General features: G+C 39.7%; 4 protein-coding genes and 4 long non-coding RNA genes across 12 annotated transcripts in view; 4 read left to right on the top strand and 4 right to left on the bottom strand.

The window, feature by feature from the left end:
• Nucleotides 1–7,760: 7,760 nt before the first annotated feature.
• Nucleotides 7,761–8,351, bottom strand: LOC136245250 (uncharacterized). Its single transcript, XM_066036739.1, has 2 exons — nt 7,892–8,351; nt 7,761–7,839 (listed from the first exon to the last, which is right to left on the bottom strand). Exons 1-2 carry the CDS (start codon nt 8,349–8,351, stop codon nt 7,823–7,825), a joined length of 477 nt encoding a protein of 158 aa, XP_065892811.1. The 3' UTR covers nt 7,761–7,822.
• Nucleotides 8,352–21,633: 13,282 nt separating this feature from the next.
• On the bottom strand, nt 21,634–49,283 carry LOC136245070 (uncharacterized). Its single transcript, XM_066036578.1, has 2 exons — nt 49,164–49,283; nt 21,634–24,561 (listed from the first exon to the last, which is right to left on the bottom strand). Exon 2 carries the CDS (start codon nt 24,539–24,541, stop codon nt 21,704–21,706), a length of 2,838 nt encoding a protein of 945 aa, XP_065892650.1. The 5' UTR covers nt 24,542–24,561; nt 49,164–49,283; the 3' UTR covers nt 21,634–21,703.
• On the bottom strand, nt 26,272–27,245 carry LOC136245249 (uncharacterized). Its single transcript, XM_066036738.1, has 4 exons — nt 27,226–27,245; nt 26,792–27,178; nt 26,522–26,654; nt 26,272–26,445 (listed from the first exon to the last, which is right to left on the bottom strand). The coding sequence occupies exons 1-4, from the start codon at nt 27,243–27,245 to the stop codon at nt 26,272–26,274; spliced, it is 714 nt and encodes a 237-aa protein (XP_065892810.1).
• Nucleotides 43,454–45,137, top strand: LOC136245074 (uncharacterized). Of its 2 annotated transcripts, none has more exons than XR_010695732.1 (3): nt 43,454–44,358; nt 44,610–44,661; nt 44,774–45,137. It is a non-coding gene; the product is annotated as an uncharacterized lncRNA (long non-coding RNA). The 2 variants fall into 2 exon arrangements; XR_010695731.1 differs by having other exon boundaries at nt 44,610–44,693.
• Nucleotides 47,072–48,207, top strand: LOC136245071 (uncharacterized). Of its 4 annotated transcripts, none has more exons than XR_010695728.1 (7): nt 47,072–47,291; nt 47,341–47,407; nt 47,453–47,564; nt 47,613–47,713; nt 47,763–48,002; nt 48,058–48,114; nt 48,166–48,207. It is a non-coding gene; the product is annotated as an uncharacterized lncRNA (long non-coding RNA). The 4 variants fall into 4 exon arrangements; XR_010695727.1 differs by having other exon boundaries at nt 47,073–47,286; nt 48,166–48,206; XR_010695725.1 differs by having other exon boundaries at nt 47,273–47,407; nt 48,166–48,202.
• A 354-nt stretch (nt 49,284–49,637) lies between the features above and the next one.
• On the top strand, nt 49,638–53,876 carry LOC136245073 (uncharacterized). Its single transcript, XR_010695730.1, has 3 exons — nt 49,638–50,389; nt 50,794–50,909; nt 53,154–53,876. It is a non-coding gene; the product is annotated as an uncharacterized lncRNA (long non-coding RNA).
• On the bottom strand, nt 52,776–56,425 carry LOC136245072 (uncharacterized). Its single transcript, XR_010695729.1, has 3 exons — nt 56,256–56,425; nt 53,427–53,476; nt 52,776–53,374 (listed from the first exon to the last, which is right to left on the bottom strand). It is a non-coding gene; the product is annotated as an uncharacterized lncRNA (long non-coding RNA).
• Nucleotides 56,426–65,546: 9,121 nt separating this feature from the next.
• Nucleotides 65,547–68,508, top strand: part of LOC136245771 (uncharacterized) — a 3,541-nt gene continuing 579 nt past the window's right edge. The window contains exons 1-2 of the mRNA XM_066037249.1: nt 65,547–66,975; nt 67,035–68,508. The exon at nt 67,035–68,508 is cut by the window's right edge and continues 579 nt beyond it. Of these exons, the coding sequence (XP_065893321.1) occupies nt 67,693–68,508 (816 nt within the window). The 5' untranslated portion in view covers nt 65,547–66,975; nt 67,035–67,692. The remainder of the gene's footprint in view (nt 66,976–67,034) is intronic.

The raw sequence follows: 68,508 nt of genomic DNA, 5'->3' as shown, positions 1-68,508 counted from the left end.
TCTTGCTGCATTCCCTCTGGTGTGATTTTTCTGGGCACACTATTGACTGAGAAAATTTCATATATTATTTATTGCGGATAACGTCGCACATGTTATGCTCGCTCTAGTACACATGTTCACAATGTCATCTTCCCCACCAGGCTGACAGCAGGGACTTTAGAGGGAGCCCAGACCAGTTAGAGCCCTCTTTTTCCTGCAGTTTTTTTCAGCAGCGGAATGTTTTCTCACATTGTGTTGCTGATTCATCAGTGCCATCTGGCATTAGTTAATTTGACATACAGTGAAACCCCTACAAGACGGACACCATTGGGGAAATGAATTATGTCCTTTATATGGAGGTGTCCTTATTTACCCTTTGGCCCCTAAAGCCAATATTTTGGCTTTGGTTCTTAAAAATGAAAGTTATTTTATGAAAAATACGCATTTTGACATATAAATTTGGGCTCCTGTTACTCCATGTAGGAACAACCTATTCCTTCATGGTTTGTGTTAAACTACTTACGAAGGATAGATCTACAACATCATATAACTTTTACTAATCTTCTTTATCCTGCCTCTCCTTTATGACAGGTAGTATCATATCTTAAAACAGCCGAAAATTCTTTCAAACGCATATTGGCCTTACTTCACGCTCGATCGTGCTACAATGTTCGGATAAAGCTTAGGGTATTACCCATGAACCACAGAGTAGCATGGTCCAAACTGTATATTCATAGGATATTTCGTTTACGAGATATATGCATTTGAACGCAAGCGTGTAACAAAAGCCAATATATTAACTTTCGCGTTTACATAGGGGCCAAAGGGTTAATTAATTAATTTAATTATCCCTTTGGCCCCTATGTTAATAAAGAAAAGTGTTCCATTAAACGCGAAAGCCTTAAGGGGTTTCTAAAATTTAAAATAATCAGTTTTAATGCACGAGACTAGACCAAGTGGTGGAGCAAGATGGGTTATGGTACCATGTGAACCAGATATGATCAGTATAATAGCAACAGAAGTGATGTTATTGAGCATGGGTTACTTTAGTGTGTGGCCTCTACTACACTATCCAGACAATTTAGCACCACAACAATTTACACGATACATGAAGACTTGTCCAGATTACTCCATAGTTGATTAGTTATCAAGATGGTTGACTATACAGATTATGTAGTTTATCCTGTAGTGCAGTTTATTCTTAAAGTGCATGTACCAGCTACATTTTTCAGAAGACCTGGGTAAGAACATTAACAGCAGTACTTGTATATGCATTCATATAGCTTCTCATAACTTCAGCGCTTTGTTTTATACTTTGTAGAATAGGCAATACCAAGAGTTCAAAATCTATTTTTATATTATGAACTCTTGGCAATATGGAGACAGTGCTTTCTGCATTAAATGATGTGGTTTGATTAATTGTTGTTGTAACTGGCAATGAACCTTTGTTACTTGTGTCCATGATTAGTGAGGTGTTGCACTGTAGTGCTTGCCATATCTGGGAATTGTGCAGTGTCTGGTTTACGGAATAGAGAGGTGTCCGCTATTGAGGGGGGGTTAATACACACAGGTATTGGAAGTTGCATTTGGGACTTCATTATAAAGAGGCTGTCCGCCATTCAGGGGTGTCTGTTAAGAGGGGTTCCACTGTATGTTTTTTATGTTGGATGTGTGTTCTGTGTGGGTAGTGAAGTAACCAGGCTAGTGTCAACATTGTTACAGGTGTCCATGGGTGATAGTGCAAGATATTTTGCAGCAAGCGCAATAGAGCATCAAGGATCCTAGTGATCATCAAGCCCTACAAAATGATCTGAACAAGCTAGCTCACTGGTTCACAATTTGGCAAATGCCTTTTAACTTAACTAAATGTAAACATCTCATAGTTACTAACAAGTCTTCCCCTCTCGTGTATCACTACAAGTTGATCTGAACAAAATACAGAGAGTACAATCAGCTAAGTACCTTGGTCTAACAATTTCAGGTAACCTATCTTGGTCCACACATATATCAGGAATGACATTCTAGTGTTACAGCAATGTTAAATGAACTTGATTGGAAATCATTAGAAAAGTGAAGAGATGATTCAATCTTAGTTATGTTTCTCAAAATCATTAATCAGTATGTAGATATCCCTTATGATCATATCCTTCATAAAGTCCCAAGTACCACCCGTAGTAGCAGCAGGAAATACCTAAATTTACCTCAAGAATTGATTCCTACATGCAATCATTCTTTCCCAGAGCAATTAGATTATGGAATCACCTACCTGATCACCTTGGGGAAACTGATAATGTCGATACTTTTAAATCTTTACTATTATAGTTACATGTAATTTATTAAGTTTATTAACATTTAGTTTGTTAACTAATCATGTACATTATACTCGTGATTGAGGTATGTACATTATACAATAATCAAGACACACGGGAGTGTGTCGTGCGGCCCAATTTTAAGAAGCCGGCGCGCAACACCCGTGAGTATATTGACAGGAAGAACGAAAACGCAAACGCAATTTTTGCACCTCCGTAGCTCTGTGCTGCCTTGATGAAACAAGACGATTTTTGCTGTGGACACTCCCTCCAACTTCAGTACCCCAAATACCAAATTTGAGCGAAATCGCTTCAAGCGTTCCCGAGATATGCGACTTCAAAAATTGGCTTAGTTTCTTGGTTTATTTTTCTTCCTTTTTTTGCACACTTGCAAAAACTGCTATAAAACGCGAACACCATATCTGATTGCCTTAAAATTTGGTACACAGAAAGGGGGTATAACGGCGCATCTTAGTACCAATTTTGGCTGGAATACGATAAACAGGCAAAGAGTTATTAGCGATTATTCACGAAAAATAATACCAAAATGTTGTCACGCCTACAGGGTAAACCGCTTATGGGAAGAAGTTGAAAATCGGTGGGTGAATAGGTTAACTATTGAACCTCAAACCTTTTGTGGTTGGAAAGAAATCGAGCTAAAACCAGGAAGATACAACGAAAAAGTCAACAGTGTGTAACAATTATGCAATCGAGATTAGCTAAATAAAAAACGACTACTTGCCACGCCTACCAGAAAAACCGCTTGGGGTAATTCTTTGAAAATCACTGTACAGATGGAGTAATCATCTTAGAAAGGCTCTTCAATGGTGTAGAAGAATCAGACTTAAAACCACGGAGTTATAACACGAAATCCAACTTGGTGTAGCAAGTGCAAGATCGAGATACTCTAATAGAGCAGTCACCCTGAAGAGAATTCAAGAGATCAGCTAGAAACAAGTAACCTGTATAGAGATCGGCTACAAACAAATCACCCTGTAGAGAGTTCAGCTACAGGATCAGTTAGAAGAAGTTAACTTGTAGGGAGTTCAACTACGGAAAGAGATAGTTTAGCTAAAAGATGTCACCTTGTAGAAAGTTCAGCTACAAAGAAACCAACATGTAGAGAGTTCAGCTACAAACAAATCTCCCTGTAGAGAGATCAGCTAGTGTAAGACTCGATTAGATAATTTATTAAGACTGTAAAATCATACAGCAATCACAATATAATACAGTTAAGTCTGACTAGTCGAGTCACTGTCCATGAGGTGTCTTGGCGCCAACAACTCTCTCTGCACGTTCCCCGGACTCCGTAATCTCTCGTTGAGTCTCGCGTGATCTCACAACTTCCCCCTCCTTCTTGTGAATAGTCCCTGGGCTATTCATTACGTGAAATCTTGCTGGCTTCTTTACTAAACGTCCATGTCTGGTGACGGTAACATTGTCTGGAGCCCTCTCTTCAGATTGATCCTCTACGGATTGGTTATCAGTGGCTGCTTGCTTGTCTCGCCTATTAAAAACTCGGCGTCTCTTTCTCAGCTTGCCAGAGTGCCCTACCCATGGGGTAGCAGTTGCCATTGCTTGCTCACAACGGGATAGTCGCTGCCTGGACACATTCAATAGTTCTGCAGTGTTGTCATCTTTCAACTGGATCACTGCATTTGTTGAAGTTAGGGACTTCACCACAAATGGTCCCTTAAACAAACGATCTAACTTGAACCTAGGTTCTGTCTTCAACATAACTAAATCCCTGACCTGCAACTCTACTTCTTTGCTTCTTCGGTCATAATATTTCTTCTGTTCTTTCTGTTTCTTACTAATATTCTGCTTGGCCACACTACGAGCTTGTTTCAACTCCATGGCTAGCTCTTTGCCATACTCTGTCTCCACAACAGGATACCTTGTAACTGGCACTTGAAACTCTAACTGACTTGGTAACTGGGGGTCCCTACCATACAGTAAATAAAATGGTGACATGCCTGATGATGCATGTGGTGTTGCTCTGTAAGCTAGCAACACTGGACCTAACAATTGATCCCAGTCGTGGCCTCCCTTATTGACTACCTTTGACAGCATCTGCTTCAAGGTCCGATTGAAGCGTTCTACGAGACCATCAGTTTGGGGATGGCCCCCTGATGTGGGTAGCTGCCTCACACCTAGAAGTTCAACAGTCTCCTGTAGAACATCAGACAAGAACTCGGCTGCTCTGTCATGTATGATCTTATTGGGTACTCCATGTCTCCACACCAAGTCCTGTAAGCACTTAGCTACAGTCTCTGCCCGCCTGTTGGATAACGCATACACTTCGGGCCACTTACTTAAATAATCTTGAAACACAAGGGCATACCTGTTGCCACTCTTACTGACATCTAACTCAACAAAGTCCATTCCAATCATGTCAAATGGGCCTCCAACTGGTATACTCACAAGGGGTGGTTTCCCTCTGTTGCCCTGTCCTCTTACTGATGCACAAGTTACACAAGAGGAGCACTTCTTGTACACATCACTTCGTAGTCCACTCCAGTAATAGTACTGTTTGATTCGTTGTACCATCTTCTTCGCAGCAAAATGTCCTGCGAATGGCAGATCATGATGTTCATCCAGTAACTTCTGTCTTAAATGAATTGGTACCACTACACATCTGTGATCACACACTTCAGGACCTTCGTAATAAAGAATACCATCTACCACATAGTATCCCTTCTTGGCTAAACCAACCACAACATTGGCATCACGAGGATCAGATGGTAGTGTCTTGTCAGTAAGGAAATCAATCAGTCTTGCCAGTTCTGGGTCCTTACACTGATCTGTCTGCACTTGTCGCAGAGTTGAATCTGGTTCTGACAACTGTAATACATCACTTCCTTCTACTGAAACACTGGTACCATCACTGTCACCCTGACTGGGAGCTCTCGACAAAGCATCTGCCACGACATTAGTAACTCCAGGTTTGTACTCAATCTTCACGTTAGGCAGGAACCTGGCTAGCCGTAAATACCAACGAGCAAGTAAACCTTTTGTCTGGCTCTTCAAGTGAACTATAAATGCACTTACTAAAGGCTGGTGATCAGTATACACTGTGAATGGTTGTCCGAGCAGGTAGACTTCAAAGTGTTCCACAGCATAAACTAGAGCTGCCACTTCCAACTGTGTTGGTGCATACTTCTGCTCTGCATTATTGGTTTGCCTACTGGCATAAGCTATGGGGTGCCTTCGACCCTCATCATCAAGCTGTTCAAGCACTGCTCCAAAACCTAACAGGCTGGCATCTGTCCACACAAAGAATTGTCTTGACAAATCTGGTGGGCTCAAAACTGGTGCTGATACTAGCTTCTCCTTCAATTCTCTAAATGCCTTCTCACAATCTGGACTCCACTTAAACTGCACTATACCACCACTAACTGGGTCCTTACGTGTTAGTGCTGTTAACGGTCTGGCCACAGCTGCCAAGCTCTGTATGTGTCTCCTATAGAAATTTAACATACCCAAAAACCTTCTCACTGACTTACAGTCTGTTGGCTGGGGATATTCCACAATTGCCTTCACCTTCTCCTGATTAGGGGTCACTCCCTCTGATGATATGGTGAATCCGAGGTACACAACCTCCTTCCTGGCAAACAGACACTTACTGGGCTTGAGACACAGTCCTGCATCCATAAGTCTATCCAATACAAGTCCCACATCTCTCAAGTGGTCCTCAAAGGATGCCGACACTACCAGAATATCATCCAGGTAAACAAATACTGACTCCCATTCCTTGCCACTGAATAGTTTGTTCATTAATCTCTGGAATGTCGCTGGCGCATTTGTCAGGCCAAAAGGCATACGACGGTACTGGTAAAGTCCCAAATGGCAGGTGAAGGCTGTCTTTGGCTTTGACTGTTCCTCCATCTTCACCTGGTGATAACCTTTCATCAGGTCGAGAGTTGTGAAGTACTTGCCCTCCCTTCTACCAATAGCGTCCACCAGCTCATCCACTCTGGGAATGGGGTATCTATCAGCTACAGTATCCTTATTCACTTGTCTGTAATCAACACACACTCTTAATGTCCCATCTTTCTTACGCACCAGCACCAATCCTGATGCATAAGGACTAGTTGATGGCTCGATACATCCAGTTGTCTCTAACTTGATTAACTCATCTTCAAGTTCCTTCCTGAGAACATATGGCAGACGTCTTGGAGAAGTCTTCACTGGTTTTGCCTCACCAGTATCTATGACATGCTCCACCAGACCTGTCTCTCCAAGCTCTGTGTCTTCTAGAGCAAAACAACTATGCTTACACAACAATAATTGTTTAAACTTGCCACACTCCTCTTCAGAACAGGCACCACCAATTACTAACTGGCTCTCTAGCTCTGCTTTCCTCTGGCTGACCTCATCCTCAGTGAGTTCGTCAAGCCTCGCAACATCTACTGGCAATGGGTCTGTGTTGCTCCACACTGGGTCATCTTGACTAACAAGTTCCACCTCTTCCACACTGCCCATTGTTGTGCCTTGTTCAATCACTAATGGCTCACCACTCCAGTTTGTGATAGCTAGCACTCCTGATGTGCTGCTGTTCCACACCTCTTCAGTAAAATCACACTGAAAGTTAGCCACCGTCTCACTTGGTGTAACCATTCCAATTGTCTGAAGATCACATACAGGTGTACCCACCACATTCACTTGTACAACCTTAGTTTGGAACGGTCCAATACGCAGGCGCTTGTCTAGTACCACAGTCCTACTTGTGTCTGTACTAGGAGAAGTAGATACACACACATTTGTGCTAGGAGTAACTGTTGCACACACATTTGTGCTAGATGCTGCACTCACTTCTGTATTAGAGGATACCGGTGTACACACCACTGAGTTAGGGGTTACTGTTTCTGTGTTGTTAGTGTCCTGTGAAGTAGCAACTTCCTTCACAGCTGGTTTGACCATCTGACCGCTGGGATGAGTGATTAAAAACCCAAACTTCTCTAAACAATTAGTCCCAAGTACTAGTCCACAGTTCCACAACTCACCATTCCAAAGTGGTCTATTGGAGTTCAAAACATAACATGGAACCTGTAGAGTCCTGTCTGCGCCTTCAACTGACACCTTGAGTTTCACTAGAGCCACAACGCCCAACTCTGTTCCATTAGCTCCTATTGGCTGTCTGTCTAGCTTCAGGTTCCTCGTCTGGTACTGTTCCTTTGTCCATCCTTGGGCCTCACGCACCTTAGGAAGCAATTCTCTGCGAACAATAGACACTTGGGCTCCATGGTCCAATAGTGCCCTTGTCTTAACACTATCCACAATTATATCTACCTTGTAAGTTGGACCTCTGGTAGGTACCTCAGCAACTTCAATTTCACTACCAGTACCAGCACTCACTGTCCTCATCCATGGGTCAACAGACTCCTTGCTAAGCTCTTGGGTAAGCTCAGATCCTATCACATTGGCTCCTGGCTTCTGGGTCGCTTCTGGACAATCTTTAGCCATGTGTCCCTTCAACTTACACTTATAACACTTGATGTGTTGCATACTAGCTTCACTCTGTAAAGTAGTCTTCACTGTACCACTCTTCCTATGGGTAGAATCCTTAGAGTTTGTGTTTTTGCCTTCATCAGGCTTCTTACCACTAGTAATGTCACTACTTCTCTTAGTAGATGTATAATGTCTACCACCAGGTGGCTTCTCAATTGTCTCCTGACTGCGACGCTTTCTCTCAGCTACTGCTGATTCTGCTCTAAGCAATTTCAATAACAGTTCCTGAACTGAGCCATCTGTAATCTCCTTGACCTCTTGCTGCAGCTCTATTGGCACCTTATTCCACAAGATGGACTCTAGAATACTATCACCAAGCTTCTCAGGAGCCATTCTCTGATACTCACGCATAGCATTCAATAGTCCTTGTGCAGATCCAAATTGATCATAGCGGAGTTCATTACACCTCTGGTAAGCAGTTCGGGGGTCAACATGCACTCCATATTGCCCTTGGAACACTTTCACAATACTCTTCCAATCTGCTTTCTGCTCAGTAGTAAGGGTCCTCTGCCATGCAGCCTTGGCAGGGCCACTCACAAACAGGAGAACCATCTAGCTCTCATGTCATCTGTCCATCCACAGTCCTTTGTGGCTTCTTCAAAGTCATCAAGCCACACCTCAAATGTGCCGTCCTCAGCTCGCTTACCTGAAAACCACGACTGGACACTTCTCTGAAACCTGGGGGGTGGGGACGTGCTGCACTATGTCTCTGTACCTGAGCCGATCTACGACTAGAGGTTGTACTTCCAGCAGACTCGGAAGAAGATGACTCGGAACCATCGTGCTCTGACTCTTCCTTGCCTGAGAGTTCTGTCGTCTTTCTACTAGGGGAGCCCTTCTGCAACTTCGATATTTCGTCGTGAAGTTTCTTCACTTCTGCTTTCAATACATCACGCTCTTGCTTAAATTCAGCTATTGCCTGTTCACTAGCTTGCGCACGAGCCTCCGCTTGTTCTAATACACGCGCGCTGGCCAGCTGCTCGTCTTGCGCGTGCGCTAATTCAAATTCACACTTCATAAATTGTTTAACAAGTGAACCTTTCTTACGACAGTGTGTGCATATAAAGGACAAACACCTTGTGCGACACCTCACCAGTGCATCATACAGCGTGCTATCCGGGCATTCACATTCTCTGATGCAGTCCACGTGTTCCCAGTCTTCACACAACTCGCACTGAAATGCCTTATCTGAGTTGCCAACATCTTCCTTGCAAACCACACAGGGATAATCCATAACTATCCGAACTCTACTTCACTTTGGGTCGATGTGTGAAAATCGGCAATATCTCGGTGGGGACCTCCAAGTTGTAAGACTCGATTAGATAATTTATTAAGACTGTAAAATCATACAGCAATCACAATATAATACAGTTAAGTCTGACTAGTCGAGTCACTGTCCATGAGGTGTCTTGGCGCCAACAACTCTCTCTGCACGTTCCCCGGACTCCGTAATCTCTCGTTGAGTCTCGCGTGATCTCACATAGAAGAAGTTGCCTTGTAAAGAGTTCAGCTACAAGAAACCATCATGTATAGAGTTCAGCTGCAAACAAATCACCTGTAGAGAGTTCAGCTACAAACAAACCGCCGTGTAGAGAAATCAGCTGAAGAAGTTACCTTGTAGAGAGTTCAGCTACAAACACTTCACCGTGTACAGAGATCAGCTAGAAGAAGTTACCTTGTAGAGAATTCAGCTACAAAGAATTTCTACAAACAGGCGACCCTGTAGAGACATCAGCTAGAAGAAGTTACCTTGTAGAGAGTTCAGCTACAAAGAAACCACCATGTAGAGAATTCAGCTGCAAACAATTCACCCTGTAGAGAGATCAGCTAGAAGAAGTTACCTTGTAGGGAGTTCAACTACGTAGTTCAGCTAGAAGAAGTCACCTTGTAGAGAGTTCAGCTACAAAGAAACCACCATGTAGAGAGTTCAGCTACAAACAAATCGCCCTGTAGAGGGATCAGCTAGAAGAAGTTACCTTGTACAGAGTTCAGCTACAAAGAAACCACCATGTAGAGAGTTCAGTTGCAAACAAATCATCCTGTAGAAAGGTCAGCTAGAAGAAGTCACCTTGTAGATAGTTCAGCTACAAACAATTCACCCGGTAGAGAGATCAGCTAGAAGGACTCACCTTGTAGAGTGTTCAGTTACAAAGGAATAACGAAACCACTATGTAGAGTTCTGTAATAAATATATGTATTATATATATAATTTGTACATTTATTGATAAAATCAGAAATATTTAAAGTATTCATCTGCTTCATCTTTTCTTCCTGTGGAAAAGAAAAAAATGATAGGTTAAAAAAGCCCCAAAGCTGGCCATAGGCTGGCTTTGGGGTATACAAATACAAAAAGAAGTGAAATCTAATTCAAAACAGCCAAGCTGTAAAAAAAAAAAAGGCCCTCAAAATGGCTATGGTGAAAAAAGATGTGAAATCCAAGGTGGCGGCCAAGAAATGGCTGTGATGGTAGGTTAATATTTGGTAAAATTTTAATAACAACAATTCAGGTGAATTTGGTGCCGCTTGGTCTTGGCACAAAATTCACCTGAATTGTCGTTATTAAAATTTTTACCATTAAACTACCGTCACAGCCATTTTTTGGTCGCCACCTTGGATTTCACATCTTTTTTCACCATAGCCATTTTGAGGGCCGCACTCTTTTTTTACAGCTTGGCTGTTTTGGATTAGATAATAATAATAATAGATGAGGAGGCAGTACTTAACAAGTGGCAGGCTTCAGCTGCTAGATCAGCACGTGAAGATGACACAATTATAATATTTCACAAAATTTGTTGTAATTCAAGGTATACTGAATAATGATTCTAATCATTGTAAAGCTGATTGGTAGTTTGGAATACCTCATTGTGATTATAAGTATTTGAGTTGTAAAATGTGACATTTTTCAAAATCTGGTCACATGTTACTTATACTACAGGGGCTGCTAAACAACTCATAGTTAGGGTCCGCAATCCGAAAAATCAACTTTTACAAATCGATCCCCCTACCATTGTGGGTTGTTCATTGTAGTATCCCATTGCTAGATCCACCATGAAACCGGAGGCACGATTGTTGTCTTCACAGAAATATCGACTTTAGTATTTCGTGAGATGCAAAAAATATTTTTTAAATTTTGTGCTCCACACAAAGAACAGGATATAGAACTTGCTACTTAGCTAGGTATTATCTAGAGTTAATGTAGTTAAAAAGTACGCACAGTAATAAGCAAATGGTTCACTGGGTTCCCGGCACAGGGTTGCTTTCTCTCAAAAAGCAGAAAACGAAACACAAATTTTCGAATTCAAACTGCCCTACCAGCCAAGACAAGAAAAGCCAACTCTTCCTCATAGTGATGTGATAAGGTTGGATGCATAGTCTGTCTATGCTGTTAGTCTGGAAAGAATCTGAGACTTCTCACCATCTGGGTGAAGAGCGTCAAAAATTTCGTGCGTCATTTCAAGGGATTCTCTCAATGGTACCAAAGTGCTTTCCAGTACTTCTGATGACACACTGGTCACTTAATTTTGTTTAGAATGATGATAAAGGATGGATCAAAACGTTTGGTAGTAGTAGTAGTTGGTGTTTCTGTGATTTCATATGGTGCAATATACCAGCAGCTCACCAGGAGCTCCACCCAGCTCGAATCAAAAATGAAAGATTTTATGCTTTTTTCGGTTTGTTTTTGGATGTTTTGCAGCATAATGGTGATGTAGGGTGATCTAGTGAAAACTTGAAGCTGCTGTGGAGCGTGATGGGTGAAGTCAAATTTGGACGATTTTGCTGCCTCCCTGGATGCATAGCTTAGAGCGAGGCGTGGGAACCGTGGATGAAATAATAATTGACAACCGCTACTACCAAACGTTCAGGGACATCTTTTGCCATAGTTTTAGTTTATAATTGATGATTGTTGTGGCTGCAGAAGGCTGCAGAAGCGCTGGAAATGGCTAGAAAGTGCGACACAATTCTTTGATGCTGCAGAAAAATTTGACGCTCGTCACCCAGATGGTGAGAAGTCTCAGATCTTTTCCAAACTAACAACATAGACAGACTATGCACCCAACCGTATCGAAACACTATGAGGAAGAGTTAGCTTCTCTTGCCCTGGGTAGTAGGGCAGTTTGAATTCGAAACTTCGTATCTCTTTGTCTGTTTTTAAAAAAAAAAACCCTGTGCTGGGCACCCAGCAGATCATTTACTTATTTCTGTGCGTACTTTTCAACTACAACAACTCTGGATATGATATGGTTAAGTAGCAAGTTTCATCCGGTCCTTTGTGTGGAGAACGAAATTTAAAAAATAAATTTTGCATCTTGCGAGATACTGAAAACGATATTTCTGTGAAGACAACAATCGTCCCTCCGGTTTCATGGTGGATCAAGCAATGGGATACTACAATGAACATCCCACAATGGTAGGGGGATTGATTTGTAGAAGTTGATTTTTCGGATTGCGGACCCTATCATAGTCTACTGTTTGATGCTTGGTTAGTAGCTGTTTATATAGTTATACACATATATACATTAAATATATTAACTGATATAAACAGAATTAACAATAATGCCAATGGAAGCTGCTACACCACATGCTGAACTGCTAACATTAATTACACTAAAAAATGGAAAGAGATGTTTGTATACCCATTTCACCATACCTGTTATGCGAGCTTTGAATAGGGATTTTTGTGTCAGTCGTGCGACACTTATTTAACCTGTATGAATGTATAGTGCTAATCAAAATATTACACATATATGTGGCTTTTTGTTGAAAAAAGGACTGAAAGTTTCTTTTTCTGCAGCCTGGTCACATGCAATAATTATATGGACAGGATGAGTTATGTATGCTTGGTATCTTGGCTTGCTGCTCAAGGCTCAATATAACGGTCGGTCAACGGTCAAAATCCAGACAAGTGGATCACATGACCGGTGGTAATTGATTTTGTCGGACAAAAAATGGCTGCTCAAAGAAAGCATGCTTCTAGCAGCCTGAGTGAATCATGTGTCAGTGAGAAGAGAGATAAGCTTCAGGTTACGTACAAGACCTTTGAGAAGTGGCAGATGCAATACAACAGTGAGTACCAAACACTTATGTAGCTGTATTGCGACACAGAAGCAGGCCTTTCACGGACTAGTAGTAGTGTCACATTATAGTGGTGCAATGTTTGTAGAGTCTACAAACGAAAGATCTGTAACCAGAAAAAATTTTCAACAGTGTGGATAAATGGTTCGTCGAACCACAGAACTAGTAACGTAATAGATCATGCTACGAGCTCACAACACAAGGCGGCGATGGAGTGTCTGAGGTTCGACCAAGCAAAGCGAAGTAAACAACTTTTATCAATGGTTGCACCCATAATCAGCAGTTTACAGAAGTTAGATGCTACTGCACGTGATCGACTACGTCGAAAGTTTGAACTTTGCTTTGTAATGGCTAAAGAGGGCCTTCCATTTACGAAGTATGCACCGTTACATCAATTGGAAGTTTGCCATGAAGTGGATCTTGGTGTATCGTACACTAGCAACGTCGCTGCAAAGGCTTTCACTCACTACATAGCTGATAGCCAAAGAAAATCACATAACAGTTTTGTAAAAGACAATGTTCCTTACTTTAGTTTTATGATGGATGGAACAACAGATATAAGTAAAGTGGAAGATGAAGCAGTTGCAATGTTGTATTGTAAGAAGGATGACTTTGCAAAGGAAATTAAGTCGTGCTTTAGATACTTGTCAGTTGCAAACCCTAGTACTACTACCACTGATGGCCTTTTGCAATGCCTTGAGGAAGTGCTAAAGGACACATTAGGTATAGAAGACATTTGTGACCCTTCAAGTGTTTTGGGAATTAAGCCAATATTAGTCGGGGGAGGCACTGATGGTGCGTCAGTGAATATTTCTCAACATAACAGTATTAAAGCAAGATTACTCGAGTCCATACCTTGGATGTTTTGGAGTTGGTGCTACGCTCACCATTTGGACCTTTCATCAAGGGATGGCTTGAGTAGTCAACTTTTTCAGAGTATTGAAGAGATGTTGCTACGTCTTTACTACCTATATCAAAAATCTGCAAAAAAGGTACGACAGCTAAAGGAAATTTTTGAAAATCTCAAAGAAGTTTATGAATTTAATGAAGCTGCAAGTAGTTGTATTCCTGTTCGGTCACAGGGCTCCCGTTGGATTTCCTGTAAAAGAAAAGCACTACAGAAGGTAGTAGATCAGTATGGAGCATTAATTGCACATTTGATATCATTATCCGAAGATACAACAGTTAAATCTGAGGAGCGAGCTCGTTTGAAAGGATACATTCAAAAGTGGACACAGACAAAGGTTTTGATAGGATGTGCGATGTATGTTGACATTCTAAAAGGCCCATCCAAACTGAGTTTGTGCTTGCATAAAGCAGATTTTGACATTGTGTTTGGTCTAAAACAAACTCTGAAGGTGGCCGATTCAATCAAGTCACTTATAACCCAAGATCCAACACTATGGCCTACAGTAAAGCTAATGTTAGAAAAAGTTAATTCAGAAGGAAGTATCAGTAGCTATCAAGGAGCAGAATTAAAGAACTATACTTCTGCTACCTTGGAAAACTGCAAAAAGCAAGCACTAGGGGACCTACATCGATCGAATAAAACCATCAAGCAAAGATTAGAATGGTCAGATGTTAAGCTTTTAAGAGCTCTAATAGTTTGGATACACAGAGTTGGATTAAAAGGCATTCTACTGATGGTGACAGTGAGGATGAGGATATATCACTGGAACAAGTGAGTGATGCAATAGAGTTCCTGTGTAGTCACTTCAGAGAACCACAGAAGCCACTGGTGTTGACATACCAACGCTTCAAGATGAAGTACCAGATGTGGTTATTTATGCCAGATCGTACCTGTCAATTGAAACTGTTGATTATAGGAAAGTGTGGTACGGTATAACTTGTTTGTATGCCCAAATTGTTCCGATTGGCCCAATGTTCTCCTACTGTGTAGGTTGGCTTTCAGCTTACCCTTTTCAAATGCAAGGGTTGAGCAAATTTTTTCCTCTCTGAAATAACTGAAGGATGAAAGGCGGAATTCCTTAAACATTTCAACATTAAATGATTTAATCGAAGTATACATTGAAGGACCAACTCTAGAAGATTTCTGTGTAGATGAAGCAATTGATTTGTGGGTAGAGGAGTGTCCAACTAGTAGAAGGCCTCACCAAAGCACAAGGAATCCATACAGACCACGTAAGAAAAAGGGCAGTTTAATCAGAAGCTGGTGATGATGAAAGTGAAACTGAGGATAAGTTAATCAAACTGGACATAGATAAATGGGACGTGTGGTTTTATGATGATTCAAGTGATGATGTGTCGGCACAGAATGAGATCAATTTTTAAAAGTGTATTGTGTATTGACTAGTATTGTCCAGTCTGGTATTGTCTAATATTATTTTCGTTTACATGGTTCTTATAATAAATGGTTACTATACATGGTTACTGCTTATATGGTAATAGGCGCCTACTTGGTGCGTCTTGTTTTTAGATGTAGGTGCTTAGAACACGCTGTGTGTTACTAGGTACTGTAGGCACCTGGCTATTGTAACTCTGCTTGTGTATTGTGCATGTCAGTGTGCGGAGATGACTATGCAGTGAACAATAATTCACTCTGGCGTACCCGTGGTATGAGGTGTGAGCTATTTGGAAATTTACAGTATCACATGATAAAATAATTAACAATGGTTGGTGTTAAGTAATGGATGGATGGTATATAATTCCGTTATGCTACTGATCATTTCAAATGGTGAAGAAACTCTATGGTGACAAAACTAATGTGACTAGAGTACAGTTAAATGAAAAACCTACACTGACAGTTGCCGCTTAGACAGTTCAGAGTTGTGTGCATAATTGATAAGTTCCCTGGCTGATTGTGTATGTTTAACACTGTACCAGACATCGCTGGGAGTAAGGATACGTACATTGCCTTAGTGGACCGGAGGAGCATGGTACGTAATAATCATAATGTAGGCAAGGGCAGTACATCTAGCCTGGGAAAAAAATCATAATGTAGGTGTTCGATTAGCACAACATAGCTAGGTAGGTAATGAGCTGCATAAACAGCAGTGTAGTTTATAGTGCAGTGCACTTTATTTAGAAATAATATGAATAATTTATTTCATACATTTAATATGAAGTTCATACACATTGTAAACAATCTCAGTGTTTATGAACTTGTGAGTAGTCAACTTGTGTATAATTCCGTTGATCTGTAAAAAAAAGGAAAACATTAATGACCGATCAAACCACTTGAATGACCTATCATTTCAGTTTTGATCTGACAAGATGACAGATCAACCACAAACACTTATATTGACCCCTGTCAGCTCTGAGAGTGGTATGGCTGTTAGTTGGTGATTGGTAGCAGTGTTAGCTGTTGTTGTTACTAGTAACCCAGTTGTGGGTGTTGATGTTGACTACATTGAGTATGGCTTGTGTTCTATGCTTCCTGGAGAATTTTGTAGAGATATTCACCAGCTAAATCTAATCAGTCATGGTAAATCTGGTTATTATGTTGTACAAGCTGGTGATAAGCCAATGTTTGTATACTGTGATATGGAACTGGAATGTGGTGGAGAGAAAGGTTGGATGAGAATAACTAACTAAATATTCCTGTCCCAATGGTAAGATAACTAGTCCTGTTGCCTCCTATAGTGATAATGCTGGATGTTCTTCTGCTCAATTCTTAACTCTCCAAGTTTTCTACAGACTATGCAGAATGGTGATAGGTTACCAAAAGGGTAGACCTAATGCTTTCCAGTCCCTTAATTCTATTGATGGACCATATTATGTTGATGGAGTTTTCATAACATATGGTATGCCAATGAAACATATTTGGACTTATCATACGGTACAATAGCAACTGTATAGTAGGGACCACAAAGGAGTAGACGTGGCCCACGAAATAATATCACCCAAAAACAGCCTCAATTTCCCTGACGATAATGAGGCAGTATTGGTTAGGTAAAACTAAGCCCAAACAAGCTTTCAGATTGACCTGAAACGCTTTCAACAAGTTGCTATGGAATTTAAAAAAAATCTTATTTGATGGAATTTTCTACTGACTGAGTAAGTAACTGAATGAGTAAGTAACTGAATGATGCCTTCAGACAAACGTAACTCGATAACAGCTAAGGCTACTGGCTTGATTTTTCGCTGTTCGACGTCGCTTCTGCCCGACAGGTGCCTTTTGGCATAGCGCAGTACGTACAATGCATTCTTCATGGACTTACCAGCGTCCTCCTTTGTGTTTCATTCATCTTTGCTGACAGCGAAAGGTGTCAATTTGGTGGTAGCACGTGATGGCTTCCCTTTGTAATGGAAATCGTCCAATATTTTTCATAGTGGCTATTTTGATTGCAGATGTGCTTTTCAAACAGTTCTTGATTCGTACTGCTGTGTAATGGGTTGAACATAGCCTACAGCGAAGTGTAATAGATTATTCACTTTTCAGACGATAATATAGTTGGGGTGCGTGGCACGATTTCTTTCTTTTCGTATGCGTGGATTGCAGAGGTGCTTTTTGAACAGTTCTTGATTCGAAATGCTGTGTAACGGGTTGAACATAGCTGACAATGAAGCGTAATGGATATCTCACTTTTCAGACGATAATTGATATTGCTGGGGTGTGTGGTGCCATTTCAGATGTGGTATGCGTGGGTTCACCAGTCATAGTAAAATTATTTACAAAAAAAGTTAACAAACAAGTACATGAAAAAAGTTTGGAATTTTCAATTAGAGTAGAGACCATAGCACATAGATAAAAAGTACTGAAACAAGTTGGAGTAGTCCATGATATTAAATCACCGTAAAACAATAAAAAGTGTTATATCCCTACTAGGTGTACTTGTGCAATTGGCTTTAATGAGGATGAGGATAGTCTGTCCATGTACCATCTTTCATGGTCCTTTCTACCACCATCGCTTGTTCATGAGAACTACTACTGTGAGTCTGGATCCAATTCAAACTGTATGCATAATAGAAAACACACTGACTTGTTAGCTGACTTTCTAGGACTTTTAGGCCATTATGGTATTAGTTTAATTGTAGCAGCCACTGTGAAGTGTACAAATCTTTGATTAGAGCAATAACCAGACAGAGTATGAAGAGTAATAGTAAGTTTGCATACTCGTGTGTGTAGTGTATGTGAGAGAGAGAGGCAATGCTAGCAGCATAGCCAAGTGGCTAGAGCATCAGTCTGGTAATTAAAAGATTCAAGGTTTGATGCCTGGTTATGCTAATTGTGTTATTGTTTCCTTGAGCAAGAAACTTTGCTCACATTGCTCCAGTCCCAAGCTGTATATTGACTCTTATTGAGGACCTGGTGTCACCTGGGGAAACAGCCCAACATCAATGCATGGGTACCTGATGTTTACTGGGAAAACAAATCCCAATTGTCCTTGTCTTACTTAGCAATGTTGGGGTTGTTGTGGAACTTCAGATTCCGCGACCTCTTTCCGTGACATCTAGACGGTCCTTCTACAGGTTACTAGGAGGATTTACCTGCACAAGGCTCAAGCGTCTGAGTAATGCACAGGCATCCCAGTGTTGATTCGCTGGGCAGCAAAAGCTGTGTTTCACACAGCTGCTATATTGGCTTTATGTGTGTGTTTGTTTATGTAACCCTGTGTGTTGGTTGTAGCATTACCAGCAGTTATATGCATCAGCAGTCTACATACAGTCTACATATTCCACTAATAGATAGTTCATCATTCTTTTTTTCAGTGACTTCCATGGCACTCTTTACTAATCTAAAAATTCTATTGTAAAGATCTTAGCTGTGCAGCATTTATCTGATATAATGACATTTAATATTTTACCATACAAATTCTTTAGCCTGTGCTTGCTGCACTGTCATACAAAGCATTTTTATGACCACTTCATCCACAGTTCAGGTTGTTAAACACAGAATGAATGACAAAGGTTTTGCTTATGTAGATACTATTATTAACTTGAATTTTTTATAGCCCTTCACCATCACCAACTGAAAAGCAACTACAAGAAATGCATATCTGGTACAGTGGCGTAACTAGACTTGTATCGACACCAGGGCCCAGTGTAATAAGTTGAAGTCGTAGTCACAAGTAAAGTAGTCAAATTATCGAAACAATAATTATTTCTAGAGGCACTTATACCGATAACCTGGCAGTTTTGAAGTGATTTCACAATAACGAAAGGTAATATAGCTGTTTTGCATCCAAAAATGTGTACTGTTGTCAAGGTCTTGATCGATTATTCGGTGAAATAGTCTTTTTCTACTACTATATTGCTAATTCTGTGGGCATGACTTGATTGCTGACACCTGGGCCTGGGTAGGCCCGGGTTTAGTTACGCCACTGATCTGGTATATGCACATTATATTTGAGTCTACAAACAGAGCTTCCAATCCTGTTTTATTAGTACATGCATGTGGTTATTTAAATGCTAACCTTGCTAAGGATGTAAAAAACCAAGGTAAGTATATAGGACAAAGTAATTATGTATTTCTATACTAGTTGTCTTGTAGTTTAACATTAACACAATGAAACCATAGTGTGTAAGCCTTGCCATGTCTTTGAAGACATATACTAAAAACTAGTGGCATTGTATTGAAGTCAAGACAACGATTCTGACTGGTGGTTTGTGGCACACATTGGTACAATTCAACACCTTCAAACAGATGAGAAATCACATAGTTTGCATACATGTTTTGGAAGCATACCCCTGATGACTGCAGAAGCCATGTTGAAGCTAAGTGTGTTTTTAGTGTGGTTCAGTGTAATAATCATAGATCTTGGCTTCATGTGGGCAAATTTACAGCTCCTAAAATATGTGCAAAATATCATCTTGTGCATAGCAAACGAGATAGCATTGCAATTAATGTATACGATATGACAATTAAATTTAGTTACTCCAAGGAACGTTTGCATGCGAACAGAACTTCTAATCTCAGTTCTGTGTTATTAGTATAGTATCACTTATACAGTATGTACATACAAAAACCCTAATGGCTATACATTCATCTTCAGAAATACCACTTCTTTTGTAGGCATGAACAATATTCCTTATAAGATGTGTGTACCTCCCCATGACATACATTAGCTTCATAAGTTTCTTCAGGATAGATATACACCACATAAAGATGCTTGCAGGGATAGTGGCTTCCCCGAAATGATTTCAGCAGCAAGCCAGGTACATAGTTGAGGGGACATAGTTTTAGATCATGAAAGGAGAAGTGCACCAACCACAGACAAACCTAGTTTACAAGGTGAACATGACACTCCAAAAGAAGAGGCCCATTTCACCAGATGGTATGAAGCTGGATTTAACATACCTGATCCTCAGAAAGCCTGTTGGTTGAAACTAAATCATCTTGAAGATTGATTGATTAATCTCTTACAACTCCTTTGGAACCCAACAATATGGATTCAAGTTAACCTTCAATGATAAACAAAAAAAAGCTGACACAACTCCGACTGCTATTAATACTCTATCTAGTATCGCTCTGTCACAGACTGAGACTTCACCTCCTTATCCAAGTACAGGACCAGAATTGAATCAATTGCAACTATATATACCAGTTTAGGAACTTCATCTCTTATCCAAGCCATCACTGTTAATCTGGAGTCAACACCACCTCAATTTTCTGGTTATGCTGTGATAATACATAATCCATCCACTATTACACCGCCACCTTGCTGTCAATCAGACATGCAAGTAGTTTTGATTATTGTTACTGTGTATTTATATAAGGTTTGTCTTTAGTGTGTAGAAAGGAACATTTATCACTTCACCAGTATCTGATGTTATTTCAAAGTATCTTGTTCAGTAGGTCCCTCCTCCCCCAGTTGAAAAGAATGCTGTGTTTACCAGAGTAACGTGGTGGAGAGTGGCAGAAAGTTACAGTGTTTTATGTGAAAGATAAGAAAAAAGGACAGAAAAGAAGGAAAAGGAAAGTAAAAAGGAAGCAACATTTAAGAGGAAAGGGCAAAGAAATCATTGCAATCCAATATGGCTAAAAGAAAAGAGAACAAGGGAAAAGCACAGTGTCAATGATGCACCATTGTCCACATCCACCTCTCATGATGGGATTACACTGGACTCAAGGCCAGAGGTATAGAAATCGATCCTGATACTAGTACTGCTGCTATGCCTGATCAAGGTACCAATCAATATTACGAGTGTAGTAAATGTTGTGGAACCTTTGAAGATGTTAGATTGGGTAACAGTGCACAATGGGCAAAGTGCACGTGTAGCAGGTGGATCCATGAAGACTGTTCCAGTACAACTGCCATAGATGAAGCTGGAGAAGAAAGGATGTGTTCAAACTGTGTGGTTTAGTTGGTATAGTGTCATTACACGTGTTAATTTTGATTGCAGTTTGTTATTGAATTTTGAATTTTACCTCTGATGTAATACATGATATTGAAAATTCAATTAGCTATACACAAAATACAGGTGTGGGTGGTAGGACTGTATATCAATACTGTAGTGTTAAAAAAGGTGATGGGCACCTGTAATCTAAATGCCTAAGAGGTGGTGAAAATAAAGCATTAAAGAATGTAGTGAGTTATAATAATACATGACAATGAATGGCAAACGCACAGGATGGTTCTATATCAATGGTAACTTGAAGTACAAAAGAAAAAGCAACCTGATTTTTGTTGTGAAAATTTAAGAGTCAAAGAAATGTATTACGAACATGTGAAAATTCATTGCTGTAACTTATCATGTTTAGGCAGAGAACTTGGGAGAAACTAGTTTATGCTGATAACTGGCAGATTATGAATACTATAATTATGTGCCAGTTTCTAATATTTACTACTTGCAGTGCTACTATGAATACATGTAGGTATACATATAATTGTGAGTAAAATTATGTATATTTTTGTAGGTAAAATGCATTATATAAAAATTGAGTTGTTTTTTGCATATAATGGTAATGTTCGAGCAACTCTTTGCTCACCAAATTGGTTAAGATCTTGTGGCAGCAAGCATAATAGAAGAACACGGAATGCTATGAAGTAAATCAATATATCCCTGTGTGTCCTGTGGGCGCTGTCTGATACAATTCCCTCAATATGATTATCATCACTTAGACAACATCGAGCAGCAATTATTTCCCGCAGAGTCCTTGTTACTGTTGCAATAAAATTGTTACGGTCGTCAATTTGTTCTGCATCGTCAATTACTGTCTTTGCTAATTCTCGGCAGAACTGTGTATAATTGCGTACATCAATCCTACCAGTTCTTAGTACACGTGGACAGTTTCCGACAGTATGCCAAATTATTCCAATGAAAGCTATGTGATAAAAATCATTTATGTACTTAGTATCCATATCAGATGATCTGTCTGGTAAGGGCCCATTTTGTGGTAAATGATGGAGGGTTGCATTTTGTGGTAAATGATGGAGGGTTATGTTCTGTGCCACTTGATGTATTGCCTGTTGGTTTTCCTGCTCCAAAATATCTTCAATGTTAAGTATGGGCTCATTATGAAGGTATTTGATTGCATTAACAACTTGTACCATATTTCGATTTGCTACAAAATTTCTGTTTTGGCAGTGTACCATATAACGAGATTGATCACTGATCACCTTCAAGAAAAAACCAGTATTTCGTGTATGCCATGCTACCCAATTTGCCGCATTTTGGAGGTACGCTTTTACTGATTGTGCTAATGTTTCTATTCTGTCTGAAACAGTACCTTCAGGATTCCTGGCTGGAACATCAAGTATATTGGCCATCTCCAATAGCACAAGTTCTCTAAATATAGGATTTTCTGGAAACTTTTTAATTCTAACTGTGGTTTTCACAATGCCAGCAAGATCACACCGATTATGTAACACAAAAGTATAATTTTGAGGAAACAGTTTACTTATCAGTAATACAAATGTGACAACGAAGTCACTCAGAAAGCTATGCAAGTGTTTATTATATTTCTTTCTTTCTTTTTTCTTGATATGTCCTTTAATTTTATCATAGTAAAGCACCAGCCAATAAGCTAAGGAAAGTAGTTGTACTAGTGGTACATAAAGGTGCATTTGGCTTTGTTTGTCTAATAGTTTCATCAATTGTTCTCTAATTTCAATATGCTTATTGGTGTAAAGCAGTAGTCGTTTTGTGTATATATCAACACTATTTTGTATATCAATATAGCATGGCTCTTCTTCAATATCTAGTTTTTCTTTCCAAATGGACTGGAATGCTTTTGCTACTTCCTCTGCATCTTTTGTGTGCAAGTGTTCCAAATTTATTGCTTGACCAGTGATAGCTGTAACGTAGTACTTGTATGTTGTGCTAAGTAGGTACACTGTAATTGCTGTCTCAACCACAGCACTACTTGGTGTATGACCAGATAACTCAAGTCTTGTTTTAATGGTTTGTTGCATGTAACAGATTTTTTCATTAGTTGTGTTATGGGGAAAGGTATTGTCAGCTGTGTTTTTAAGAAAGTGGTTTTGGGGAAATGCTTCACTTAGCAGTAATATGAATATAATTGTAAAGTCTTGGAGAAAGTAATGTAAATGTTCATTGTATTTACTTTGTATGTCATTGCATTGATGTTGTCTAATGTTATCATAGTACAGTGCCAGCCAGTACGATAAGGACAATAATTGTACTAGTGGTAGATAAAGGTGCTGTGAAGTTTCTTCATGTCTCAATAATTCTATCAATTGATATCGGATGGCTGTGTGGTTTTTGATATGTTCCTGCAGTTCTAATTGTCCATACCTTTGTTGTATACTGACATAACCTGGCATTATTACAGTACTCAGATTTTCTTCCCAAATTGTTTTAAATGCTTCTACCACTCTTACTGCATCATCTCTCTTTAAGCGTTTCAAATTTATTGCTTCTGTAGGTAAGGCAGCTTTATTACGTAAACGTGACAATGTACATGCTGTAATGTGGCCTTTGTATGATGTGTTAAGCAGATACATTTTAATTACAGTATCTACCTTGGTATCACTGTTTTCACTTGGTGGATGGTTAGATTCCCTGAATCTTGTTTGAATAATAGATTTTATGTGTGCTATCATTGTACTGTCAGCCATGTTCATACGGTGATACTGTGCGTCTATAACAGGTTGTGCTGCTAATGGCTGATTTGTGAATTGCAGGACACCGGGAAGGTTACGCAAACAACATGGAGCAACAGAATGACTTTGGGGAAACAATGTACTCAACAGTGTTATAAAAGTGACAACAAAATCACTGAGGAAACCATGTAAATGTTGATTATAATTGTCTATGTCATCTCTGTTTCTATTATAAAATAGTACCAACCAATATGCCAAGGATAAGAGTTGTACTAATGGTAGGTAAAGGCACATTGGAGCTACTTCAAGTTTCAATAGTCCCAACAGTTCTTTTCTGAGGCATTCATGGTTTTTACTGTGTAACTGTAATGTTCCTTCATAGTTGCTTTGTATGTTAACGTATGGTGGAAATGGGAATGTTGTTGTAAAGTGGTTTGATTTCCAAATTGATTTAAAGGCTGTTGCTACTTGCTGTGCATCTTTTGTCTGTATTTGTTCAATATTTGTTACTAGAGTAGGTAAACCACTACACACTGCAACATGGTATTTGTAGGTTTCACTACGCAAATATGTTGCAATTATTACCACAACTCGAACGTCACTGTCTCTATGTGGTGTATACTCAGATTCCTCAAGTCTTGCCTTCACAGTTTGTTGTATATAGCTAATTGTATTTGATCTCTGGATTCTGTTACCCATATTTGTGGGGTTAGAAATTTCTGTGGATGTAAGAGTAGACAACATGTTAGCCAAATCTGTTGTAGTTACTTACATACACATGTGAATTTCATACTTACATATGTAGTACAATAGTATATCGTTACCAAAACAGCCAAACTGTGAAAAAGGGTGCAGCCTGTCATGAATGCGTGGCTTTGGAAGGATTAAATCATTGATACAACTTAAAACAATCAGTTACAACATAGCGGCCAATTACGAACTACGCATGCGTACAATTACAATATTATAATACACTACATTTCTCCCCACTTATTATAGTACAACATACAACACAGGGGAGTAAATCAGTCATGTGTGCAACTACAACCAAATCATGACAGTCAGAAATTTTCTATATACTTATCAGGTGCAAGATGAGTTCTTTGTGGATAGCGACGAGTGTTAACAGAGTTTGGGGATTTACATTCTCAGTTGCGTTACCCAACTGCTGAGGAGTTACCACTGGCTCACTAGTGTTATCACTTGGGGTGGCTACATCTACAGTGTCATTTAGTGGTGCATGTGCACTAACAGGAGTCACCGTGGAGTTTGTTTCTGGATGCCATCACACAGTTGGTTGACATGCCTCCTCCATAGCAAACCTGAATTCAGCAAATGACATATGACAAAGGCCCTTTCCTTTGACTTTTGCAACAGTGCCTGGTAACCACTTTGGTCCATGGCGATAGTTATGGGCCATCACAGAATCTCTAACCTTGTAGCGCCTTTCTTGCTGGGATGCCTGACTGTCATGGTGCTACTTCTGCATGGCTTGCTTTTCACCAATCTTTATCGCATCATCCGGTCTCAATAAATCCATTCTTGTACACAATGTTCTTTTAACCCTTAAACGCGCACGCAGGTTTTGAGAAATGCGTGTTTACCAAAATTGGTTTTATATTGAAAGTGGTGAGAGTTTGCTAAACTGAATTAGCCTAACACCTTATATAAACAGAAAGTTTATTATTTAGGCTATCAGGGGAAGTTTAAATAACCACTGTAACCACAGGCGCTCACTTGTTATGAAGCGATGAAGAACAGCGTCTTGACTTTTCGCGATCTCGTATTCCTTCCGGTGGCAGCCATATTTGTAATTGGCTGAGTCACGTGACCCATATATGGCCTGAGGCATAATTGAATGGCGAATCGATCGGCGTTTATTGCAGAACAATAGAATGAACTGGGAAGGAGATACGAGTCTTTTTCCAAAGGTATGTAAACAGTTTTACGTGTTCATTTCGTAAAAAGTTAGTTTCATGGCGAGTTTTGGCCCTGTGTTTCAGTGTAGGGTAAAACCCTACATATCATTTCATTCGCTATTACATCACGAATTAAATGATGGCAGTTGCGTAGCCATAGGGACAATGGTTCGGAAGTTACAGCGCTTTGTTTACTGCCATGTGTTAGGGCCACTATAATGGCCTTTGCGCGTTTAAGGGTTCTTTTAAGAAAGAGTTCACATGGACAGCAGTTTGTGGTTGCATGGGGGCACTACGATAGCTAAGTAGGAAGCTAGTAAGGCGGTGATGAACTAGTCTACCACTTCCTTCACTGGTAATAAGTACTCTCTTAAAGGTTTGCACAAACCTCTCAGCAAAGCCTTTAGTTGCTGGCTGGTATGGTGAGCTATGAATATGCTTGATTCCATTACCTTTCATGAAAGTAGCAAAGTCTTGGGAGTTAAAAGGTGGTCCATTGTCTGAAACATATTACTCGGGTAGACCAAACCTGGCAAACAAGGACCGGAGGTGCTGAATGGTGTTTTCTGCTGATGTGCTGGACATTTCTGCTACTTCCGGCCATTTGGAGTGTGCATCCACCACTATTAGATAGATCTTTCCCTTTATAGGACTGGAAAAGTCCATGCGAATCCGTTGCCAAGCCTTAGATAGTCACACCCAAGGATGGAGTGGAGCAGGTGAAGGGTACTTGCTGACATGACAAACAGTTCTTTGCTACCTGCTCTAGACATTGGTCAAGCTTGGGCCACCACACATGACTTCTAGCCACTGCCTTCATTCTAGCAATTTCCTGATATTCTTGATGTAACTCATCCAAAACTTGATCCCGGCACTTCTTGGGAACAATTACCCTAATTCTCCACATGACACAGTTACATTCAATAGTAAGTTCATCTCATCGGGACCAAAAGGGTTTCAGGTGCTCTGGCACCTTCTGGGGCCACCCAGATTGAGTGATCGTAACACCTTACGCAACAAGGGGTCCTACCGTGTAGCTCGCCCAAGCTGCTCAGCAGTGACTGGTAAAGAGTCTACCTCTGCAACATTAAATACATTTACACCAAAAGCTTCCATCACTGCATCAGAATGTAATGGCAATCTAGAAAGGTAATCAGCATTACCATGCTGCTGGGTGGACTTGAATGAGATACCATACTGGTAAGCTGAAAGTATGATTGCCCAACGCTGTAGCCTAGCAGCAGCCAGTGAAGGGATAGCCTTTTGTGGATTTAGAATGGTGGTCAGGTGCCAGTGGTCAGTCACAAGTGTAAATTGCCTACCATAAAGGTACTGGTGGAAATGCTTAACACCAAATATTAGGGCCAATGCCTCCTTTTCTAATTGGGCATAATTTCTCTCACTTTTTGACAGTGTCCTAGAAGCAAAGGCTATGGGTGCGAAATAACAGCACCAACCCCATACGCTGATGCATCCGCTGCCATCTTAATTGACAGTTCAGGGTCATAATGAGCCAGCAGTTTGGACGAAACCAGTTCTTCCTTGGCTAACTCGAAAGCATTTGAGGACTTGGTGCTCCATTTCCACCTTACGCTATGCTGCAGCAGTAACTGATTGTGCTGATGCCACCCGACAGGTATATTGGTACATCCCCATGTGCATGTTAATTAGTGTTGCACTGATAATCGGTTCAATAATTAGTACGATATTGGCTACTAGCCAATTAATCGGTGTTGATTAAATCAAGGCAGATGTTAATCTCCACTACGCTATGTAGTATAATGATGTGGGGGAGGCTATACATAAGTTATTTGATATTTTAATTAAGTTATGTGTTGATGGTTTAGCAGTGACTACAAGCCATGCCCATAGTAAACTGTCAGGGTTTAGGCCATGCCCAACAGTAAACCGAGGTTTCTATGCAGTGTGCAAAATAACGGTCGGTCACCGGACAATATCCGGAAATTATTAGCACCTGTCCGGACGAAAATTAGAATGCACGGAAACTATGTCTGGATATTCCAATTTGAGCAAGAAACGAGTGCTAACACGTAGAACAGTTGAAAAATGGATTGTAGAGAATGATAAGGAGTTGGATACAACGATATGGCTGAAATATGAAATGGTACCTGGCGACCACGAGCACGTGTCTGCTCTTAAGTGTGGGGTTTGTATACAGTTTAACGACCGACTAATTTCGCTGCGAAATTATAACCCGGCTTTTGTCAATGGATCAAAGAATACGAGAACATCGGCATTTAAGGAACACGCCGATACGGACATGCACGCGCGTGCTATGCTGCTGTACAAGAAACAACACTCTACAAATGTGTGCGAGTACGCACCAATAGCTAAAGCTATTCTACAGCCATCGATGGATGAATCAACTAGGCTGAAACTGAAGCGTAAGTTCGAGATCGCTTACATGATGGTGAAGGAAAATCTAGCTTTCAAGAAAATGAAGCCTTTGTGTGACATGGAGGAGCGGCATGGAGTGGAAATTGGTGCAAGCTATCGAAATGATATTCGCTGTGCTTCATTTGTAGAATCCATCGCTACAGACCTCAAAGGAGATTTAAAATATAAAATAGCAAAAGCCAAGTTTTTTCCTCTGTTGATAGATAGCAGCACTGATTGTGCTAATGTAGACGAGGAGCTTTTTTTAGTTCTGTATTTTGATCCCTACTCTGGTTCAGAAGATGGCATGGTTCATGTGAGGGATAAATTCTTTGCAGTTCGTCATCTTGCATGGGGGACTGGAGAAGGTCTTTATATTTGTGTCAAGAAAACTCTGGCCTACATGGGTGTGACTCCATTAGAATGGCAGTGCAAGATGATTGGGCTGGGGTGTGATGGTACTAATGCCAATATAGGAAGTAGGAATGGTCTTAAAGGATATCTCACGAAAGACATTCCATGGCTCATTGTATCTTGGTGTCACTGCTTTAATTAGTGGTTGTATGGTTAAGTGAGATTTGGGTTTTTACCTTCATCAGCCATACCAGCATATGATCAAGCTAGCTGTCAAATGAGTGAGCCAGCTGCTTGATGCATATTACAGCTACCCCAACAATGTTCCACATCACAACTAGCTAGCCATCAGTGAAACTACTGGTGTTGCCGAGTTTACAGCAAGCATGTTTGCGTTCTTGTGCTTGTCGGCACTGTTGCCATTAGACCATCAACACACTTCAGCTGTGTTATTGCACCTGTTTGTAACATTTGTCGCTTCATGGCCAGTTGTCATAAAGCTTGTTGCTTCGTGGCCAGCTGCTATAAAGCTTGTCACTTCGTGGCCAGTTGTAATAAAGCTTGTCACTTTGTGGCCAGTTGTTATAAAACTTATCGCTCCGTGGCCAGTTGTTATAAAGCTTGTCGCTTCATGGCCAGTTGTAATAAAGCTTGTTCCTTCGTGGCCAGTTGTAATAAAGCTTGTCGCTTCATGGCCAGCTTGTATTAGCTAGTAAAGAAGCCTTGGAACTAAATAACAGCTGCTAAAACAACACTAACCTGGCCACTAAGCCACGGCACACGCGAACACGCTGTAAAGAACCTTACCTAGCGTGACTCTGTGCCTCTTTTGTCAGTGCTGGTAACGAGCTGCTTTCTAAATAGGTTAGATACTCACTGTCGGTTTTTAGTAGGTTGAAACCCTCGTGCTTGGTTTGGCACCTCGGCAGGCATTAATTAGTGACCTCGGCTGCACCTCGGTCACTAATTAATGCCATGCCTCGGTGACCAAACCGCGCCCTCGGGTTGTCAACCCTATTAAAAAACCTCCAGTGGGTATCTAACATACACTAAAACCTGTTTACCATGAGAACTTTTACTTGTGGTATACATCTAATTTTTTTAGCCTATGTAACGGGCTGGGGCCCCCGCTACAGTGCAAGGACTGGACCACGCATTTCCTTCACTACAATTCTTATTAATGCATCTCAATTACATCTCCAAGCATGTGTACACAACACATGACATACACTAGTGATATACAGCCTGGTTCTCCAACTCCATTACATCACTCCCTCCTTCACGAAGCTTGGTCCTCCAAGCTAAACTCATTAGTTCCACATCTGTTAGACATGCATGTACCTTCATTACACTGTTCAGCAATGTCTCTTCTAATGTTCTTGATAGCACTTCCACTACATTCATTCATCAACATTCTTACACAATTGTCATAACCCCAGCATCTCCAACATAAATCTCCATCCAGTCCTTGCTCAATTGTTACTACAATCATCACAACACTTCACGTGTTAACCACAATTATGCAATAGTCAAAACCCACTAATCACTGAGTACTCACTAGCAGGAACCACAGACTCCATGCTTGGTGCACAGAACCTCTAAATGTCTTCTCTCTAAGACTTTAGTCCAACTGCCACCCCTTCACAGTCGTCTCCTACGGCCGCGTGAATGACGAGAATTGGTCCCCTACTAAGCCTAGTTACTCCTCTCACACAGCTCCGGGTCTTCCTGCGATCCAACGAGAAACGCCTCTCTTCTACTAGCTTCCTGCTGCCTAGTTGTCACGACGAGTCTCGGTCCCACGTCCTGCCTCACCAGTGGGAAATCTCGCTCCAGAACCCTCTTGTACGGTCTTTTGCACCCGGAGAGTTCTCTTGACTATTCTAGTCGTTCGACTCACAAAGTTCACAATACCGGTGAACACGGAAGTGCCAACTGGAGTATAAGCATACTGTATGTAATGTAATAGCGTTGTACCAGTAATTAGGATATAGACGGTACGCGTGTATTCTTATATATTAATTGTATTGAGCACGTTATGTGTCTATGGGTTGTGTCCGCCGAATCCTGAATAGTACATGGTGACAGGAGTGATTTCTCCGAACAGAGCAGCTTTTCTTTACGTTATTTTTGATGGCGTCGTATCAGATTGCTCCACTGAAGAGATTCACTTTCTCAAACCCAGAGTCATGGTCACAGTGGGCCAGACGATTTGAACGATTTCGTCTAGCGTCTGAACTGTCTAAACAGAAAGAAGAATACCAGATCAACACGCTAGTGTATACCATGGGTGACGCAGCGGAAGATATTCTTCGTTCTTTTAGTCTCAGTGACGAGCAGCTGAAGGGTTATGAAACAGTGTTGGCAAAGTTTCATGGATATTTTGTAAAGAAGCGAAATGTTATTTTTGAGAGGGCTAAATTTAATCAGTGAAGACAGCAAGTCAGTGGACGATTTTATTACCTCGTTACACAGTTTGTCAGAGTACTGCAATTACGGACAATTAAGAGACAAAATGATTCGGGATCGAATTGTCGTCGGTCTTGTGATTCTGCTCTCTCGGAGAAACTTCAACTAGAGTCAGAACTCACCCTGGAGAAAGCTATTACTTTAGTCCATAACAGAGAGTCCATAAGAAAACAGCAACCCGTAGTGAGATCTGACACTTTATCAAACATTGATGCTGTTGGCTTCAGTAGCAAGCACAAAAGTGCAAAGACACGCAAGTCACAGAAATCAAATTTTGTTGACAAATCTAAGTGCTCAAGGTGTGGCAAACCAAACCACCTTGGCAAAGAACAGTGTCCAGCCAAGACTGCTATTTGTCAAAAGTGCCATAAACGCGGACATTTTCAAACAGTGTGCCGAAGCACAAAGTCAGTCAAAACAATTACCAATGATGAAGACATTGATGATTCAGCCGATGATGAACTAACTTATGATCGGTTTATTGGAACTATTGAAGAATCCGATACCCTTGAGGTACAAACAGTTACAGCTGGGTCAGATCCCTGGAAAATTACAGTGTCCTTTAATGCATTACCAATTGAGTTTCACATCGACACTGGGGCAGATGTAACAGTCATCACAGAGAAACTGTACAAGAAGCTAAAGACCTCACAGCTACAGAAATGTTCCAAATCTCTAGTTGGTCCAAGTAAAGAAGCTTTGAATGTCCAAGGTCAGTTCAAGGGAACTCTTACACACGGAAACAACTTAGTGGAACAAGACATTTATGTCGTCAAGGGTCTACGCAGGCCGTCCAGCCATAACAGTCCTGCAACTAGTGAATAGAGTTAATACAATTGACTCGGTAAAGCAACAGGTAGTGGATCAACATCCTGAATTGTTTCGAGGTCTTGGTACAATTGAGGGAGAGTACAATATTGTGTTGAAGGTTGATGCCAAACCATATGCCCTTTCCACTCCCAGGCGGATACCCATTCCACTCAAGTCCAGTGTGGAGCAAGAGCTGAAACGTATGCAAGAGTTGGGGGTAATCCATAACGTAGAAGAACCTACGGAGTGGTGTGCTGGGATGGTGGTGGTACCAAAAAGCAAAGGAAAGGTACGTATATGTGTAGATTTAACTAAGTTAAACCAGAATGTATGTCGGGAAAGGCATATCCTCCCCTAAGTCGAACAGACACTAGCCCAACTCCAAGGTGCCCGGGTGTTCTCTAAACTAGATGCCAACTCAGGGTTTTGGCAAATTAAGCTGTCTAACCAATCAGCATTGTTAACAACATTTATAACTCCAGTAGGGAGGTTCTGCTTCAACAGACTGCCCTTTGGCATTACATCAGCCCCCGAGTTCTATCAAAAGAAGATGTTGCACATGCTTTCTGGCTTACAAGGGGTGGCATGCATGATGGATGACGTGCTGGTATTTGGTCAAACTCAGGCTGAACATGACCAATGGTTGAAGGCTGTCCTTGAGAGGATTAAGAGAGCTGCATGGTGCTACACTGAATGCAGACAAATGTGAATTTTATATTGACAAGGTCAAAGTTTTTGGGGCATGTAATTGACACTGCTGGTATTCATCCAGACCCAGACAAAGTTAGTGCTATACAGCAGTTAAAGGCACCTACTAATGTAACTGAACTTCGTAGATTTCTGGGTATGGTGACTTACCTGGGAAAGTTTACTTCAAATTTGTCACAAAAAGTGAAGCCACTTAGAGATTTACTAAGCAAGGAAAACCAGTGGGTTTGGGGTGATACCCAACAGACAGCTTTTCTACAGATTAAACAAGAGCTCAGTGATGGGCTTTGTATGATCCCAGTAGAGATACCATGGTCTCTACTGACGCATCCTCGTTTGGTTTATGGGCAGTATTAACTCAGCAACAGGAAGACCAGCAATGGAAACCTGTAGCCTATGCTTCCAGAGCATTGACCCCTACTGAAGAGAGGTACACCCAAATTGAGAAGGAAGCGCTGGGGATCACATGGGCCTGTGAACGATTTAGGGAGTATCTAGTTGGGATGCAGTTTTAAGTGGAAACTGACCATAAGCCCTTGGTTTCTTTGTTGGGAGAGAAGAACCTAGAGGAGTTATCTCCCAGACTGCAACGCTTCCGCATGCATTTGATGCGGTACAAGTTCACTATTTCCCACCTCCCGGGGAAAAGAACTCACGGTTGCTGACACTCTGTCCAGGGCGCCTGCCTCGTTGGCATCTTCAGCTGACATTGAGTTCCACCATGACACTGAAGTGTACGTGAACCTGATCATGGAGAGTCTTCCTGTCACTGAGCAGTGTTTGGCAAAGTTGAAGCAACAACTAGATGATGATGAGACCGGTCGGCAATTGAAGCATTTTTGCCAATCAGGTTGGCCCTCAAACACCAAGTTAAAGGTACACTCAAGGCTTACCATCCTATTGCAGCTGAGCTTACCATACAGAAAAGCTTGTTAATGTGGAATAGCCGCCTTGTGATCCCTAATCCTGCACAATGTGACATACTAGACAAGATTCACTGTGGACACCAGGGAATCACCAAATGCCGTCTGAGGGCTCAACAATCTGTGTGGTGGCCTGGCTTAAGTAAGCAGCTTGAAGAACTTGTCACAAGTTTCCCTACTTGCTGTAAAGAGCGTATCCAGCATGCTGAACCACTGATGCCAACACAATTTCCTAAGCTACCATGGCAGAAGGTGGCAAGTGATTTGTTTACTATCAAAGGTGTTAACTATCTGCTAGTGATTGACTATTTTTCATGATATATTGAAGTTGCCAAACTGACACAAGAAACATCCAATTCCATCATAACACACTTGAAGTCTATCTTTGCAAGACACGGAATCCCCCCAAGAAGTAGTTATGGACAATGGACCACAATATTCCTCTAAAGAGTTTTATCAGTTTTCCAAACAGTACTCCTTTAAACACACAACCAGCAGCCCCCACTTTCCACAGTCAAATGGTGAGGCAGAGTGAGGAGTGCAAACTGTGAAGCAGCTACTGAAGAAATCAGATGATCCGTACCTTGCCCTTTTATCATACAGAACAACCCCTATACCTACCATCGGTTGCAGTCCAGCTGAACTTCTAATGAATCGTAAATTAAGAAGCAACTTGCCAACTATGGAGCATGAACTGAAACCCAAAATACCTGACTACTCTAAGATTGAGATGAAGGAAGCAACAAGGCATGAGAAACAGAAAGAGAACTTTGACAGTCGACATAAGACCCGCAACTTGCCTCCACTAGAGCAAGGAGACATGGTGTGGATACCAGGTAACAAATGTGCTGGAAAAGTTTTATCTGAGGTTGTTCCTAGGTTGTATACAGTACAAACATCACAAGGAACACTCAGACGAAACTGCCGCCAACTTATTGTGTCGCCAAAAACTTCTGGAGATGAATTAGTCATGATCCCAGACATACCTATTAACAGTGAATCTGCTAGTGAGCAACCAACTGTAAGTGAACAGTCTTCACAACCATCTTTGCCTTCTGTACTACCAAGTGATGAAATGGTATGCACTAGGAGTGGATGCACTTCTAGGCCTCCACAATGCTATAGACCGGACAATAGCTAACTTTTAGGCTATGATGTTTTATGGTTGTAACATGTAACTTGTAAGATAACTTGTATTTATATAGTAGACATTCTGTATGTAGTGCGTGTAATGAACCCTTAAGTAAGGGGGATGTAGTATAAGCATACTGTATGTAATGTAATAGTGTTGTACCAGTAATTAGGATATAGATGGTACGCGTGTATTTTTATATATTAATTGTATTGAGCACGTTGTGTGTCTACGGGTTGTGTCCGCCGAATACTGAATAGTACACCAACTGGACTCACAACTCCGAAGCTGTAACAATTCCACCTGTCCAGTTCGAATCTCGTTAGGACCTCCAATGTAACGAGCTGGGGCCCCCGCTACAGCGCAAGGACTGGACCACGCAGTTCCTTCACTACAATTCTTATTAACGCGTCTCAATTACATCTCCACACATGCGTACACAACACATGACATACACTAGTGAAATACAGCCTGGTTCTCCAACTCCGTTATACCTAGAATGAGCTGTATGTCAATGGTTATGTCACTAATATGAGTCATTTAATAATGATGAGGATGAGTGTTAGTGTATATCGGATTGGTTATTGGTGTCGGCTAATTCTGTTGCTTAATATCGGTTATCGGAATAATCATTGGATATCGGTGCAACACTAGTGTTAATGGTTAGGTATTAAGCTGATTCTTCATCAAGCCTCATCTGTTGGTATGCCTGTGAAAGGTCCAACTTGGGAAAGCTTTCCCTTTGCCAGAGTAGCAAACAAATCAATGGGGCGAGGCAAAGGATACTGGTCAACATCAATAGCCTGATTAATGGTTACCTTATAATCCCCACAGATTCTAACCTTACCATCCTTTTTGGGAACAGGAACAATTGATGCTGCCCATTTGCTGTGCATGACTTTCTTCAGGATACCCTCTTGTTCTAGTCTGTTTAGCTCTTGCTCTACAGGTTCCCATAAGGCAAATGGATTAGGGCGAGGTTGAAAAAATTTAGGCGAGGCATCTTTCTTCAATTTCAATTCAGCACGGACAGATGACATTGTACCTAGGCCTTCTATAAATACCTCTTGATGCTCTTTGAGGAGGGCATCTAACTCAGTTTGAGCTGTACTAATTGACTGCACAGAAGCCCCAGAAATTACTTTCCCTGTATTTCCCCGTAACCAATCGCGTCCCAACAGACATGGCCCTGCCCTCTTGGTAATGTATGCAGTGAGTGTGTGCTTCTGTCCCTTGTATTCAACACATAATTGTGTCTCTCCAAGTAGTGGTATTTTCTCAGCCATGTAAGTACGCAACACAATAGTACTGGGTCTAACCTGCTTATTAGGTAACTTCTTGTAGAGCTGTTCTTCATATACAATTGATACTGCCGCACCAGTGTCTATTTCCATTTCCAGTGGCTTAGTATCCATACATAACTTCACTGAAATCGGTGTTGTTGCAGTTCTTCCAATAGTAAAGATGTTTAGGTCATTGTCCACTACCTCCTCTCTCTCATCTGATCCACATCAGTCCAGTGTTCCTCTTCCTGGTCAAGATCCACATAATGTTCCTCCTTGCTCTGCTGGTATGGCTTGTGACTCTTATAGAGCTGTCTGGAGTTTATGCAAACTTTCTTTATGTGACCCTTCCTACCACAACCATGACAAACGGAGTGCTTGAACATACAGTTGTCTGCCTTGTGGTTAGTTTTCCCACAATGATAACAAACCTCCTTTCTGGCTGGGGTACTGTGAATTGAAGCTTTTGATTGTTGCTGGGCATCCTTTGTTGCTGTTTCCACACTCTGTGCTATCTCTTTGGTTTTTGAAAATGTCGGTTTTGATTCTGTGAGCAACTGCTTCCGAGTGCCTCCTGCACATAACCCTATCACGAAGCGATCACAAAGTGATTCTTCAAGGAAATCTATTGTGTCCTCAAATTTACACTTGTAGCTAGCCATCGAAGTTCTGCAACATAGTCATTGATGGTCTCCCCCACTTCTTGGCTCCATAGATAAAAGAGGTAACGCTCAGCAATCACTAGCGGTGGTGGTTCATAATGGCTCTTCAACATCCTCACAGCTTCAGGGTATTTCAAATCCTTCAGGGCTTTAGGAGCAGCCAAACTTCTTAAAAACCCATATGGATTTGAGCCGATGGTACTAAGCAAAGTTGCAACTTGTTTCTCGGGTGCCACCTCGTGTGCTTGAAAAAACTTTCCAGGTACGCAGAGATAGGCTCATCTTCCAGAACAAACTCTTTGAATACATTACTCTGCGCTATCCTTGTCGCCAGTTTTGTCATTAACACGTGGCTTTAGAAGGATTAAATCATTAATACAACTTAAAACAATCAATTACAACATGGAGGCCAATCACAAACTACGCATGCATACAATTACAATATTATAATACACTACACTGCCCTCCTGGGTGAAAAATGTTATGAAATCAAGTGGTGGCCAAGAAACGGCTGCAATGTGATGAAAAATATTTAGCAGCTATTTCAGGACTGATTTTATAACATTTTCACTCAGGCCTTTTTGGAAGGTTGGTCACAGCTTGGTGTTTTGGTAAGGATATCACTTTTTTTCATAATTGCAAACCCCAAAACCAGCTATAGGTTGGCAATGAGGCTTCCTTTTACCTTTTTTACTATAGAAATTTTCAAAGACTGCTATTTTTGTGGATCTTTGGATAAATTGAAATGGGGTAACTTGTTACACAACTAAAGAATTTGATTACAAATCATGTACAGATTTCGAAACTCTAAGGTCCACTGAAATGGTAAAATGGACTTTGGCTATTATCAATCCTTGCTATTAGTGGGATAGGTTGGTACATGTGATTTAGTCAGATTTTGTTTTGTGTAGTAGATATAACACATTTTAGTGTTTTGTGGTTTGTCAATTATTTTACGTCATTATGCATCAAACAAAGAAACTTTAGTACACGTGAGGTGCCATTAAAGCGACAGAAGCATCCATGTACAGCTAGATTCGATTTAGTGTCACTTTATATCTAGCATAACAGCTTAAAACATGGTAAGAACTTGTATTGCAAGCAGTTACAAGCCAATAAGTGGTTTTACGCTGGTCTTGTGATGAAGAGCGCTTGAGAATTCCTGGGGCTGGAGGGATTTTTTTCCTTACTTTGGCCCCTTTTCTGTTACACCTTTTCAGCTATAAGTCTAAGTCCTTGAAATTAGGTTAGGTAATCCTAAGGCTGCAGCACATGTTGCTGCAGACCTTCAGTGCTGGTCACTGTAAAGCATTAATACAATACAATACAATACAAGAATGCCTGTCACAGGGACTGTAAATTAACAGTACAGTAGTCGAAACATGTCTGAGTTTGTTTCTTAGATGTTTTGAATACATCGAGGGGTCCAATACAACAGATGGAGGTAAAGAAATGCGAGGAAAAACAATTTCAATAGCACCACTGGCCAGACATTATCCCCGTGTTATCCCTACCAGACAGAGAGGCGACTCAGGAAAGTGTAATATAGATACCATTGTTTGTTTCATAGTACTGCTGACCCAGCTTTGTAAACAAATTGAAATAATCTTACTTCAGTGAAGCATAATGAAGCATGAGCTTCAATAGTGCAAAGCACACAAGCCGAGCTGCTACAGGTAACTGCAGTACAACTCCACTATTGTTTTCCAGCAGAGCGTTCAAGTAACCTTTGAACACCATGGAGTTGAAAAGGAGAGCTTGGTATTGTCACCTGCATGTTAGACTTTCACTGTTTATCTCACCTTTCCCATTACAAAGTGTGTAATAACAGTACTTCCGGTTCTTTGTCTTGCGTCACAACGTGATGTAACTAGACTTTGTGACTAAATATCTTGGCATAACAGCATAATCAGAGAAATTGAATTATTAAAAAGGTGTTTTTGTGCACTACATGATGCAAACAACCTATTTATTCAATAAAATCACAAATGAATTTTCCATTTCAGTGGACCTTTAAGGTATTGCATACCTCACTGTAGATAGTTCAGTTATAGTACAAAGTTCATGATTTAAAACTTAATTTGTAATTAATTTGAGGTTTGACTTGTGATTTCAAAATTTACACTGTGATTTGTTATTACTGGGTTCTGAAGGACAGCAAGCCATGTATGGACCTTATCCGCAATGACATCAAAGCACAAAATGGCGGCTAATAGTGTGGGCTGTCATGCTGCAGGTGGTTCCCGGCCGCAAGTGGTCCGGCTGGACCAACTACCACGCCTCAAGTAGTCCGGCCGGACTATGTAAAGTTGCTGCAGATGGTCCCCCCAATGAAATCTCCACTATCAGCCTCCCAGTCACTACTAGCTCAACATCTTGATCAAAACGCACTGCCCTCCACGAAATATGAGTCTTGAAGCAGCGAAGCAGAATTTGAGTAAGCATGACCTATTCTTAAACATATAAATCTGAACATTGCATTGTTTTGCATTTACACGTGGGTCTTAATTCGTGTAACGCATAGGTGGTGGAGGCAGGGTGGCCATGCCCCCCCCCCCCCACTTTTTTGGGACACTGTTTGCAAGAAAAGATTGAGATACTTTAATAGAACAGTCAGGATCTGGATACTCTAATAGAGCAGTCACAGTATTCAGAGAAGTAGCGTAGCAAATTACTTAGCTATGTATGTGTAGTTATAAATAAGGAGATGTAATTGGTGGAGAGCAGCTATTGTCAGCAAGTTGTGACCTTTTTTTTTTTGGTCTTCAACTTATAGCTGGCCTGGACCCCTCACTCTTTGGCCTCCTCCACCGCCCCTGGTGTAATGTGTTGTGGGCACCGGTGTCCCTTTTGATCCCCCCTTTCAAATATACTAACAAAACGTATATACTCTAATAGAACAGTCAGTCAAATAGAACAGTCACCACTATGACATGGCTTAGTGTCATCATAGATTATACAGAGCAAGAATCTATGGTGTCATGTAGTCATCCACATGCAGTTGCCAGCAGTATATGACAGGATAACACTACGATGCATCTTTGGAAGAGGTAACGTCTGGGAACCTCTATCACTTTGGTGTAACTTGTAATGCTCAATTTACCATCTCCACTTTCTAGAGACCATGCATGACACACCAAATGAACAGTTGGCTATAGTTCTCTCAGTTCTATAATAAAACATGATTTAATCTCTATACTCTGATTTAGGCTTGAGTATGGGTTAGACAGCTGTTCTATAGTAATGGTGAAAACCATTAATTCACTTGGATATAGACTTGGACAGTGATCGGGAACTACTAGCTGCATGTTTCACTCCTCATATGCAGGCTTCAATAGCTATAGACAATAATTTTTTGAACATGCCGACATGCACTAAAATGTCAGTTTCATCGAAAATGGTACAGTATATACAGGCAGGCTATAGTTGAAGGGCTCTATTCTTAGACTAGTCTTAGTGTGTAAACTTCAAACTCTCCAATAATGATACTAGAACTAAAGCAGTATGGTGACCTTAAGTGGTTCTTACAAGCCAATAAGTTAGTAAACTTAAAGTGTGACACGTAATAGTTTAATTGAATCACCACACACAATAGTTTTATTGTTCTATACTGCATGGCCATATCTTATACCTTATTTACTTGGTTAAATACTGCAGCATTTATTACCTCAGTTTCAAAAATCGATGTGGTGGCTATTCAAACTTGACCACCTCTCAATGTTCAAAAACAATGTTTAAATGAGCATAATAGGCTGGATTTTTGAGCACTGCTCAAAAGTATAATAGGCTATTTTCAAAGCGTGATTAGCTCACGCCTAGCAGAGAATAACCAGAGCTAATACAAAAAGCTGTCTTTCTGGTAATGAGCCTAAGCAGCATGCATGCATGTATAAACACAACTTGGCTATGAAAATAAGAAACCATTTGTTCAGTTATGTCGATTCTCCATTTTAAAATCTGTTATTCACTTTAATTTAACTTAATGTGCTTTTCAGCCACTTGGAGCAACTGATTGTGACAACCAGCAAGGATTAACATTTTAGGATTTATACTTATGTAGAAAATCAGGTACATTTACAGCAGATACTGTATACTCAGTGATGTTACTTAACAGTTGTCAGCAGACTTGTGAGTGTGTGGAGTCAGTAGAGGTCACTGATAAAGACAAGTTGAATGAGTTGTACAAGAAATTTTAGGGATGAAAAGAAGGAATTGTATTTTAATTTTTTTCCTATTGTGATAATGAGTCAGTGTTATATGTACTTTCATGCTTTACATTTCTTGAATCCTGCATGTAGTTAAGATTCATACCAGCATTGGCAAAATTTTCATTTAGTAATATCCACTGTTACACCCATAAATGTGTGAAAGCATCAGTGTTATGACCAGACCACCCTCAATGTTGGCCAGTGCTATGGTAGGTTAGGATGATTACCAATCAAGTTAAATAATTGCCAAATCTGAAAGCTCCATGCACTTGATGTCCATGCAACTATTTAAGTTATTTTCACCATTTTACACAAGGTTGTGGGTGTCACATGGGTATATATATAGGAAAGGTTTCACCATGTTCACAACAACACTTCACAAAAGCACTGACACACAATTCATTGTGAAGATTGTACTGGCCACTCAAAGTTGCAGGACTCTATAGAGTATGCATGCAATATTATAGTTATTGATCACATGATCATTACAAACAATTATCCTTGAAAATGATATCTGGTATCTCTATTGCTTGATATTATGACATTCTTTTCTTGTGCATTATACTACTTGACTGTGCAGCATAATGGTCAATAGCTGTAAAGAGCTCAAGTACTTTAATTATAGATGGTGAAATTGCAGTTCCAGTTTATGATCTTCCTGGTGACTTAATGACTACAATATCAGCTCATCGTGCATGGACTGCATTATAGTGTTGTGCATGGGATCAGTGAAAGTGTTTCTGTACTTGTATGAAAATCTGGCTCCTAATTCAATCATGCTTCATGTCAACAACATAAGATTACCTTTCCAAGAACCTATTATAATTGCGTTTACGTGATGTGTATTAAGCCATTATACTTTTCAACATCATTTAGATAGCAATGTATAGCTGTAACGTGTGGATGTGGGTACACTATATGCTATGCCAGTGGATTGTGCCAGTCATCTTCAATACTTTGAACACTAATAGTTTGTCATTATGTCATATCTATGTAATTTATCTTGTTGACATTAAGCTGCAAGTTTAATTGTACTCTATTATGGACATTGTGGGACCCAGAAATTTTGGCCACTTTTTGCTGTAATACAGAGGTTTTCCTTTTCAGAGGTAAAAATATATTGACCAGACCTGTTGGGACCAAAATTTTTTTCATTATTATGGAGGTTATTTCTATTGTGTCCTTAATTCGGGGAGTTTGTTAAGAGAGGTTCCACCGTATGTACTAGCTAGCTATAGTGTTTTTAACCCTAATGTTTACAGCAGCTGATCCAGGGTTTATCAAAGGGGGTGCACCAGTATATGTAGGGATCTGTGCCCCAAAAGTTAAAGCCTTTTGCAGAACAAAATATCTTGAAAGGTTTAGATCATAGCTACTGCTTTTTATGTGGACTACACTGATCAAGAATTGTATAGGGGCATCAAAGTGACAATCATGCCAGCAGATTATTATTATAGACCCTAAAGAATGGCATACACAAGATCGCATACATTTCATTTGCAAGATATCCTTAGTAGTAGACATTCCAGTATCCGAGATTTTTAATTAAAAAATTCTCTGTATATTCCCCAATAGAACCCTGGCACAAAATAACAACTCGTGTTTAACTTGGGATTGCTCCGTCGTCCGAGCTCCAATGAGGATGAAAATTGCTGTGGGGTTTGTCCACACGCTGATCATCATGAAAATCTTAGTTTTATCATGTGCGTTACATATTAGTAAGTTTTGTGTTGTTTTGTAATCTTTTCAAGCCTTGTAATGTATGTAGAATACTTTAAAACTTTTACAAACGTACTGTCGGATGGAAGGTAGTCACTGGTTCTTACTTTAAAGTGTGTAGTTACTTTGCTCGGGTTAGCGATTTTCAGCTCCAGAGTAATTTTCTAATGGCTGCGTCATCAGCTCAAAAGTATAAACCACTTCAAAGTCGGCATAACAATGCCATAATTGAAACCACAACTCCACCTTAGGTATTGTTGCATCCACAGCGCAACTACGGATATATACAAAACAGTCATTTTCAGATGTATACGGAGAATATACAGACAAATACAGAGATGGAGCAAGATGGCAGGCCGTATACAGGTGTATAGCTTGCCATTGAACGACGTTACATATACGTGAACGCCTTCTTCTGTTCACATAATTGTGGTCAAGACTGACTGTATTGTGTGAAACGTCGTCAGGGGCGAATCGTTATTGTGACAAAGAACCAGCCGCAGCTACTGATTGACTGACGCTCGAATGGCAGTATGGTGCAGCCGAAGCACAGATGGTAGAAGTGACTGATGTTTCAAGTGAGTACTAGATTGTATGTACAAATATAACAGCAGTTAGCCGCCGTCCTTGTTGAGCTACCAGCGGCCCAACGGGAAGGAAGAACTGGTTTTGCCCACTCTTGGGTAACTCAGGTGCCCTTGTTTGCTTGTCCCTTTTATTCTTTTAGTCAATGGGTCGGGAAAAGAGAATGAACAACGGATGAAAAATGCGGCTAGCTACACTCAGGAAGAAAAGAAAGTGTTTGGGTAACATGCTGCCACAAACAGTGTCATGTAGCTACAGTCTTGGTGGATATGGAACAGACTTAAATGCTACAGATCGTATGTTAGTTATAATTATTTTCAATTTGTATGAATTTGGTTAGACAATATGAATTCCTAGCCACTCCTTACAAACTTTAACCAGAGAGATTCTTTGTGATGCACGAAATATCAGCATCATGTTATTAGTAAATTTGATTCAAAACAGTGCTCTAGCTGTAGACTAGTTGCTCACCGCCAATCCATATATGGCAGCATACTTCATCTGTTGTCTGAAGAGAAAGTGGCATGGCCACAACAGACTAGTAGAGTCAATCCAATGGTCCCAGCATAGAATCTGGGCTGGCCTGATTTCTGTGGTCCTGGAACAGAGGTGTAAAACTCCGAGTGGGTCAATGAAGGTGAATCCATGGCAGAATTAAATTTTGTTGAGTCAGTCTGGCAATGCTCACCCCTTCAAAAAGAACAACAGAAGCTTGCACACATGCAGTAGTATGCACGGGATTGCTTGAGTGTTGGATTGTAAGGGGTCATTCTTTACACGTACTCATAAAACTGTCAACACGCTTTACTTACCAGTTCTACTCGTCTGGTTTCTTGCTTGGGCATTCTGTGGGATGCTTTGCATCTGTGGGAGCTGGTGCAATGTATTAAGAGACCCATCTGTATCAGATGAGTCCCATACAAATATTAATTATTGTGATATTCCTGTAGCGTGCTTTATTTTAAATCTCTGTACCATGTTATTATAAAGTGCCCAGCTAGTTATTAATATAATAACTATGGTTACAGACAAAAGTGTAACTGTTGCATCTTTGTCTCATCTCTCTTGAGTGTGATGCATGTGACTGGCCTAGTCCAAGCCCAAGACAACATGTGGCCACATATACCCCTTAGCTTTGTGTGCTAATAGTATTGGCAAGAATAAATAATAATTTACTGTAGGTATTGGTATGAATTTTACTTGTGTATACCATGTCCTGTGTACAATATCCTCTACTTATATAGCTGCATGTGGGTCTCAAGAATGCCAAATGATGACACAGGCAATTTTAACTCTTAGGAAGGACGTTGGTGAGCTGTGAAGTCAGATGACCAACATGAAATTGCAGTAAGGGAAAGTCCATGCAGTGAGCCATTACCAACCAATGAAATTGCAGTAAGGGAAAGTCCATGCAGTGAGCCATTACCAACCAGTGCTATTATCACAAGTTTTTAATTTACAGCAACTTCATAAATATTATGGGTTTTTTGACTGTTATATTCAATTACTTGCTAACGATTTACTCAAGATAAGAAAGAAAGCTGATGACTATTTTCTTAAGTTGTAATTTTGTCTTATATCTCTAATTCTATTCACAGAGCAGCACATCGACACTATGACACCAGCGTTTACAGCGTCAACCATGAAGTAGTGAATGAATCACACAAACAGTTAAAAAAGAGGTGCACATAAACTACAGATAGTCAGATACTGTAATATGCAAGCTGTATTATGTTGACTGCATAATTATGTCCTTTCATAGAAGAATTACATGCAGGACATGGACCTAAGAGAAGAGGGGACGATGAAAGTAATCAGGTGTTACACGTCCTACTAACCACTGTGGAGATCTGACAGTATGTGTATATGTGTACCCTATAATAATTGGTGACTTTGGACTGCCTACATTTTTGAAATGCTGGAACATTGAATAAAGCATTGAAGGAAAGTGGATATTGTCTACTCCTTTGTAAACTCTGTATGATGTACCTGCTTGGGTGATTCAGTAAGTTATTTGTGCTGCACTGACCCTGTGATTCTAGCAATCTTGAATCTTCAAGGTGCACAAGGGCTAAATATCACAGCATGGTACGTGGCGCACTTCAAGAACAGTTAGTTTTAGAGATACCGATGTTAGTAGAGTTATACTGTATGGTTTTGCTAATTTTTATCTGATGCATTACAACAGTCCCATCAATGACCCCACAAGTTCAATGCACCTACTCACCTTGAAACTGGCGTTGGTAAGTATATTTACAACATGCGAAGTATGAACATTAATGCTAACTATTTGCAGATGAAGAAATGATGTGATTGTTATCAGTATGAAGAAAGCAAGGATTGTGGGTTCTTGCTACACAGCTCATGCAGTGATGATCAGGCAGAACAGTTATAACTGAAAACTCATTGACTATGAGGTTGTTTTACCTTTTTTTTATTCAGTTTCATTATTGTACAACTGTACTTTGTTTTGGCTCACGTGAAATAGCAACAATAAATCGAAAGCAATGTCATTAATTAAAGGGGTATTTCGGAAGGGATATGGGCCGTTTTGAGGGCAATGTGTGGGTCTAGCAGAAGTGTATACAGCCGTATAGAGGATAGTATGCAGCCGTATTGAGGTATGTGTGATTCTGTGTGGGTCTATAATACGATTATACTCGTGACATATACAGAGGTGCCGTCTTCGTTAAGAGTCCAGATTCGGGACAGACTGATCTATACGTTTGGGTTGACGCTACATGTATGTAATCAGTCTTTGTTTATATACGTGTTGTAGATGCTGCTATACTGATCAGTCTATGCCTCTCGTTGCGGTGTGATCATTGTAGCACCTCCACTTTAGTTGTTTATTTTTATAAGTTGTTAACTTGATGTTTTTACTTACTTGAGATAGCCACTTGCCTATGGGTACACACCATTGTATTGAGAAGTGTGCAGTAGGTGAAACATATTTGCTCACCACAAAGCATACAAAGATCGCTGAGATCCGATACGATCTGAAGTTACTCTCATTACATGTACAAACTTGCAGCAAAAAGCAGCTGCAGTTTCAAGGTAGTCCAGAATGCTAGATGGCTTCCTGATTCAATTATGCCATTTTCCCCTTTAAAATGTATGGGGAGCCCTGGAGAAAAATGTACCTTTTTTCAGTTTTTAAGCACTGTACATGCCAAAGTAGCTAATTTCAACCCAACAAACTATATATTTCTGAGATCGGAAATGAATACTCTATCTATTGAGCATATAAAAAGCTCATTTTTCCAAAATTTAAAAATCGGGCTGGAATGCCTATTAGTAGGCTAAATGTAACAATGCAACTGTGGATGTTAGGTGACTGTTCTATTAGAGTATTGACTGACTGCTCTATTAGAGTATCTCGATCCGAAGTTGTATAACACGTACGCATACTAGTAATTATAAGGCCACCTCGAAGGCCACAGTGGAACGGGAAACTATAGCTAGGTCGGCGCAGTGGGGCACTTTGTGCCTAGCCCAAGTGGCCTAGCCCTACGCCTTCTCAAAGGTCTATGATCGAGTCTATGATAAAGCCAGTGGGGGACCACTTATGGCAGAGGGGGACCAACTGTGGCGGTCTAAGTTGTCCGGGGGGACAAGTTGCAGTGCTGCAAGAAGCCCGGGGGGACCAAGTATGGTTGTTGCAACTGGTCTGGGGGAACCGGTTGTAGCATGACAGGGCACTTTTGTACAGAGGCTATTGGAAGAGATGGCAGTTCGTTATGTTAACGTTTATACTGCAGCAAGGGGCAAGGTGAGGCATACATAATTACAAGACAAATGCGCGTGGTTTTGCGTCGATAGTAAACTTAAGTGTGGTTTCGTCTGTTGGGACTATTTCGCATCACCGCACAGCACGCTAACTAGCCCGCTTTTACCTTTATTATCCAATAGTCCCATGTCGTGAAATCCGCAAACAAGGCTCATTTTAGTGTTTACATACGAAGTGCCACACTATAGTACGTTCGCGTTGAGCTGAATCCTGGGTTGTTGATTAAGAAGCCATACAAGATCAAAGGCTTTAAACATAATGTTTATGACGCATTTATTCGTAAGCCCATGTTACGGGCGCGCACTTAATTGTTGTGAATATGGCATCCAGTGCACCGTCAGCGAGTGCGGAGCGAACCCCCCTTGGAAAGAAGTTAAACAGCCAAACGAAGTATCTACTTATGAAACTATGGGAGTACTTTAAGCAAGAAGCGAAGAAATGTAAAATTTCTATCAATATCACGGAGAGAATCTCGAAGGCCACCGGTATTGTATGTAATGCCTTCTTTGCTGGGTTTTGGCATACATTACACCACGCAGGGATTTCAAGGACATCTATTAGAATGGAGCACCGCAAGAAAGGTGGTTTATTTACGCCAAGAAAAAGGTACAAAATGCACTTTGCACAAGCCCGCTCAATTGTAATCGTCAGGTACAAATGTTCACGAGTCCATGTTGATGCAGACAGTTTTGACCCAGATACTGTCAGACAAGATCCATTCATTGTACGGAAGGAAGGAAATCTATCGCTCTCAAAGATTTTGGTAAGTTAAATTTTGAAACCTGCAACTTTGTCACGTACTCCGTCTTAGGCCAAACTTAAGAATGATGGTGTTTTCTCTGGGGGTAGAACATTGCTTTAAAGAGTGTTGAGTGATATGGGATTTAAGTACAAGACGATTAATGACAAGAGGTTAGCATTGAAACTGTTTGTGCTTTAATGTCACTACACGTATATGCAGGGTATGCTATGAGCAGCCCTGCACAGTCCATCGGCATCATAAATATTAAAGACGAACGAGGTGCAACAGAACTGAAGGAAGACCGGTTGTGTATTTGGATGAGACTTGGGTAATGAAGAACTTCTAGAGCAATTCCTCATCCAAATCAGCAGTGATAGTGAAGATGGTGATGGTGGTATTAATGAATCTTCCACTAGCAGCAACGGGTCCAAGTCTTCTTCTGGGCTTACTTCATCTGATGTAAGATTGTTTGATATTTGCAGCATTGGTGTTACAACTTGATTTTGTTCCCCAGGAGTCATCGGGTAGCTGGAATTAAACTCTGTGAAGTACATGAAAATACAGATGAAGTGTAAGTGTGTGCACTTTAATAAAAAATACCATTGCTTTATTGTGCTAGCAGAAGTTGAACATACCATCCCTTGTATATTAAATCAGTGCAGGAGTGTTTGGAAGTCACTACAGGTACTATCAGCCCAAATTCATACAAACAGTATTATTTCATTTGTTGAAGTTTTTTGGGAATGTAACTTCAAAAACAAAATGCTGGCTGTAAAAACTGTGTACATGTGTGGTAAAGTGATAAGAAAAGGATTAAAATGACAAATTGACTAAATGGGAACAGAAGACGATAGTCAGCTGTGGTGAATGTGAAATAAAATACATGTTGTTTGGCTCACTTGCAGGAACATCAATGCTGAATAACAGATTTTGAGCTGTTATAATTTGGTTTTTTTCTCTTTTGAGGCTGAAGAAGTTTTTTACCTGAATATAAGCAGGCCACTTATCTTCTAAATAGTGCAACAGTGGCCCCAGCTCTTCTACTTATGCAACTCTGTTTTACACACACAAAATCTGTTTTATTATTTTTCTTGTAAAAGTGTATTACATAACGGATGGTGAAATCATGCATGTTGAGGGCGGGTGTGTGACGTCTGGCTTGGCCACAAACATGTGTCAACATGACCATCAAAGGGCCGCGCTTTAGAGGCTTCCCCATTGAAAATGTATGGCGAAACTTTACAGTGTCATAACTGGAGTGTCTTACATTCGAATGAAGCGCTTTTAATATATTTTTAGCGGATCGAGAAGCGCTACGTATCGAGCAATACAGGAGGCCCATGCGATGTAGCAATCGTAAGTTATGAGGGTTCAGCTCAACGCGAACGTACTATAAACACGGCCCTTTTATCAATTATGACGTCATCAAGTTTCGGATGAGGTCCATTGCCATGCATCTGCATGGGTAAAAATTGCTCATGGTTTGCTGATTTGTGATTGCTAGATGATGAGAAAATCTGTAGTGTTAAAGAGGCTTAAAAACCAGCTTAAAGTATTAATACTGCATGTGTGCTTACTTACATAAAGTCTACACATGTATTTAGGTGCAAATATACATACCTCTTGATGAGTATCTCCAGTCAGTGTATTTTACTGTTTAATATCGCTGTAGTAGTATGTAGCTAGTATTACATCCATCTGCTTACACCTTAACTTACAAATGGACTTCTGAGGTTACTGGTAGCCTCTTTATATTGAGTTTAACAAGATCTAACCAATCAGAATGAGTATGATGCAACACTGTACCAAAGCCTTACCTAATAGGGTAACATTGGTATATGATTATACCCAGTGTTTATTCTAGGGTTGTTAGGGGGGACTTTGCCTCCCTAAAATCTCAGACTAACCCCCTAAAATTGTGAGTGACTATACTACACTATACTTATAGGTTAGGCTTGTTTTTAAAACGGTGCACCAAACATGCTCTCAGGTTCAATCTCAGAGTGATTAATATGAAAAATTTTCCCAAGTTAAAAATTACAAATGCAACCTTAAAATGCTCTCAGATTCAGTATCAGATCAATTAATTTTCAAATATCTGCTAGGGTACATATACAACTAACTAAATTTCATGCATATAGTGATGACTATTCAATATCTGAGAGCCCAAGTCTACCTAGTTTTTTCAACTAGCAAACTTAATTCTCAAAATTGTGCTTAAATTCAGTCTCAGAAAGTGTAATTTGTAAAAATTTCTACTTTCAAAATGGCATGCAGTCACCACATATACCCCCCAGATTTAATCTCAGAGAGCCTGATCATACAATCTGGCTTCGCCCAATCACAAATATCAAAACCAACACTCATGACACAGCCTTAAATGACTAACCAGTTTGGAAACTATTTCAAGTGTTTTACATAGTTATGAACTTGGACAACTACAATAGCAGATTTTTACGTCAGTGGTCACCCCCCAAATTCCTGATTCCCCTCCAAAGGAGAAATCCTAGAATAAACACTGCCTCCTTATTCACATGATTGTCAGGTGATTTTTGATGGTATCAACTTAGTGTTGGTTAGAGACCTAGCAACAAGGATGTTGGAGGATTTTAAAAACCTCGCTTCGCTCGGTTTTTAAAATGGGTTTTGTTACTTTCACATCGTTTGATGCTCCCTACGTAAAATTACGTAACAACATTGGGTTAGAGGCGCTTTAATAAAATAATTATTAAGCACTGACTGAGACACGCTTTATCAAACCAGATCAAACTCGATACATAGAATCTAATGGGGAGAGGTGACAGCAACCAGTGTTCTGTGACTAAGGGTCTGCCAGAATAACAGAGGTAAGTAATGTATGCAACAGTAATGTATCACATCACCACCAAGATCACCACTGTTACTTTATGCCTGGTTGTAATGTTTTATGTTACAATACCGGTATTAATGCTATGAACAGAACTTCAGTCCAGATATAGTTTAACGTGCCTTGGTCAATTATAGTAGAGGCAGAGGCTTAGATTGTCCCATGCAGTTGCAGTGGTGTTGATGGTTTTGCAGCAGTGTTCGTAGTTGAAGTATTCTTAACTAGAAGAATAGCATAACTATGTAGCTAATGGATAATACTGTAGCCTCCTTCCCAAGGGTCTGAAACTCACATAATATCTTACAATTTCTGAAACAGTTTTTGTTACTTTCACATCGTTTGATGCACCCCTACATACAAGTATGTAACAACACTACATTATAGGCGCATCGATAAAGCACTGAGACACATCAAACTCAATACTGGGGATAGGTGACAGCAGCCAGTCTTGTGATGACTGAAGATGATGTGCAATTAATTGGTCTGCCAGGATAATAGAGGTATGTATGCATTATGTATCACATCACCACTGTTACTTTCCATTATCCTTGAGTATACTGTTTTAAAAATGCTATGAACAGAATTCTTAGCATAAGCATGGTGATTATTTACTTCAGGGGTATTTCAACCTACTGGTGACCATCTTTTAATAGGGACCTAGTGTACGTTTGTTTCACTGGGGTGTCACACAAGTACTCATTATTGGATGATCTGTGTCAAAGACAAAATTTACCTTAGCCTTTGGCTTACAGCTTTTGACCTGACTTGAATGCATCTTCCTGAAATTTTGTATGCTGTTTTGGGCTTAATTGTTAGGTTTTCATCCCTGGCCACATCCAATGTGGCCATTTAGCAATTTTAAAAGTTAGTATAACTAGCTATAGTAAACCAAGAAAGCTGCTGTCTGGACCATGTGAGCCAGCTAGATATAAATCTGTACACCTTTATTGTTACTTTAAGTGTTGAGGTTTATTATATCCATTTACCAATACACACCAGTCCTGTGCTTCCAACAGTCTATAGAAATTTCTTAATACATGCTACCTATATAACAACCAGGGAGTAGGACAAGACCATGTGAATGCATAATAATGTTGCACGAGTACTTAAAGTATTTCATGTGAACTGAATAGACCCTGTACAAAAAGTAGAGGAAGGGGCTTGATACATATTTTGCTCTATTTAGTTTGTTGCTTGCAATGGTCTGATTCATGATTGGAAAGATGCTGCTGTTATGGCAAGGGTTAAAAAGGGGGGCTAGTTGTGGCCAAAAGCTAGTTGTAAATGACTTTTGGCTAGTTGCAAATGATGATTGGACTAGTTCTAGAATTTAGACAAAATAGCCAGGTTTACCACAGGAAAGTATACTTACGTATTGTATCTCTTAACTCTTACAATTTACCACAGGGATTTGACTAAAAGTCTAAAGATGCATCTTGAGATAGCCATTTTCAAAAATTTTCTATTTCATGGTCTACTACTCTGATTAAAATTACCTTACTAGTTTTAATTTCTTTCTTACAGTTCACTATAAAATAATTATATATAAAATAACCTGAAAATCAATGCAATCATCAAATCAATGCTTTCATGCACATAATTATATACGTAGTTATTTTGTCCCTTCAGCTTGCTAATTATTTCCAGATCTCAATCATTCTCTAAAATCATTTCCAGGTTCAATCTTGGCACACTTGCGTTTCAAAATTTTCCTTGGGGAGTATGCCCAGACCCCTCCTTACTGCCACTTTGTCTCATGACTTTCACGTCAACAGTAACAGTAGGTATCAATTATTACAATACAATCATTGTTGTATGATCTATTACTTTCAACAGGTAAAATGACTACGGTTTAATAAAATATTTTGTTTAGTGCTTTGTAGTGCACGTGATCTTGTCCTACCTCCCTGACCTACAGTTGTGAAAGATACATCATTGAAATCACAGTGAAATTGTTACAGAGCTTTGAAACATTTTAAGTTTTTCTGTCGTAAGTTTTAATATTTATTTATAGGTAACTGTGAGTTTTAACACTTCTTCCCATCTCCCACTGTAGTGATATTTTGTAGTCTTGACTGTTGACTGTGAGTTTGACCACAATCACAGATTGAGATTGACTTAGTAAGTGCTGTGTGATACCCCTAGTGTTTTGTTTTATAAGCCTAGCACTACAATTAAACAGGTGATTCTGAAGTCACAGTGTAACCCCCCTCCACCATACTCCAAATAACCCACACCCTGTTTGCTCATTGTAATCTATAACATGTGGGTTTTGCACCACTAGCAACTGTAGCTGGCTATCTGTCATTGTTACCAAACAACCAACAACATACTTAGTAACCATAGATACAAGACAATAACCATACTTAAGTCCAGGAGCACTACCACCTGAAAACCATTCATAAGTGAATAGAATATAATGAAAAACTAAATACAACAATGGAGAGTGAGGGCTAGCAACAAAAATTCAAAACGTAAAAATTTTGAACCATCCAGCACCAAGATGATTCAGGGAAAAACCCACTGGGTTTTACCCACATATGCATGTTACGCACATCAGTAATGACTGAGTTTCTTTCTGTAGCTATGTATGTGTTCACTTCTTCATTTTGATGACAGTAGTGACTTTCCATGTAGAATTCTGCTGTTCTCCTAATACAAATGTCATTTTGCAAAGTTTTTTTAGACATACTCTGTAAAATGAAATACAATAGTAAGTACTTTGTTTGTTCTTGCTAATGCAGGTATGCCAGGTAGCAATGATGTCATCGTCTAATTGTGGGTCAGTCATGACTACTCGCACAGCAGGTGAAATTGGCCAGTATCTCCTCATATTGTACATAGAACCCTATCATCAAGAGTGACTTTTTTTCCTGAAGAGCTGCAGCATATGCAATAATGTGATGCTAGACTGTGGTACATCGCTCAATAACTTTTTGTTCCAAGTTTTATGTACATGCTGTAACTGATCATATTGTTGTTTAAATATCACATCTTTTTATTTACAAATAACTAACCCTTTGTTATCATATCTTTATAGTAGATCCGATATTACCGTAACTTCTTTCTGTAACAGAACATGTATGTTACCTATATTACATTCAGATGATAGCCCTAATAATTTACAAATGGAATGTGGCTTATTCGTAGTAATGCTTGACCTGCTAAAACACCCTGAAGCTTTCATTTCAAATGTCCTATGTGGTCCGACAATTTCACTGTTTTATATGTACTAGGAAACACACCGTTTGGTCTCCTTTTCTGAATTTGGAACCAAACCATTATGTATTTATTTATTTATTATATTGGACAGTCAATAATTATTGATGCATCCAGTGAGGGAGGGGTAATGCATAAACAATACAGATGCTAACAATAATGTTCATGTAAGTTTAGACAGTTCAAGAGTGTCATTATCTACAACTTAGACTCTATTTAGGCTGTTTTGGGTGGGTAATGAATCTCATATACTCTTCTAATATACTCCACGCCTGCAGGCACAATATAAAGTATGTTCAAAATTTAGGTTTGTCCAATTGCTATGCATTGTTCACATGCAGTGATTTAACAAGTGTGATTATTTTGTCACGTGAGGACGCATAGTTGCCATGGCGCTAGCATTATTGCAAGAAAGCCAGCTACTTTTGCCGAGACTACAGCAGAAACAGCTGTGGATGAGGTAAGTGGTCTGAGTGTAATGTGAAATAGAGTCTGAAGCAGTTATACAGGCACAATGTGGAGTCTATGAAATTTATAAACTCTCAGGCCCTTAGTAGCACCCTTGCTTTGCTTGTGCGCTACAGCCCTGGCCTTTGGGTTTATAAATTTCATAGACGCCACATTGTGCCTGTATAACTATTATTTCATAATTATCATTTGTACACTCAGTCAGATTGTTATCACCAGGAACTTGTCGTTTCTCCAACAAAGGGGACATTACTTGTTCTAAGTACGATTTCACCATTAAGTATTATTCACAACCTTCCGTAGTTGACTCTCCAACAAACCCCATACATATTCACTGTACACAGAATCACAACTGCACTTTACCTTTGATTTAAACCCCTGGGTTACCACACATGAAGTGGATCACTTCATCTGAAGCCTATACGTACTTAATGTCCCTAGCAGTGCAAAACACGCTGTGCTGTACATGATATGAAAGCCGTGGATTTTTAAACAACATTTCAGTCTAATAAATAAAGTAGTTACAGTTGTACAGGAGCAACTTTACATAGTAATAGCATGTTTCAAGCCTTTAGTGAAGGGAGAAAGGGTCCTGATGTAGGGAAAGAGAATAGTGCACGTGCTGAATTGTCGCTGTTCAGTATAGTGCAGACCAGCTAAATAAATTACTTCACACTTGAACACGCTGACATGGTCCACATTCTGTGGGTATGCCTTACAATGACAGTGTACAGGACAAAGTTCTTGTGAACAATTTCAATTTACTACATATTGTAACATGTAACAGTATAGCTGGTATTTTGAAGGCACACACATGTTGCTGTATCTTGATTTGTTTGCTACTGATTTTGGAGGATGATTTGATGCCTACCAACTGAGGCGATTCACGTGGTTTGTCTTTTAACTCAGACTCTACTGATCGTGTGCAGTGTAACACTATTTTGCAGTAAATGTACTTGAAATTTAACTGTTAGACTGGAGTGATTCAATTATTTCTAATCACGAACAAGAGTTGAACTTGCACACGCTGGATAACAAATGGCAGAAATGATAACTCTCTTGGGTTTACTTAATCTCATTGAATATTGGGACAGTCTGTACTAATATATTGCAGGTCCCTATGGTGAATGGGTGAATCCCCCAATTCCCTGTATCCCACCAGTCCCAACATAAGCAGTCCATTGTGTTTATGTTATGAAGTAACAGCTGCTCATGCCTAATTGTATAAAATAACAAAGGTTATCTGCACACACAACATGGGGCAGGGTACAAAACCTTGCACAAGACTGTACTATCAGCAAAGATTGCAAATGTACCAATATTTCTGTATTAACTAATTCAATGAAATGTTAAAAATTAATTTAAGGTGTTTAATCATGCAATACAGCTACTCAACCTATACAGCACTGTGCATGAAAATAAATTGATTTCAGTGGCTGCTTTGAGCTTCAGTAATGGTGGAGTAATATATAACATACACCTGTAGAATGGCATGACCCACACACTATATAGCTAACTGTCACAAATGAAAGGTAGACAGTGCTGCATAGATGATTAGGCACGTAGATATTTAACAAAGTTTTACAGATACAACAGGAAGTACTGACGAAAGAAAAAATTGAAGAATTCACAATATTATTAATCAGCTTTGACGAATTAAAATTTGACAAAAAGCAAACAATAACATATCTAAACACTGACTTTTGAGGTGCTTATTGGACAAATTAAAATTTAACTGATTTGTCAAATTTTACTTTTGTCAAAATTTTTCTGTTGTAAATTTACAGTTAATATTGTTTCAGAAATTGTACTACAGTATTATCCATTAGCTACGTTGTTACGCTCACAGGCAATTCTAAGGAGTGGGAGGGAGGGAGGGGGGGGGGGGGGGGGGGGGGTGATTCTGTAGGTCTAGTTCAACTACCAACACCACTGCAAAACCATCAACACCACTGCAAAACCATCAACACCACTGCAACTGCATGGGACAATCTAAACCTCTGCCCCTCTACTATAATTGACCAAGTCAAGTTGAAATATATTTGGACTGAAGGAAATTATCTATGTTAAGAATTCTGTTCATAGCATTGTAGCATACAACCAGGCAAACAGTGGTGATCTTGGTGGTGATGTGACATACTGATGCATACATAATTCACCTCTATTATCCTGGCAGACCCCTTAGTAGCACGTCATAACAGGCCACTGGCTGCTGTCACCTCTCCCCAGAATCGAAAGCGTGTCTGTGCTTAATAATTATTTTATGAAAGCGCCTATAGCGCAGTGTTGTTACGTAATTTTACGTAGGGGCATCAAACGATGTGAAAGTAACGAAACCGGCCTATAACAACTGGCCACGAAGCGACAAGCTTTATAGCAACTGGCCAGGAAGCGACAAGCTGTATTACAACTGGCCACGAAGCGACATAAGTTACAAACAGGTGCAATAGCATAGCTGAAGTGTGTTGATGGTCTAATGGCAACAGTGCTGACAAGCAGATGAACGCAAAATTAATATGCATGCTTGCTGCAAATATGTTTGCTGCAAAATTCAGTAATATGCTTGCTGTAAACTCGGCAACACCAGTAGTTTCACTGATGGCTAACTAGTTGTAAAATTAATGTGGAATATGCATCGAGCAGCTGGCTTGTTTGCTAGCTTTATCAAGTGCTGGTAAGGCTGAAAAAACCCAAATCTCACTAACCATACAACCACTAATTAAATCAGTGACATAGAAAACTCTTTGAAGTGTTGTTGAATTTACCATAACAGTCTCACGTGACAACAGGTCTCTAAATAATACTTAGAGCCCTAACCTCAGGTCTCTAAGTGGTATTAATAACCTCATTAACTGTGTCAACATCAAAGAGAATTATTCATGCTGCTTTTTAAAGTTTTATAGACCTTTTGCTTGAACTGCTATATAGATGATTGCAAGCCTCTCTAGCATGGACAGTCAGTATCTTTGTAAAGGAAACATATTAAAGAATTTGACTGAGCTGATGTACCTTCACATAACATCTTCAGAATCTACATGGACAATATAGAATTATATGTTACAGTGATTAAGCTAACTAGTTAGTTTGTAGTAAAGTTAAATCCAATTAGCTCTGATTCTGTTTGACTATAACAGTACAAAGTAATGTGCACCAAACACAATGTCATGCATCTTTGCATTTAGATAAACGCTCCAGTGAGAAAACCTTTTATATATAGTATGCATACTATGTGCATCATTGTGAACAACATTTGATCTGTAGATGTTGTTCATACATGAAGGGAGTGAAATCTTAATATTAACTTCAACATTTAGCTCTAGAGAAGAAATTTCAGCAATGCTCAAAAATCCTTTAAAACTAGTGATTAATTGTTGGCTAAACAAAGAAAACATCATTTCAAGGAAAGGTCTATACCCAATACAGTGACAGCTGCAAATACTTTTTAGTAGCTGTGGACAGCTGCAGGTGATACAAAAAATTACATTAAATTTTAGTTAACTTAGCCTACATGTCTCCATCATTTCTAACCAACAACATTTCTGTCCTTTCAGAGCTAAATAATAAACTAGTTAAGCATTTAAGTATGTGTACAAGTGATCCAAAAATGATCAGCGAGGTTTTCTAGAACCAGCTATGATACAACTTTCTACATTGACATTTGCCAGTGCTCAGTGGTTGTGTGGATTTCCATACACCATGCACATCAAAGCAAGGCTAGCTGAACATCAATTAATCACGTATCTTTGTATTTCGTATAAGCATCATCCTCTTACACATCATCCTCTTATACCCTAGCTGGTCAAACCATTCCATTGAAGCCAGTGGTACGCTACCTTGGAGTATTCATCAACTCCCACCTTAAGTGGGACCATCATGTTCGACATCTGACAGCTAAGGCAACTCGTTCACTTAATTACCTACGACACACTTTGTTTTCATGTCCATCACATGTTAAAGCAGTAGCATATAAATGTTTGGTCAGGCCAATCCTTGAATATGTCTCTCCAGTTTGGTGTGTTCATTCTTCTAAAGATATTTTGCAGCTGGAATCAATTCAAAGACGTGCTGCACGCTGGGTCTGTGGTAGCAGGTGGAATTCTGCTACTAGAAACTGGACTAAATCCTCTGACTCATGTTTGCATCAGCTTAAGTGGCCTACCCTCCACTCTAGGAGATCTTTCAGTTCTATTAGCCTAGCTCATGATATTTTACACAATTGAATTTCAATCCCATTTAACAAGTATTTCCAATTTTCTTTTACAAACACAAGATCTCACCCTCAATCACTTTCCATTCCCTCATCGACCATCAACCCTTATCGTCACTCTTTCTTTGTCAACACTCCTTTTCTGTGGAACTCAATACCTCACAGTATTCTTCAACTGTCGAATCGTGTTGCTTTTCACTCTGCTCTTCGTCGATTTCTTTTTGTGTAGCATCAACTATATGTCTTCAGTTTTGTATAAGCTTTTAATACATCTGTTTACTGTTTTTTTTTTTGTTTGTTTGTTTTTTATTCAGTGTACATGTGTGTGTGTTGTTTTGTATGTGTTTTTTGTGAAGGGGAGCACGTTTACAGGCTTAGCCTTTTGTGTACCCTTGTCTTTTGACAAAAATGGATAATCTAATCTAATCTAATCTAATCACATAGTTAATTTTGTTGATTCATTATCTGTGCTTGTCAGTATATACTCTTTGTAAGAGGTTTTGCACAGTAAACAATAATAATAATAATAATTATGAATGCATTAATTACAGTTGTTGCTATGGTAGATAAATTTATTTAAAGACATGAGATACATAAAAAGAAATTAGCTATAATGAAAAACTTCCCCTGTGATGAGTTCATAATATGTTTAAGGTGGTTAATTTCTAATTGAATTTAATAATTTGTGCAATTTTGACCAGTCTAAGTGGCTCTACATAATTAAATATTGTGGATAGAGTTTTATTAATGCTACAGCTAAAGGTTGACACAACAGTGACATGATAAACATTTTACTTGAACTGCTAGATGATTGCAAGCCCCTCTAGTATGGACAGTCAGTATCTTTATAAAGGAAACATATTAAAGAGTTTGGCTGAGATAGTGTGACTTCACATAACATCTTCAGAATTATTAAATCAAGCTATATTCAATTAGCTATAATTCTGTTTGATTACAACTGTACAAAGTAATGTGCACCAAAACATTTAGCAGATATACACTTCAGTGAGAAAATGCTTAGTAACTAACTTTAATGTTTAACTCTAGAGAAGAAAATTTAGCAATGTTACAAAAATCCCTTAAACTAGTGATTAATTGTTGGCTAAACAAAGAAAATCATTTCAAGGAAAGGGCCATACCCAGTACAGTGACAGTTGCAAATACCCATCATGTATGTGCTTTTGACTGGGAAAGCTATATGGTACATTGGAAAAGTGTACATAGCCTATAACACTGGTGTGCAGTGTTCTGCTGGTTACACATCTTTCTGCCTCATGTTCGGGAAGCAAGCACATATACCAGTAGACATTATGTATGAGTCCAGGGGCGTAGGGAGGGGGGTTCCGGGGGGTTCAGGAACCCCCTGTAAAATTTTGACTTCTGCAAGCAGGATCCTAACACACCATTTAGTGTGGCAGGACAAAATGAGTGAGTAATATAGTGTAATGGCAATTGATAAAGCTTGCATTCATCTCTCAAGGAAGGATTTACAGAGGTAACATGAGCCTTAGGCCTCTTCAAAACTTGTTAAAAAGATCGATATACTCTAATAAAGCAGTCAGGTATATACTCTAATAGAGCAGTCAGGTTTATATTCTAATAGAGCAGTCAGGTATACTCTAATAGAACATGCATGTATAAATATATCTAATCCAAAACAGCCAAGCTGTAAAAATAGTGTGCGGCCCTCAGAAAGGCTATGGTGAAAAAAGATGTGAAATCCAAGGTGGCGGCCAAGAAATGGCTGTGATGGTAGGTTAATGGTAAAAATTTTAATAATGACAATTCAGGTAAATTTTGTGAAGCGGCACAAAAATTCACCTGAATTGTCGTTATTAAAATTTTTACCATTAACCTACCATCACAGCCATTTCTTGGCCGCCACCTTGGATTTCACATCTTTTTTCACCATAGCCTTTCTGAGGGCGCACACTATTTTTACAGCTTGGCTGTTTTGGATTAGATTTCATTTTTTTTTGTATTTGTATACCCCAAAGCCGGCCTATGGCCAGCTTTGGGAATTTTTTAACCTATGTTTTTTTCTTTACTACAGGAAGAAGAAAAGATGAAGTAAATGTACAAATTATATATATGTGACCGGATTTGCGAAAAGGGGTCTTCCACACACATCCAATTTACGAACTTTGGCAGTTCATAATGTCAGATAGGAAAATAGTATTGCCTTGAAATTTGGACAGTGATGAGTAACAACATAGGTTAATGCATGAACAAAATTTCAGGTTAGTATCTTCTTTGAGCACAAAGGTATGGTCATTCAAGTTCATAGAATTGGATGTGTGTGGAAGACCCTTTTTCGTAAATCCGGTCACATATGTGACCGGATTTGCGAAAAGGGGCCTTCCACACATCCAATTTGCCAACTTTGACAATTGATAACTTCAGATTGGAAGGAGCTATTGCCTTGAAATTTGGGCAGTGGTGTTTTCTTTGCAGCTGAACTCTCTATATGATGGTTTCTTTGTAGCTGAACTCTCTACAAGGTAATTTCTTCTAGCTGATCTCTCTACAGGGTGATTTGTTTGTAGCTGAATTCTGTACAGGTGATTTGTTTGCAGCTGAGCTCTTTACGGTTTCTTTGTAGCTGAACTCTCTACAAAGTAACTTCTTCTAACTGATCTTTCTACAGGGTGATTTGTTTGTAGCTGAACTATCTACAAGGTAATTTCTTCTAGCTGATCTCTCTACAGGGTGATTTGTTTGTAGCTGAATTCTGTACAGGTGATTTGTTTGCAGCTGAGCTCTTTACAGTTTCTTTGTAGCTGAACTCTCTACAATGTAACTTCTTCTAACTGATCTTTCTACAGGGTGATTTGTTTGTAGCTGAACTATCTACAAGGTAATTTCTTCTAGCTGATCTCTCTACAGGGTGATTTGTTTGTAGCTGAATTCTGTACAGGTGATTTGTTTGCAGCTGAGCTATTTACAGAATGGTTTCTTTGTAGCTGAACTCTCTACAAGGTAAACTTTCTAGCTGATGTCTCTACAAGGTGACTAGTTTGTAACTGAACTTTCTACAAGGTGACTTCTTCTAGCTGATCTTTCAATAGGGTGATTTGTTTGTAGCTTCACTCTCTACAAGGTAACTTCTTCTAGCTGATCTCTCTACAGGGAGATTTGTTTGTAGCTGAACTCTCTACAGGTGATTTGTTTGTAGCTGAATTCTGTACAGGTGATTTGTTTGCAGCTGAGCTCTTTACAGAATGGTTTCTTTGTAGCTGAACTCTCTAAAAGGTAACTTCTTCTAACTGATCTTTCTTTCTACAGGGTGATTTGTTTGTAGCTGAACTATCTACAAGGTAATATCTTCTAGCTGATATCTCTACAGGGTGATTTGTTTGGAGCTGAATTCTGTACAGGTGATTTGTTTGCAGCTGAGCTCCTTACAGAATGGTTTCTTTGTAGCTGAACTCTCTACAAGGTAATTTCTTCTAGCTGATCTCTCTACAGGGAGATTTGTTTGTAGCTGAACTCTATACAAGGTAACTTTTCTAGCTGATGTCTCTACAAGGTGACTAGTTTGTAGCTGAACTCTCTACATGGTGGTTTCTTTGTAACTGAAATTTCTACAAGGTGACTTCTTCTAGCTGATCTTTCAATAGGATGATTTGTTTGTAGCTTCACTCTCTACAAGGTAACTTCTTCTAGCTGATCTCTCTACAGGGAGATTTGTTTGAAGCTGAACTTTCTAAATGATGGTTTCTTTGTAGCTGAACTCTCTACAAGGTAATTTCTTCTAGCTGATCTCTCTACAGGGAGATTTGTTTGCAGCTGAACTATCTACAAGGTAACTTCTTCTAGCTGTTCTCTCTACAGGGAGATTTGTTTGTAGCTGAACTCTCTACAGGTGATTTGTTTGAAGCTGAACTTTCTAAATGATGGTTTCTTTGTAGCTGAACTCTCTACAAGGTAATTTCTTCTAGCTGATCTCTCTACAGGGAGATTTGTTTGTAGCTGAACTATCTACAAGGTAACTTCTTCTAGCTGATCTCTCTACAGGATGATTTGTTCGTAGCTGAATTCTGTACAGGTGATTTGTCTGCAGCTGAACTCTTTACAGAATGGTTTCTTTGTAGCTGAACTCTCTAAAAGGTAACTTCTTATAACTGATCTTTCTACAGGGAAATTTGCTTCTGGTAGAATTTTCTACAGGGTGATTTCTTTACAGCTGAACTCTCTACATGGTGGTTTCTTTGTAGCTGAACTCTCTACAAGATAATTTCTTCTAGCTGATCTCTCTACAGGGAGATTTGTTTGTCTCTGAACTATCTACAAGGTAACTTCTTCTAGCTGATCTCTCTACAGGGTGATTTGTTCATAGCTGAATTCTGTACAGGTGATTTGTTTGCAGCTGAGCTCTTTACAAAATGGTTTCTTTGTAGCTGAACTCTCTACAAGGTAACTTCTTCTAACTGATCTTTCTACAGGGCAATTTGTTTGTGGCAGAATTTTCTACAGGGTGATTTCTTTGCAGCTGAACTCTCTACATGGTGGTTTCTTTGTAGCTGAACTCTCTACAAGGTAACTTTTTCTAGCTGATCTCTCTGCAGGGTGATTTGTTTGTAGCTGAACGATCTACAAGGTAACTTCTTCTAGTTGATCTCTCTACAGGGTGGTTTCTTTGTAGCTGAACTCTCTAAAAGGTAACTTCTTCTAACTGATCTTTCTACAGGGCAATTTGTTTGTGGCTGCATTTTCTACAGGGTGATTTCTTTGCAGCTGAACTCTCTACATGGTGGTTTCTTTGTAGCTGAACTCTCTACAAGGTACTTTCTTCTAGCTGATCTCTCTACAGGGAGATCTTATCTACAAGGTAACTTCTTCTAACTGATCTTTCTACAGGGCAATTTGCTTGTGGCAGAATTTTATACAGGGTGATTTCTTTGCAGCTGAACTCTCTACGTGGTGGTTTCTTTGTAGCTGAACTCTCACCAAAGTAATTTCTTCTAGCTGATCTCTCTACAGGGTGATTTGTTTGTAGCTGAACTCTCTACAAGGTAACTTCTTCTAGCTGATGTCCCTACAAAGTCACTAGTTTGTAGCTGAGCTCTCTACATGGTGGTTTCTTTGTAACTGAACTCTCTACAAGGTGACCTCTTCTAGCTGATCTTCACTGCTTGAAGTATCTTAGTTTACTACAGTGGTATATCCCCAGTATATGGAACAGTTAATTGTTTGTTATTTTAGTAGTTTTTCAGTAAACCCGCATCACTGATGTTTTACTGAGAGTTTAAAACTTAGTAAAATAATTATGTTCCATATACTTAAGTTTACTGACACTTTACTATCAGTATAACTACAGTAAGGCATCTTAACAAATTAGTAAACTAAGAACCTTCAAGCAGTGCTTTCTACAGGGTGATTTGTTTGAAGCTGAACTCTCTACAAGGTAACTTCTTCTAGCTGATCTCTCTACAGGGAGATTTGTTTGTAGCTGAACTCTCTACATGATGGTTTCTTTGTAGCTGAACTCTCTACAAGGTAACTTCTTCTAGCTAATCTCTCTACAGGGAGATTTGTTTGTAGCTGAACTCTCTACATGATGGTTTCTTTGTAGCTGAACTCTCTGCAAGGTAACTTCTTCTATTGATCTCTCCACAGGACGATTTGTTTGTAGCTGAACTCTGTACATGGTGGTTTCTTTGTAGCTGAACTCTATACAAGGTGATTTTTTCTAGCTGAACTATCCATTTCCATAGTTGCATGAACTCCCTACAAGGTAACTTCTTCTAGCTGATCTCTCTACAGAGTGACTTGTGTGTAGCTGATCTCTATACATGTTTCTTGTTTCTAGCTGATCTCTTGAATTCTTTTCAGGGTGACTGCTCTATTAGGATGACTGCTCTATTAGGATGACTGCTCTATTAGAGTATCTCGATCTCGCACTTGCTGCACCAAGTTGGATTTCGTGTTATAACTCCGTGGCTTTAAGTCTGATTCTTCTACACCATTGATGAGCCTTTCTAAGATGATTACTCCATCTGTACAACGATTTTCAAAGCATTACCCCAAGCGGTTTATCTGGTAGGCGTGGCAAGCAGTCGTTATTTGTATTAGCTAATCTCGATTGCGTAATTGTTACACACTGTTGGTTTTTTCGTTGTATCTTCCTGTTTTTTAGCTCGATTTCTTTCAAACTACAAAAGGTTTGAGGTTCAATAGTTAACCTATTCACTCACCGATTTTCAGCTTCTTCCCATACGCGGTTTACCCTGTAGGCGTGACAACATATTGGTGTTAATTTTCGTGAATAATCGCTCATAACTCTGCCTGTTTATCGTATTCCAGCCAAAGTTGGTACCGAGATGCGCCTTTATATCCCCCTTCTGTGTGCCAAATTTCAAGGCAATCGGATATGGCGTTCGAGTTTTATAGCAATTTTTGTAAGTGTGCGACAAGAAAAAGAAAAATAAGAAGAAGAAGAAAAAAAACGAAGAAACTGAGCCAATTTTTGAAATCGCATATCTCGGGAACGCGCTAAGCGATTTCGCTCAAATTTGGAATGTGGAGTGCTGCAGTTGGAGGGAATGTCCACAGCAAAAATCGTCTTGTTTCATCAAGGAAGCACAGAGCTACGGAGGTGCGAAAATTGCGTTTTCTTTGTTCCTGTCAATATACTCACGGGTGTTACGCGCCGGCTTCTTGGGCCGCACGACACACTACCGTGTGTCTTGATCACGGGTGTTATACGCGCCGGCTTCTTGGGCCGCACGACACACTACCGTGTGTCTTGATCCATGTCCATATGAAGTTTTTCAGACATTCTAACATTAAATGCAAAACTTAGCGTGACCTTATACTGCTATAGCTTTGGTGTGCAGTGTTTAAAGATATACAGCTCCAGTAATTTATCACTTGTGTTATGCAAAATGAATTCATGCTATGCATATTTGTATAGTTATATTGCTTTGATTGTACATTTGTATCAGTGGATTCATGGCTCTTATATCACAGTGAGATAACTATCACTTACAGATTACTATGTGTCTCTATGTGTTATGCTGTCTGTTTCCACTAGGTGGCTTTATCTAGTACTACCTTCTTCGCGGGGCACTTATATTATATGGATCACAATTAATGTACTTTTTGCATACAATATAGCAATTTGCTGAGTTTTGATTCATTAAAATATTGAAAGTCTCTCAGCGGCTGGGGGCGCAGCCCCCAGACCCCTGCTTCTGGTAACTCAATGCTGGTGCTGGAACCCCCCTTCAAAAAATCCTGGCTACACCCCTGATGACAATGTTAATGTTAACACTACTACATTGCCTCAAACTCCTGGTGAATATTCCACTGCCAAACTCCTGGTGAATATGTTGCCTTTTTCAATAGTCAGAGTAAAGAAAAAAAGGTGGCCAAATTACCAGCCAATTAGAGTTACAATGAATTAATTTAGGATGTAACAAGGGTGAATGTATAGAACACAGTTGAATGATTTAAGATTCAATGTTGCAACTTTATAATTGTGGTAAGTTGTATCAACTTAACTTTTATTCTTGGCCGCTTCAGATATCAGCTGTTTTGGTTGCCAGTTACTTTTATTTACCTGTTCTACAGCCAAGGTATTCTTTGGTAATCATAGTCAGTTGTAGTAACATTATTGATTCTTGGCCACTCTAGATATCAGCTCTTTCAGTTACCCATTAATTTCATGGAGTGTTTTCCTACAGCTTATATGTTTTACATTGGGTTACAGATACTTGTAGTTTCTTGGATGTGCCTTTTTTTACAGCAAAGGTGTTTTTTGGGGGGATATCACTAATTTTTGTCAGTTATATAATTTACAGACCCAATGTTCAAGCCATGGGGGTGTATGATGAATTCTGCCTTGTAGAGGTGTTGCAACCAAACAGAAGTCTGCTGATAGGCGGTAAGCATATATCATACATTCCTCTAGTAGTTATTAAATTTTTCTTAGGACAAGGGCCAGTGGAAATTACTGGTCATGCCAAGCAATAATGGCTACAGTCAGGGTAACCAAAGATGTGTGTAAAGCACTTATTTGCAAAGCATGCTTTTCTAGGTGATCTTGGGGAATGCCACCATCTTGAAATAGCAACTCTGAGAGTGTTTTTAGACAGAGATGTAAATATTCAGCTACATTGTTCAATGACTGTTCTATTAGAGTATTTTATTGCCTGACTGTTCTATTAGAGTATTTATTGCTTGACTGTTCTATTGGAGTATATCAATCATTCTGTACTTGTCAATGAATAAAACCTGCTATGACCACTGCCATAGTGCCATGAAGACGACCTATCAGCTTGGTTTGCCACTCGTAGAGTTAGGTGCTTTGCTAAGGGTTATGAAAGAGATCACAAACATCGTACTATTATTTTTATTTCAATTTCACTACATACAAACACACGCTTACATATACAAGCACAAGACACACACAAAATGTGCAAGCACTATACACAAATGTTCACAAACATACACCACATATTGGTTGTACTCAAGTTAATATCACATCTTTTGTGAAATGCTCTTGTAGGAGAGATGGTAGTGCCTTTACTTGGAGCTAAAAAGTTCTTGCAGAAAAGAAAATTGTGTTGTAGATACTGTTTAGTGCCGGTTAATTACTCATGTCACTCCATAGTTAAGCCATGAGGATATCCAAGCAAGTGTCTTTGGTGTTGCGACTGATGTTCTAAGTTAGTTGTATGTATGTTGAATTTAAGGTTAAGTTTAGTGCCTGCTTGTTCTTTTACAGGTCTCACTTAACCTTGTGTCGTCATGCAGACATCTGAATATTGTGCAAGCTCTGTGGAACAACCCCAACTCATATACACAATCATTGACAACCACGAACCACATGCATATGTACATTCAAGCAATTTGTTACAACAGTTGAAAGCCACAACACAAGCTCATACCAGCAAACCACGAACCACATTCCAGCAATTTGTTATAAATTTTGTTGCACCATGGTATGTGCATAATGATTAATGAAAGCCACAACACAAGCTCCATGGTGCATTAATGGAAATAAATAAGTTCCACCTGACTGACAATTATCGTGTGACTTATTTAGGGGATATCCCTTGGAAAGACCCTGCACAGTAACACTTCAAGTGAAAAGTGAATGACACTTGACGCGATTTATATTATTATTGATGGCAGTCCATGTCTTGAGGGAGAAGTGTAATATTATTAAATGCTAAAATACATTGTAGCGCATTGTACAGCCATAACCAAGAACAAGTTCCACTTGACTGACAATGATCACGTGACCTATTTAGGGGAAGTCTTGGAAAGTCCCTGTAACACCTCAAGTGAAAACACGAGATACGCGGTTTACATTAATTATTGATGTCAGTCCACGTCTTGAGAGGACTGAATACATGTACTACTAAATATACTGGATTTCAATGAATGGCGAAGTTGTAGCTGGTGAAGTTGACAAACAATATGGATTTATACCTACACTACCTGGAGAATCCTGTAGAGATATTTACCAGAAGAATCCATACTGTCATGGCAAGTCTGGCTACTATGTGATAGTTATTGGTACTACTCCTAACTTTGTATACTGTGATATGGAAATGGAGTGTGGTGGAGAGAAAGGATGGATGAGAGTGGCTAGTGTTAATGTTTCTAAAGGAGATAAATGTCCCAATGGATGGAAGAAAATTACTAGCCCTGTTGCAGCTTGTAGAGCTCCTAGTGATAAGGCTGGGTGTTCTTCTGCTCAATTTTCAACTCAACAAATTCCTTACAGTAGAGTATGTGGAATGATGATAGGTTACCAGAAAGGTAGACCTAATGCTTTCCTGGCTACTGCTCATTCTATTGATGGACCATATGTTGATGGAGTTTCCATAACATATGGTACTCCTAGAAAACATATTTGGACTTATGCAATAGGCTTTAATGAGGTTGAGTCATGTCATTGTTGTCCATGTACCATCTCTCGTGGTCACTTGCCACCATCATTTGTTCATGAGAACTACTACTGTGAGTCTGGATCAAATTCTGTAAATCCAGGTGAAGGGTCATATTGGTCTAGGGACCCTGTGTGGGATGGTAAAGGTTGTCCCAATAAAAACAGTTGCTGTTCAGAACCCAACCTTCCATGGTTTTATCGTCAAATACCACTAACCAGTGACCAGTTTATTGAAGCTAGGATATGTCGTGATGAGTCATTTTCTAATGAAGGTGTGCTGGTGAAGGAAATCAAACTGTTT

Source organism: Dysidea avara, chromosome 15, assembly GCF_963678975.1.
Source record: "Dysidea avara chromosome 15, odDysAvar1.4, whole genome shotgun sequence".
NCBI lineage: Eukaryota > Metazoa > Porifera > Demospongiae > Dictyoceratida > Dysideidae > Dysidea > Dysidea avara.
Note: the sequence above shows the minus strand (reverse complement) of the source record. Positions and strands in the feature narration are given on the sequence as shown.

Bases quoted from the DNA above. Each gene is read 5' to 3' on its own strand.
- LOC136245250 (XM_066036739.1), bottom strand. From the start codon at position 8,351: ATGGTTCTCCTGTTTGTGAGTGGCCCTGCCAAGGCTGCATGGCAGAGG.
- LOC136245249 (XM_066036738.1), bottom strand. From the start codon at position 27,245: ATGGCAGCGGATGCATCAGC. The intron at 27,179-27,225 runs GTATGGGGTTGG...CTTTGCTTCTAG, and splicing joins ATGGCAGCGGATGCATCAGC to GACACTGTCAAAAAGTGAGA. The intron at 26,446-26,521 runs GTAGCAAAGAAC...TGACTATCTAAG, and splicing joins TTGACCAATGTCTAGAGCAG to GCTTGGCAACGGATTCGCAT.
- LOC136245070 (XM_066036578.1), bottom strand. From the start codon at position 24,541: ATGGGTAACAGAATCCAGAGATCAAATACAATTAGCTATATACAACAA.